The 60,948-nt window shown below is 41.0% G+C and overlaps 1 protein-coding gene across 12 annotated transcripts; it reads left to right on the forward strand.

The window, feature by feature from the left end:
* The first annotated feature begins 28,156 nt into the window (after nucleotides 1-28,156).
* On the forward strand, nucleotides 28,157-59,391 carry atxn2l (ataxin 2-like). 12 transcript variants are annotated; one of them, XM_047037418.1, is made up of 23 exons: nucleotides 28,157-28,294; nucleotides 28,851-28,896; nucleotides 29,057-29,134; nucleotides 29,322-29,393; nucleotides 29,654-29,846; nucleotides 31,339-31,460; nucleotides 31,784-31,875; nucleotides 33,856-34,071; nucleotides 35,951-36,270; nucleotides 39,881-39,967; nucleotides 42,811-42,951; nucleotides 44,228-44,305; nucleotides 44,383-44,444; nucleotides 45,528-45,790; nucleotides 45,953-46,022; nucleotides 46,211-46,354; nucleotides 55,667-55,718; nucleotides 56,012-56,199; nucleotides 56,351-56,462; nucleotides 56,752-56,867; nucleotides 58,022-58,204; nucleotides 58,386-58,557; nucleotides 58,661-59,391. In XM_047037418.1, exons 1-23 carry the CDS (start codon nucleotides 28,278-28,280, stop codon nucleotides 58,717-58,719), a joined length of 2,883 nt encoding a protein of 960 aa, XP_046893374.1. In that variant the 5' UTR covers nucleotides 28,157-28,277; the 3' UTR covers nucleotides 58,720-59,391. The 12 variants fall into 12 exon arrangements, with proteins under 12 accessions (XP_046893374.1, XP_046893370.1, XP_046893368.1 ...); XM_047037414.1 differs by having other exon boundaries at nucleotides 45,534-45,790; nucleotides 56,330-56,462; XM_047037412.1 differs by having other exon boundaries at nucleotides 28,158-28,294; nucleotides 56,330-56,462.
* The last annotated feature ends 1,557 nt before the right edge of the window (nucleotides 59,392-60,948 follow it).

Raw genomic sequence — 60,948 nt, forward strand, 5'->3', positions numbered from 1 at the left:
CGGGCTTGTTACTCTTGTTAAATTGTGAATTTAAAGGTTTAAAAAGAAAAAGGGATAATTTATATTTTCTTTTGTCTTAAGGCATTGTTTGGTTGACGTAATTACGGAGCGTAATACTTGCATGAGTGACTTAGGTCTGGGAGAAGTTTTAACTGTCCGAACATGGATTTAATGAAACAAACTTATGATAACGTTAGTTTAAAGCAGATTTAAATGTGGGTCAGAGAATTTGTAGAATGCTCATTTTGAAATCAAACGGTGAGATTCGCTCAATAATTGCAACCTTGTGTGTTATGGGAACTTATGGGAAGTTTGCGTTTAGACAGGAAGGTTGTTTTTATTTGGCGAAGGAATGTGTTTTGTTTAAGGATTTGATTTAATTTGAAATTGTGACTTTATTAGCTACATCTGATTTTAATAACCACTTGCACATCAAATATCCATTGACATGGAATCAATTGGTGGCACTTTTCCAGTTATTTTGAAGCTGTGTTTTCATAAATGTTTTATTTTGGTTTGAAGAAATATATGTAAAACATTATGAGGAAATTATTAGAAACTTACACGAAAGAATGGTTTAAGAGGATCATGGAAGGTTAAGAAATTAAACAAGAGAACATTTTGTGGTTGTGAAGAGATGATTGGTTTAAACACTTTGAAGTTCTGAAAAGGGAACTATGTATATATTTTAGGTTTATGGGAAAACATTTAAAATCAAAATGGTAAAATGTTGGGTTTTTAAGAGTTTTGATAAAGGTATTGGATGCAATTTGGTTACAAATGAGAGAGAAAATAACTAAAATATACTTTTATTTGGAGATTGATTGTAATTTGATTTTAAGTTTGATTGCATGTTTTATCAAGATCCTGACACAAAGTTTTGGATAAACAGTTAGGCTGTGATAAGGTTGTATTAATAAATGGTATTAGTGCATAAGGAGGGTTATTATAACCTTTGTTCTAAAATAATTTGGGAAGACTCATTAAGTCTGATAAATTGTGGTTATGATGGTTTGTGCTAATTAGCTTGTTTTGGACTGCAGCCAAACCAAGTTATGAAGTTCCACCTATCTGACCTTTATAGAAAATATAGTTGGGGAAAAATGTTTGGTTAGTAGCTACATTTTAATTTGAGAATCCTATAGATTAAATTCTGGTTTGGGATAATGACAATGGTCTTTATCATATCTTTGACAAAAAGAGGTGTGATTTGGTTAAACAGAGAATCTAAAATAATTTAGGTCTTAAACTTAACAGTTTTGAAAGAAAGGAAAGGTTTTTGGAGTGAAAGAAATGAGACTAACAGTTGATTTTGTTTAAAAGGGAACAAAGAAACAGATTTCTAGACATAAGTAATAGGAGTTGAATATCAAAGGATGAGGTATTGTCTTGTTATATATGTTTGCTCAACAATGTATAAATAGGGCAATGATCACCTGGAAAGGTGATCATTCTGAAGAACTTGTGTTGGTTCTACTAGAAGTAGTCTAACTTCGAAATGCTAACTACGAAAGAGATCTTCTGCTAAATTCTGTTCCAGATGAAGCAGTAAACCAAAGAGTGGATGAGTAAAACCAGGAGATTGGGTATTGATTAAAGTTATCAAAATAAAGAACTGGTCCAGCCTAGGTGGGAGGGACCGTATCAGGTACTCACCACACCCACTGCAGTCAAAATAGCAGAGAGGACGTCTTGGATGCATTTGTCACATTGTAAGAAAGTAAGGGACATTGATTCAGGGACAGATTAGTTACTCACCACAGTCTTGAGGCACAAGTCTGACTACATAGGGGAGTCATTCTCTTAAAGAACGGCGCGTCTCAAACTCAGTGAAGAAATCAACGGCCAACAGATACATAGGGTGTAGACTAAATAGGCTAAAAAGATAGGAGACAGTAAGCAGGGAAAGGTAGAAAGGATGGGTGGCCTATTTCCTCATCCATAGAATTGTGACCTCCGTGGTATCATATGTAGCTTACTGTTGCTAAAATTCATAATAGTCTTCCCTATACTATGGTTTGAAAAGGTGATTGCTCCTGTATGATGCCCCTAGTGGAAACAATAGGACAGATAAAGACAACACCGCTGAGATGAGCAAAACAAACTAGGCACAGTGCTATTCCAGCTGAGTGATTTAACAGATTACACAGGTTTACAATGTATGCTTCAATGTTGAAACAATAGTTTTTTGTTTTTGAACAATGCAAGTGCATCTCATTTCTGTTCCCTATGGTTAAAAGATGCAAAGTTTTAACCTCAGTGATAATCTACAAGGAAAGATAGCGATTATGAAGAATTTCTTTGCTCTACTAGAAGTCCATACTGGTAACATTGATTTTATTTTTATGGGAATGCTAAAGCAGATGTGGCAGCAAAAGAGGCAGCCATACAGGTCTGTCTTAACATTAGGAAAGGTATATTGGGGATGTGACTGTCTTGAGGGATATGCAAGAAGTGTCACCAAAATGATGGGTTGTGTAAATTCACAGGAGGAACTTATGTTACTGAAGAATCTATTTTGTTATGCTATAATATTGAGCCATGAGATTAATAATGTCTCAACAGGAGGGAGTGATAACGAAAGAGTGTTCACAGCATATGGATTTGCAAACTACTCAAGAAAAACTTTGAGAAAAAACTTTTTTTGCATACTTTATTTGAGAGAGAACATAATATGCATGAACCTTATTGAGCTAAAGAAATGTAAAGATTCAGGAATGGACCAATGGCGATTCAGTTGCTTTCACCTGACCTCTGTGAGATTGTAATTTTAATTACTGTGTAGTCTACTTCTTCTGAAATTCGCAGACAGAAGAGAGATGCTGTCTCAATCCAGTGAGAGGTCCCTGACCTAAGGGGACTGGATTGTGGTGACCGATTTGACACGTTAAGTCCTGGAAAATGACCCAAGGTGAACGGGGTCATTCCTGGCTAGTTTCAGAGAGGATGGCATGGTACACGTGAGTCAAGCGTGCATTTTGTTTGACGTCAAATAAAGGAAAACTCTGTGCTGTGCCTATAGTACAGTGCGTTGAGGTTGCCTATGGTACAGACAACATTTTCTATGAGAAGATTACACATTCACCATGCACACAATCATGGCATCCGTTTCAGCAAATTGGACTTTGAAAACAAGGGGAATTGTCTTGGGGATGACATTCTGTTTTTATGTTGAAAAACTTATAAACAATTCTGAATGCTGCTATGACTATGGAAGTAAAGATTTAACTGTTTCATTGATAACAATGCAAATGTTAAATAGATTCAGAAGTGAAGTTTTAATCTTGAGATAAGTGAGAAACTTTTCTGTGGAATAAAATTTAGGTACAAACACTCCTATCATGATACATTCTACCAGTTACGTAAAGATGTTCCAGTTGATTTGTTATGTTCCAGGGCAGAAGTTTGAACGTTTTGAGAACAGTTATTGACTGTCGGAAGAGGAGATAACAATACTGTGACCGTGATACTACAGTACTTCATTTATGTGACTTGATTAAGTATTATTTGGGAGTTGCATTAAAGCTTGATGTTTAGTTTTTGAGAAACTCGGTTGCACCACAGAAAGTTGAAATTTGAAAACAGAAATTGAGAACATGTAAGGAGATTTCAGGATATGTGCCAAAGAGATCTCTTATCATGAAGAGGTTGTGAAAGAGTTAGCAGTAGGGCAGGAGAGAAATGACTGTTGATCTGAAGTCCTGACTGCTCTGTAGGAAATCACCTTCGGGGGAGGGGGAGCTTCTTTTGACATCTATAAAATGGAGATAAGTTGTGGGGGAGTGCATTTGGAGACAAAATCTGGGGTGACTTAAGGGTTAAACAGGTTTTTGTTTGGTTAACTGAGGTTTATGACTCCCTGACTTGGAGAGAAATGCTTATCACCTAACCTGGAGAGGAAGAGCACAATCAGGGCCTGTCTTAGAAAAACCTGACTGACAGTCTACTGAATGTTTGATGGTTTTAGAGATGACCATGTAGACAACAAGTAGGCATGTTCTTATATCCTGATAATTTCTGTATTGATGTCTTTGTTGCAATCTTTGTTTCCATTTGATTTTGTGTGAAGGAGATCTGAGATGAGGTCCAACTCATCAGACGTCAAATTACCATTCTGCTGCGTGATGACGGGTTTTACCCAATACCATGGGCTTCCGTCATGTCCAAGCATTCACACTACTAGACTATAATGCTGTGTAGTCTTATTGAATATTACAAATCTTTTATTTTTATGAATTATTTTTATTTTATGGATTTTTGATTTTATTTGACTGTGTGTAGGCATGGCTTTGGAATAACACATTTTATTCAGGATAAACAGGAGGGATATGTTGGAGAAATTGAAGATGTAACACATTTATCCTGTATAAGAATGATTCTGTGTTCAGCATTCTTTGTGCGTAGAGAGAGGCCTACCCCCAAATCTGAACTTTGGGTAACATGAGGCATATGTACACAAGGTGACCTGGGCCGACCACTCTGTCTTACTGGAGACGCCATAAAAGATGTCTGGCCTTATCTGTGTTGGGTGAATCATGTGGTCAAGCTTACAGGGGTCAAAAGGCGCACACACACGCACGCGCCAGGTCTATGCAAGGAGCCAATGAAGAAGAACAATGGAACATTTGCATGCCTTTGTCCTAACCAATGACTGTAAAGAGCGGTTCTGCTTAAATAGCTAGCTAGCGCAACATGCTAGCAGACAAACTTGTAGCACAATGGGGCGTGATGTTTTGTCTCCTTGTGGGCCGGCCGCAAGCAATAAAACTTTCTTAAACTTGTTCACCGACTGACTGTGCAATGCTTGATAGATTAGTATTTCTGACAGTAGCCTTATTCAAGAAATAAAACACGTAATACCCATGGCAATATACAAGTAATATCCAACACAAGGAATGTACAAAATACTTTTAATGTAATTGAGAGTAAATGAAAATGTACAGGGTCAGTTTTTTTCCCCCCAGGATAGGGATGGGAACCTATCAGTAGTAGTGGTTCCCAACCCTGGTCCTCAGGGCACCCCTGTCCTGCATGTTTGAGATGTTTCCCTGCTCCAACACACCTGATTCAAATGAATGGTTATAAGCAGGCTTCTGCAGAGCTGGATAACGACCCATTCATTTGAATCAGGTGTGTTGGAGCAGGGAAACATCCCAAACATGCAGGACAAGTCTATAGAGGCTAGAGACCTGTGTTATGCTGGGTACACACACAAATATTTTTAACATCTTTAAAGATTTTTAAAATGTGAGAGACCACAAACATGAGGACAAGAAAATCCTAAATTTTACCTTTTTGATCCTATATTGTGTGGTGTTTGTCCTCGGGGTTCCCCTCACACATCATTATTTCGGAGCGGCTCCGACGTTCCTCCGAGCAAGTTCAGCCACTCTTAACACACTTCACATAAAGGGAAAATCTGATAAAATAATCTGTAGATAATCGGGACATAACCTAGGATTGTCGGGACATTACCTATGATTGTCGGAACATTAGCTAGGATTGTCGGAAGGGGGAAATCGGCCCAAAATCAGCCCGATTATCTTGTGGCGTGTACCTAGCTTTAGTCAGAGCATGTTTGAACAGAGTTGTAAATTAATGGAGCAAGGAACAGAGTACCATTAATTACACCTGAGTAAGGAGCGCACATTATTAATGGCCCAGATAATGTGATCAGATTTAATCTCCATGCCGCTATGTTGCGTTGCCTTGCCTGAGCAGTACCGTGGGCCAGATATCTGGTGCATTCCTTTGCCTATTTGGTAGGCTATTGAATGTTTGGATCCCCTCGACCATACATGGGGCATAGAGCTCAGATTTCTTTTTTTGCTCATACTTTGGTGGTTGTAAAGTTTCAGCATAATACTTTGTCATGCCAAAACTAATCTTAAATAAATGTGTGTATGACCTTTCATCAATTATTTACAATCTCTTTGCATGCTCTTCGCTTGAGTCATTATCGGCTATGGTTGCATTAATCCCTGTTCCCAAGTCGAGGTGCATCATTTTCGTAAAATGAATGACACTGAATAGTTTGCCATGAAATGCTCGTCTTGTTGACTACAAAAACAAATTGTAGGCCTATGTGTAGGCTACAGAGTCACATATAGTTATAAGCCATAAGGTGAACTAGGAAAAAGTGGCTAGAAAGTGATTTTCGTTCCCACACCTGGGCACTACTTTTTAAATGGATTTTTGCATAGACAACACCCTAATGGACTTTATGTTAATAGTTAAAAATATCCTGCAGTTTTTTGTCACAATCCATAAATGTATATGATCGTAAATCTAAAACTGTAACTTTATTTTTATTCATTTTAGCAACACAAAATAGTTCTCAAACTGTCATTTATACATGTACCTGAACATGTAAGACAAGTATTGGTGCATTAATATACTCAAGTGTGAATGTAGACCATGAAATATGGTAAATGTTTAGAAAATATGCTTATACTTTATGGATTGGCACCAAGCAAAATTAAACATACACATTGTAAATTTAGCTAAACTTATGTTTTATACATCAAAATGTTCAGTAGGCACACTGTAATCACAGAAAGATAAAAGGAAAGAAGCACACTGGCCCAAGTTGGCTGAAATGACTCAAAATACTACCCCGTCACTTAATTCTGAATAATGCCAAACATTTGACAATTCTACAATAGATTAATTACTGCTCAAAAACAACCTAAAATACAACACAGCACATCTTTACTCATCAGTATTATCCCTACTCGTCAGTATCATACTCATCAGAATCATCTTTACTCATCAGAATCATCCTTACTCATCAGAATCATCCCTACTTATCAGTATCATCCCTACTCATCAGTGTCATCCCTACACATCAGAATCATCTCTACCCATCAGTGTTCTCCCTACTTATCAGTAACATCCCTAATCATCAGTAACATCTTTACTCATCGGTATCATCCCTAATCATCAGCATCATCCCTAATCATCAGTATCATCCCTACTCATCAGTAACACCTTTTCTCATCAGTATCATCCCTACTCATCAGTATCATCCCTAATCATCAGTAACATCTTTACTAATCAGTATCATCCCTACTCATCACTAACATCTTTCCTCATCAGTATTATCCCTAATCATCAGTCTCATCCATTACCATCAGTATCATCCCTATCACTAAAGTCAGAGCTGTCATCCCATGTAGCCGTTTCCTCTGTTTCCTGGGTAACATTTGCACAATTTTGGCACCAACAAATCAATACAAGAAAGTCTTGCAGACATACAGGAACATCTTCCAGATTCACATTTGTCTTGTTTGCAACTGCAGTGGACTACCTGCAACACACTTTCAGGGGAAAGTATTTTATCGTCAGATGCACAGAACAACAAAAGGCCAGACTGATCACTGAAAAATTCTTAGAACAAGACAACGCAAAGCAACCTGGCATGACATAACATATAAGTACACAGAACATAGATTACATCTATGATAAGCAAAAATATAATAAGTATATTATATCCTAATATATAATAATATGCAATATTCAATACAGTATAGTAAACCTCTAAATACACAATACACATAATAACCTATACTAACCTTATAAACCCAAGCTAACCTAAGACAAGTGAAGTACAATAGTGCAATATAGCTGATAGTGCAACCAGTAGCTGGAAGTGGCAGTGTGTAAAGTGACTAGTGAGAAGTGTATCAGTGTCCATATTAATGTTCATCCAGAAGCCTGATGGTCCTTGGAAAGAAACTGTTGTCCGGTCTGCATGTGAGAGACCAAATGCTACGGTATTGCCTGCCAGAAAGCAACAGGGAAAAAAAAGACTGAATGATGGGTGGTAACAGTCTCTTAGAGTCACTTGTCGGGGGCATGGATAGTTCTGGCAAAGCTGACGATGCCATGCAGAATGCTTTGTATCTTGCATCGTTCACGGTTTTGGCAGATGAGTGGCCATACAGGTGGCACACATATTTGCAAAGTAGTTGCAAAGTAATTCATCATGGTGTCAGGACAATAACCTCTCTCTCAACGTCAGCAAGACCAAGGAGAAGATTGTGGACTATAGGAGGCGGCAAGAGGAGGAGCATGCACCCCTACACATCAACGGATCCGAAGTGGAGAAGGTCAGCTGCTTCAAGATTCTCGGGGATGAACATCAGCAATGATCTCACCTGGTCTGTTCACAAGGTGGTCAAAGCGGCCCGTAAACGCCTCTTCTTCCTGAGGAGACTGAAGAAGTTTGGCATGGACTCAGTCATCCTCACTAACTCTTACAGATACACTATAGAGAGCATTCTGACCGGTTGCATCACAGTGTGGTATGGGAGCTGCATAGACAGGGACCGCAAGGCCCCATATAATGTGGTCCATTCTGCTGAGTTCATCATCGGCAGGAAGCTCTCAGCCCTATAGGACACCTACCACACTCGATGCCTCAGGAAAGCTGGCAGGATTCTAAGAGACTGTTACCACCCATCCTTCAGTCTCTTTACCTTGTTGCCTTCTGGCAGGCGTTACCGCAGCATCCGGTCGCGCACACTGTAATGGAAATGTTGGTCATATGCATAGATGTATGTGTATGAAATCTATAATCTTCTATGTTCATTGGTAAGAGACAGGAAGGGAAGATAATTAAGTTGAGTTCAAAGGAATGTGAGGTGCTGATGGCTCTGTGGGCAGCTTGCCCTGGGGGATGGGTGAAGCATTTTATATGGCCTTCTGTCCTCTGGTTACTGTAAGGGGTCAATGAGACAGTTGCTCTGAACTTTGGCTAGAAGGACTGTGTCCTGTTTCATTGTTTGTGTTAATTACAAGTATTGTTTGAAGATGGTCACACAAAGGAAAGTTGACCATTTGACTGGTCAACCCCTGTGGCTTTATTATCTACTGCTCTGAAGAGAGCTGTGACATCAAAGAACTTTGGGACACACCGGAGATGTATTGTTTCAAACTGTCACTAAGTTGAGTTAGCCAATCACGGAGTTTGCTACATTGATTGATTGACCTTATAGAATGCCATTTGATTTTAAGTTTATATAAGGCAGTGCATGTGTGATGGTTGGCATCACTCCTGGGAACGACCTGTGTGGATGGCACCTCCTTTGTTGTGACTGATCAGCAAAGCTTTGTTTATGTAATTGTATAGTCTAATAAATTGTATTAAAACCATATCCCTTGACTATTCAGATCTACACAGTGCCACTCGAATTCTTCCTTAACAACACGCAGACTGGACAACAGTTTGTATCCAAGGGCCATCCGGCTTCGGATTGGACATTGATGTGGACATTCACTTCATACTAGCCACTTTACACACTGTCACTTCAGCTACTGGTTGTACTATTAGTAACATTGCACTATTGTACTTCACTGTACTTCACTTAGTTTAGAATAGACCAATTATCACCCTACGTCACACAACTGTCAAGCAGGCTCAACTGCGCATGTTGGTTGCAAAAGACGAACTTCTCCCCATTCTTTTACACTTGGAGTGTCAATCAGGTCATCATATATCTCTGGCCACTGGATTGCAGGGCTTGATATTAACTTTTTGAGGCTCTTGGCCTTTGGACAAATACATTTACGTTTTACTTGTCTATGCACAAAAGTCACTTGACCCTGGATAACCTTAAATAGTCTGACCAAGTGATCGGGCAAAATTAGCCTGGCTAACGGAGGTCGCTTTCTCATGCAAATGACAAATAAAACAGGCTTGGTTAAAGAAAAACGAGATGCTGACTATCTTCATCTGGCTTGTATCTACATTAGACAGTCCTCCCTGACGTTTTTGGGGTAGAATGGAGTGAAATACAACATTGTGCACACTGCCAGTAAGCGAGTCTGACTGAGGGTAACGTCAAAACAGTGTAACGGGGACGCAGTCTCACTCAGATTGCCAGTTTAAACAAATCAGAAAAATAATCGGACCAGCTGGCTAAAAGCAGAATTCCCATATCTCTTGAAAGCAGCCCTGCTCGACTTTTTAGATGTAGAATTTACTGTAAAACTGTTAAATTAGGAACTTTGTGACATGGCGTGAAGACACTTGGTTGCCGCTCGTCTATGCGGTCTGTACCGGGCGACATTCTCACTCAAATTTCAAGACTTTCGTGACACAAATCAAAATTCTGATGCGACAGATCAATGGATAATCGCTTTCTCTTCTAAAGGCTGTTCTCCTCGATCCTTTTGGTCTTTTTAAATCTAAGAATTTGTATTATCCGTGTGATCCTTTTGCCATTTTAAATGCTATCATTTCCCGGTTTTCTGCAACCACATTGCGCGCGCATCCCGATTGTTTACAAACAAATAATTGGTCGATAGGTTTATAGGGTTAGCAATAGGATATTATGTGTATTTAGGGTTTAGTATATTTTATTTTGATATTGATCTGAATATTTAGGAGGTTTACTTATTTAAGCTTATCATAGATGTAATTTATGTTCTGTGTACTTATATGTTATGTTATGCTAGGTGCTTACGTTGTCTTGTCTTAAGAATTTCAGTGCCCAGTCTGACCTTGTGTTGTTCTGTGCATCTGACAGTAAAATAATTGAACATGAACAAAGTTAGACTGGTCCAGGTTAAAACTGCTACCCATATTTGTAAATGCAGTCAGGTATTCATCTTTCTCACAAGCAACAGAAAATGCCTTTCTTTTGCCTTTGCCATAAATGTCAATGAAACGCCTGTAGCAAGTGGAGTGAAACCCAGTGTCTTCGGGAACATTGTCAACTTCGAGACAATGTTTGTAAGTTTCCGCTATTTTCTGATTCTCACCCTGCAAGCCAAGCCACCGTTTGGCCCGGTTTCTGAATGTATCCCACCGTGTAAAATACTTAGTTTTTTCTTTCTTTATGGACGTGAGAAGCATATAGCATTGTTTAAAATCCTTACCACGTAGTTTTGAAGGTCTGGCCTTAATTTCCTTGTTTTTGCTACTTGATATTTACGAGATTGATGGAGAAAACATCTTGGACTCTTTAAATGTTGTTACAAATAGCGGCCACTTTATTGGTCTAGCGGCAAGCACGTGATGATTTCCTCATCACTCATAATCAAAATATAATTACGCGATGAAAGAACTAGTGCTAACTTTAAACACTAATAAAAACATAACTGCAGGATTCCACATGGAGAACTTTTTTACTCTTGCTCAAAACCAATAGGTGTTTTTATCAGAATCAAAGGAATGTATTGCCCCATATATGGCCCGTTGCTTCAAGCAGAGGGGCGAGGGGTGGGGGCTTGAGTGAGGCAAGCGAGAGAGCGAGACCGGGCGCGGCCATATTTCCACTTCCGTATCTTCCGGTCTAGCTTTAAACAGTGGTTCTTTTTTTCCCTAGCTCCGAGACCTCGTGCACGCTTGCAACTAGCTGTACACGTCATACTTTGCGGCAACCAATCGCGAGCATAGATTTACATGGTTCCGAGCGTGTGAGCTAAGGCAGAATCTATGGGCAGAAAGTCCGATAAGAATCAGAGACATGATGCAAACTTAACGGAAATGTATTCTGTCACTGTATAGTATTCCTTCTACTTGTTTTTTAGAAATGGGCTATAGGGCTAAATATAGGGCTATTCTAGATGGAACTCATCACATATGTTGCTTTTTTTCTTAGTGATATGAGTATGATTTCCAATGCATTGTATCGGATGAAATAAACTGTTAACATCAGATGGGAGTCAGATGGCTGAGTGGTGAGGGAGTCGGGCTTGTAATCAGAAGGTTGCCGGATCGATTCCCCACCGTGCCAAAATGACGTTGAGTCCTTGGGCAAGACACTTCACTCTACTTGTCTCGGGGGGAATGTCCCTGTACTTACTGTAAGTCGCTCTGGATAAGAGCGTCTGCTAAATGACTAAATGTAAATGTAAAACATGAACAGCTCCTTCGTTGTTCTCGCCAGGTAAAGAAAGCTTAATAGTTATTTAGGTAACCGAAATCTTCCATAATGCAGACTTACCATAGCTTACTGTCAACTTTATAGTCAAACGAAATGCCACGAAATTCACACTGCCTTCAATTTATCATCAGTGTAGAAATGTGGCCTGTGTTTTATATGTTCAACCTAGAAAACCAAACGTCTATTAATGGATATAACGTGATCTAACAAGACATGTTAATAATGTAATAAATAAAAGCTTGAGAAGTGTGTCTAAAATATACTTTATTGAACATTTGCCTTTGAAAGGGGCATATTCATAGAACCATATAGGCTACAAGACTTTACCATCAGATGTAAGTGGGGGTGAAACATAGTCACTGAGGACCTTCATTGTCCCACAAAAGCAGTCTGGCACGATCAAAAAAAGAATAATGGGTGTGTTTAACAAAAGCTTCTGAAGGCAAGACTAATATTATTTAAATATATATCATTTCCTATTGTGGTTAACAGTTACAGTATTAATCTTCGTCTTTGCTCCAGATAGACATGTCAACAATCTATGCTCGCGCTTAACATAGTATCTTTGCCATCATGTCATAAACGTTTTTACGAAATATCCAATCCATTTTTAAATAACGGGAATAAACTATATTAACAACATTTCATTTATGTGTGACAATGATGTGCTAAACTTGCCACAACAAGGCAGGCAACTCAAGCCATTTCTCCCTATGCCCATTCAATATAAGTCTATGGCTCATTCAGCTCAATGTAAATCGGCTATCGGCCAATGTGAACTTTGGTGCTCGTGCCCTGTTAGTATCCGCGGGCACATTTGCAAGCAACTTTTATTGACGTAAGCAAATAAATGGGGGGCTAGTTTACCCATTTCGGATTGGTCTCAAACTTGGCAAAAATCTGGAAAAATTATTCTATGAAAAAGCTAGTAGTATGAGCCAGGTTCGAGAATCGAACTAAAATTATTGGGGGAGATAGTTTTGTAAATGTTGACTGGAGTTAATAGAATAAAAAAGACCGGAAGAGTCGGAAACCTAACCGTAATGCAATACCACCTACATCCACCGGGGCCGTTGCTTCAAGCCGAGGGGCGAGGGGTGGGGGCTTGCCTATTATGCATAAAGTTGAACACGTTGTTTATGAAATGTCTAAAGTTGGCCAATTTAGATTATGTAGGCATACCTTAATATTCTAACCCAAGGGGGTTAGTATATTATGCAGTGTACATAATGCACTGTATATTTAAACATCAGTTATCAGCTTTTTTTTAAAGGGGCGATTGATTGCAAAACTGATTTTACCTTAAATAACGACAGTTCGGTGGGTAAAATGAACATACAGTGAACCTCAAAGTCCATTGACACCACTTTCCTACGCAAATCTCAAAATGAAAAAATGTGGCTGTAAAACACTGGCTTTTCAACAAAGCCACCGGACTGACGTCAGTCCAAGGACCGCCTTTTTGGCTCTGGTCTGTATCTTTGTCACGCCCAAAAATTTACATCCAGACCAGCCCGAGGTAGCATCTATCTCCGATACTAGTTTAGCTGCGCGCAGCCCTGTGTAGGCTACTTCTAAAAATAATCTTTTGAATTATTGAACAAGGATATTGAAAATGGACCACGGTCATAAATGCTGTGTTCCAGGCTGTACAGGGAAGGCTAACACTCATAGTCTTCCCAAGGAGCCAAACATTCGACAGGCATGGCTGCTGTTTGTCTATGAGAAGATCCCGGCGAAGTTCGACCCTCAATTATTTATTTGCTCTAAACATTTCACCCAAGACAGTTTTGACAACCTTGGACAATTTCAAGCAGGATTTGCTAAGAAGCTGAACCTGAAAAAAAGGTGCTGTTCCGACCGTATGCACATTGCAACCGCAAGCTGTAAGTACAGTATGATTTTGTCGCTAACAGTTATTAGCAATGCTAACTTCTCCTGTATGTAGCATAGGTAGAATGCTAAATAAGTTTCTAAACACATCGAATGACTCTAGCTGGACTAGCTGTAGTCGGCATTAGAAAGGAAGCTTCCGAAAAAATAGCCAGAAAACGAATAGCAGTCTGGCCTATTGCTAACGCCTGTCTATATTATCTATTTGAAAGAACTGGAGAAAGGCAGATGCTAGATACAGGATACGCTAGCATTGCTAATAACTTTTACCGACAAAACCATACTACAGTTTGCGGTTGTGATGAGAGTATGGCCAGAGCTCCAGACTAACTTTTTTTTACCAGGAACACAGTAGCCCCTGACTGAAAATTTTTGGAGCGCAAGGAGAAAATTTAGGGGCACACCTTATATTAACCTGCAATGCTATCATTAATGTAACTAAAGAGGGTACAATTCAGTGGCAATTTTAGACCCTTTTTAAATCCACCCGCGTCAATGAATAGCTAGCTTTTCTTTGGTGTAGCTGGTAGTGGTTGCGCTTGACAGTCCAGAGGTGGCAGGTTCAACTCCCGATGGCAGCGAACGACGGCCCTGGTGGAGCAAGACCACGTCCGTTTCATACCTGTTACATTGGTGCCGTGACCCGGATCGCTACGTTAGTATCAGCTAACCGGCCGGAGTGAGTTTGAGGGGTGAATGTGGCCGGTGTGAACTGGTGAAACTCACTCCTCAGGTATGTAATGGGCCACCCGCGTCAATGAATAGCTAGCTTTCCTTTGGCGTAGCTGGTAGTGGTCGCGCTTGGCAAGTCAGAGGTGGTGAGTTTGACTCCTGGTCGGTGAGGCCAGATACCTCTGACGGAGTTTGCTTGCAAGACCACGTCCGTTACATACCCGTTACATTGGTGCTGTGACCCGGATCGCTAGATTAGCGCCAGCTACCCAGCTAACAAAATGACGTCCCCTGAACGTCCCCGAATGTTATCAGGACGTCGCAAGGGAACGTCCCCAGGACGTTTTTTTGTAGGGTCCCCTGAAAGTCCTGGGGACGTCGCAGACAAACGTCCCCGGGACGTCCATGTAATGTCCTCATAACATTTAGGGGACGTTCAGGGGACGTTTGTCTGCAACGTCAAGGGGACGTTCCCTTGCGACGTCCTGATAACTTTCGCATACCAAATGCAGAATCAATTTCTCAACCTTAATTTATAGTCACATTTATGCATTTAATGGATATTTGTTGTATACAAAGTATAAAATGCATATTAGTCTATAGTGCAAAACTAAACTGAATGTGTTCACTTAAACTCAACAAGGTAATTTGACATCTTTATTTTTTTTTATCAACTTTAAGTATAACAGGCTGCTGCTAAGTATTGTGTATTGTAACTTATTATGTGTATGCTTGTAGAAGAAAAAACACGAATTATAGTATGAACAAACACTTTATTCAAATACATTTTAAAAGCCTGAATTAATTTTCTTATATTTTAGTTCTGTCAACCCCTCCTCATTCCCTCCCTACTCCTCCTAATCGTCCTCCACCAGTTCGTCCGGAATCAACACCTGCTACAGTTAGACAGCAGATCAAATGCAAAGAACATTAAGTGGAAGTGTATTAATCCATATGCTCCTGGAGTCATTTTTAGGACCGTAACGAGTGAGGGGAGTCAGGTGGCTGAGCGGTTAGGGAATCGGGCTAGTAATCTGAAGGTCGTCAGTTCGATTCCCTGCCGTGCCAAATGACGTTGTGTGTCCTTGGGCAAGGCACTTCACCCTACTTGCCTCGGGAGGAATGTCCCTGTACTTACTGTAAGTCGCTCTGGATAAGAGCGTCTGCTAAATGACTAAATGAAATGAAGTGAAACGGAAAGCTTCCCTGAACTTCAGTATCCAGATATTTACAACCATCTAGCTAGTGCTAATCAACTTTCCTTCATCCACTCATCGTGAACATTTGTCCGACGTATCATATCATTGTGCTACTTTTCTTGCAAAACGTCTTGGTTTATTGTAGCTCTAGTCTAACTGTCCAAAAGTAGCTTGCTACTCTATAGTACAGTAGAGCTAACGCTACTTGACTAGCTAGAGCTGTAGCCTTCACCTGTCCAAAAGTAGCTTCAGCTGTTTTGTATTTTCTGTATCCTTAAAGAGACGACACCACTGTGTAGGCATCCGATTTAAAGCTAGCTAGTTAGTGCTATCGAGAACATTGTTAACTACTGTACAAATTAAGATGATACTGTACGACGTCTCAATTTAGCCGACTTCGAAAACTAGTGCCAACTCAAATTGGCTAGAAATTAATACACATTAATTTTCGATATGGCTATTTCACGTTGGATAAACATACAAATACATAGATAGTAGAGCTAAAGTTTGTATTAAAACATATTTACCTCAAATTCTGTCCTTCGGGCGGCCCACGTTCACAGGAGTGCGCTAAATCCTACACTAAACTAGCCAACTACACAAAAAACACTAATAAAAACACAAAAACAAAGAACTAAACTATCAACACTAAAACTTAAGTTGAAGATATATCTACATGAATTGATTATCGAACGGTATTATAGCTGTAAATGAAGGATGCGGGATCAAAACATTTTGCTGTCTCTTAACGACTTCGACTTCACTCAACAACAGGGTTCACGTCACGAGCGGTGACGTCCGCAAGGAACATTTCTAGAGACACAGCTGGTGCTTGGATAGGCTGGATCCAGCTTAAATGTTTTGTTTCAGTACATCCCCAAATTATTTATGACTATAATGTATTACTTCGCTCAAATGCAAGTTATTGGTACCGTACATAAACAATTGATTTAATACTGTACAGTTTCCAGAGTGACAGTAGGCTATAGCTCGAGCAATTTCACATCACAGAATGACACACAAGCGAAAATATCAGTTCGGAATTTAGATGGTTACGTTATGACCAACGAATGACGTTCTGGAACCCCCCAAAAGTTTTAAACATAATGTCACATCATAACCAACCAGGGACGTTCCTGGGACGTTCCTGGAACGTCCCGAATGTCCCCGAAATTTTTTAACATAATGTCGTATCATAACCAACCAGGGACGTTCCTGGGACGTTCCTGGAACGTCCCGAATGTCCCCGATTTTTTTTAACATAACGTCGTATCATAACCAACCAGGGACGTTCCTGGGACGTTCCAGGAACGTCCTGAATGTCCCCGAACTTTTTTTACATAACGTCGTATCATAACCAACCAGGGACGTTCCTGGAACGTCCCCTGAAAGTTAAAAAATAAATGTCTAAATTGTGACCTTTTAGGAACTTTAATAACGTCCTAAGGACATCCTAGGGAATGTAACGTCCGTTACATACCCGTTACACGCGCTGGTGCTATACTTACCTCTGGGCGAGACTTATGACAACTTTAAAAGGTATAGCTTGGAATAGGTTAGAATAGTTTTTGCAGATCCGTTTGGGGGAGCTAAATGTAGTCGTAAATTCATTGTATTTTACATGAACACGTGTTTTGTTCTGTTTAAATATATGGATTTCTAATAGGGCTGTCCCCAACTAAGATGTTCTTTGGCCGACCAAGACTCGACTAAAACGTCTGAAAATCGAGTAATCGAACTTTGAAAACATTTTTTTCGTGATCTGTCTCAGTGGCTGCTGGACATTGCAGATTCAGCCGCTATTAGCCTACTAATAATAAGACTCGTATCACCAGTCCTGTTGTAACCGAATACCAATGGTATTTTGTATCTCTTACAATGTACAACAAATGAAAAATATTGTTTGTTTAACATGCAAATCATCAGAGCGCGCTTATCACTGCCTGAACTTGCAGCATGCGAACTTACGTAGCTAGAAGCTGAGTGGGGAACGTTGCAACAGGGAGAGATTTTGTTGTCTTGGCCGGAGAAGATAATTTCATTCGATTTGGATGTGATTCTTATAATAGGCATATTCAATTTTCAACCCAGCGTGTTAGCATGAGCGAAGTAGGGATAGACCAACTTACGTTTTTCAGGTGGTAGCTTACATCATATTCGACGTCGAACTATGAAAAATAAACAGTTGTTGGCAGAGTTTGCATTCAAAGTTTTTTTTAGTCACCCGATACTCTGTAAATGTACTTTAATGAAATGCTGCCATACTACAGATTTCTTTGCCATTTTGACCAACAACACTGACAAAGCAGGCTATGGCAGAGTTTGTAGCTCTGCAGCCAATAGGGGTTATGCGGAGCGCTCAGCGTTCGAACCGGAAAACAGATGTAATCGTTTCCGCTTCTCACTTCTGTACACATCTGCAGCGCTAGGTGATCCAAATAACTTATATTGACAGGGAAGTTCAAGGATTTTATAAGTTGTATTACTCTCTACATTTGGGTAAGTGTGACAGGAATAAAGTGATGAGTTCATATAACGTTATAATAGCCTAACGTTAGACCGTTTCCCAGGAGGTAGCACTAACACTAGCTCTACACATTAACTACAACAGTAGGCTACATAGCTACACAACCAGTGCTAAGTTATCAATGAAATATATGAATTCAGCAAATTAATTTAAGAAGCTCATTTTAATTTAGTGTCATATCCATATCATTATTCTGGTTTCTATAGCTAGGACCTATCGTTCCTAGAAGGAATTACGTTTACTAGCCTACTACTAGGCCAAAAAAAACATTAAAGTTAGCAGGTGTATAAGATTACGCTACCGACAAAATTGAACTGTAAATAAATACTGTCACACTGGTAGTTGTTGCAGTTGATTGCCAAACACTGCATTCTTTGAGTCCACTTGGACTTCTACAGGTACAGTCTTCGTTTGACAGTTTTAATCGTCTGCGAGCAAAACAAAAGGCTACTCCCCAGGTTACTCAGGGCTCTGGAAGTCCGATTGGCAATCCTGTGTACATGGGAAATTGTAATTAAGGGTAGCTCCTTTAAACACCGGCTATGGTAGGTGGCCTTTACTACGCTGTGTTTACCTCAAAAGCGGCCGGCCGGAAGTAGTTACATCTGTTTTGTAGAACCCGGAAGAATGTTGCGCATAACCCCTATTGTGCTCGTGCCACGTGCAAAATATCAAAGCAAAACAAAGCGCAGATTAACGAAAGGGTAAAAAAAATACCTTTTACACCTTTTCTTTTAAATTACATATTTTTAGAGTTGGTTTATTTGTCTTAAATAATATAATTTACAATTTCTGTTGAACATTTTGTTAATTCAGCAATGATGACACAAGCAGGAATCAGATCTCACACTATATGGCAGCTCGACAAAAAAAATCTTAGTCGACCAAGAGCATATCGACCAGAAAATCGACTAGTCGACTAAGTGGGGACAGCCCTAATTTCTAAGGCGTGATACTCATCTTCTAATGTTATGTATGTGATCTGCTGATCCGTTTGGAGTGCTGAATATTGTTTGTCCTATTTTTTGTATCCTATTTTCAGTTACATAATGCAATAACATTAAACACACACAAAATGTTATTTGGTCTGCTCATCTTTATTACATTGACATGATTGAGACTGCTTACTCATTCCAAGGCCTATATGTCATTACAACAGTTAAATTATGTGTGTGAACTGTATTTAACAGGACATTGAGGACCTGATCAGTTCCCAAACTGTCTCTATCTCCACCAAAACGATTTGTGTGTTGCCTGAGGTGTTCCAACTGTTCGTCACTTGGTTGAAATTGGTTTAGGGGAACCACAACTCTTTGTAGCCAGTCAAAGGCAAGTGCAGCCGCCCCCTGGTCAGCCACCCCCTGGAACAGGCTGCTCCAAATATACCTTGGATACCAGTTTGATGTTGCAACTGTTGTCAGACAACCTTGTAAAAAAAAAAAATGGTGACATGTATCTGGCAGTCCTTAGGTCACGTTTTATACGAGGCAGGTGAACGAAGTGAAGAGCCCAAAGATGCCTTTCATTGTTGGCAATAATGATTCCTTAATTTTCTATATAGATATGTAAACAAGGAGTGGTAGACATCCATTTAAATTTGTATTGTCAGGTACACAGAACACCACAAAGTCAGACTGGGCACTGACATTTTTGGGACAAGAGAATGCAAAGCAACCTGGCATAACATAATAAGTACTTACATTACATCTATGATAAGCTAAAAGAAAAATGATAATAAATTATAAACCTAAATATACAAAATAGTATACAATATATTAGACCTCTAATACAGATAATGACCTATACCAACCTTAGACCTATACTAACCTAAGACAAGTGGGGTACAGTTAGTGCAATATTACTGATAGTGCAACCAGTAGCTGAAAGTGACTGTGTAAAGTGACTAGTGTGAAATGCATCAATGTAAAGTGGCTTGTGAGAAATGTTTATGTAAATGTTCATTCAGAAACCTGCTGGCCCTTGGATAGAAATTGTTGTCCTGAACGCAGTGGGGTAGAGACTGAAACTTGGGTGGTAGCAGTCTTTTAGAATCTTGCCAGCTTTCCTGAGGCATCGTGTGTGGTAGGTGTCCTGTAGGGCTTGGAGCTTCCTGTCGATGATAAACTCAGCAGACCTGACCACACTACGTAGGACCTTGCGTTTTTTTTGTCACGCCTCTCCAGACATCGCCCCAGTCTTTCAATGCGTTGATTATGAGTGCTCCCTCGGGTTGATCCTCGGAAGACATCCATGAACAGACAAATGGCGTTGTTTTCCCCTCCATAGTCACATCTGACTCTGGATGGGACACCAAACTGGGCGACTGCTTCCGAAAAACAGGTCCATTACAATGTCACTTCTGTTGTTGTTACAAGCCTTCAGGAAAACCACCAGTCGATCGATTCCTCCGTGGATTACAATCCTCCACCTAAGAGAGGAAAGTAAAAAAAAGATTTCACTTGCATATTTAATTTGATAAATAACAAAAAAAATATGAATGGCTTGAATGCAGCTAAAATGATTTGTATACATTTCTGTGCAACATGTTGGGCGTTTAACAGAAAGAAAAGTCCTAACCTCTATTGTATTCATGTAGGGCTGCCACTAACGACTATTTTTCTATCGATTATTCTGAAGACTATTTTTTCGATTAATCGAAACGATTATTATTATTTATTTTTTTACCATTTCTGTTGATTTTATTTTGAAAACAACAAACTGTATATGTCATTGACAAACAAACAAAGGCTTACAAATTAAAGTGCAAAACTGTAGGTTTTAACTATCAACTCCAACGTTAATTAAAATATTTAGATAAGGTACATAACATATCCCAACATACACGAACACACACCCCTTTTAAACCAAAAAATCCAAGGTGCTTGTTCTGGGCTGGTGCTTATGTCAGTTCGGTAATGATTCAATAGCGATACTCGCTAATTATCTAAGAACCAGGTAGTGTACATTTACCACACACTAGAGCCGGAGTAAGGCTAACGTCTTTAAATCACTTCATACGCCTCCATTGTCTTAGCAACGCGTCATGGTTACGGTTAGCAAGTGAGGAATAACGTGGTCCCGGTTCCTTGGGACACCACCGGATAAAAAATCAGGAAATTACGTACACGAATGAAGAGAGTTCGTGCAACTTCGGCTCTTTATCATGAAATGACGTATCCGAATGAAGAGAGTTTGTGTAACTTCGGGTCTTGTCAAGAGTGTTTCCATGGCATTCAGAAATATACAATCGCGCAAATCACAATTTATATCCGAAATGCATGAGCAGTCATCAAACAAAACAGGTACTTTATGTAGCAAGCTTTTTGTATTTTATTACTAGAATATGGTCGTTTTAGAAGTCAAAAGTTGTTTGCAAAGTAATTTGTTTTGCGAGTTTTTAATTAATGACTGATAAGGCCGTCAGAGTTCTCTTTGATGCTAGCTAACGTTGTTAGTTATTGGGTTGATGCTGACGTTGTTAGTCACTTTTTTGCATTCAGTTACATGTAGGAACATCCATCTGTATTATATGCTTAGACATATCCAATGTTTATCAGTGTTTATTATGACCAGACCTGTACTGACTGGGATATGTTCACAACTGCTACCAATAGTCTGGATGAACTCACTGAGGCTGTGACATCATACATAGGCTTCTGTGAGGACTGCTGTATACCAACACGCACCAGGGTGAGCTTCAACAACGACAAGCCCTGGTTCTCAGGGAAGGTTGAGGTCAGGGAAGGAAGAAGCTTTTAGGAGTGGGGATAGAGACAGATTCAAGGAGTCGAAGAACAGGTTTAGCAAGGCGGTGAGAGAGGCTAAACGACTGTACTCTGAGAAACTGAAGCGTCAGTTCTCTGCTATCGACTCTGCTTCTGTCTGGAGGGGGCTCAGGCAAATCACCAACTACAAGCCCAGAGCCCCCCACTCCACCAACCACTCCCGCCTGGCCAACGACCTGAACAAGTTCTACTGCAGATTTTATGGAGACAATTGGACAGTCCTGAACTACCCCTGATGACTCTCTCCATTCAGGAGGGTGAATTTAACAGACTTTTCAAGATGCAGAAACCCCGCAAAGCAGCTGGGCCGGACTCTGTCTCTCCTGCCACCCTCAAGCACTGCGCTGACCAGCTGTCTCCTGTGTTTGCAAACATCTTTAACACCTCCCTGGAGACATGCCATGTGCCAGCCTGTCTCAAGCCAAGGCCAACATGACTACAGACCCGTCGCCCTGACCTCTGTAGTAATGAAGTCTTTTGAGCGCCTTGTGCTGGCACACCTCAAATCCATCACAGACCCCTTCCTGGACCCACTGCAGTTTGCCTACAGAGCCAACAGGTCGGTGGATGATGCCGTTAACATGGCCCTCCACTTCACACTACAGCATCTGGACTCCCCAGCATCCTACGCCAGGATCCTGTTTGTGGACTTCAGCTCTGCCTTCAACACCATCATCCCCGCCCTGCTCCAGGACAAGCTCTCCCAGCTGAACGTGCCCGACTCCACCTGCAGGTGGATCACAGACTTCCTGTCTGACAGGAAGCAGTGCGTTAAGCTGGGAACACAAGTCTCTGACTCCCGGTCCATCAGCACCGGATCTCCTCAGGGCTGCGTCCTTTCTCCTCTGCTCTTCTCCCTGTACACCAACAGCTGCACCTCGAGTCATCCGTATGTCAAACTTTTGAAGTCTGCGGACGACACCACCCTCATTGGGCTCATCTCTGACGGGGACGAGTCTGACTACAGTTGGGAAGCTGACAACCTGGTGACCTGGTGTAGCCAGAACAACTTAGAGCTCAATGCTCTTAAGACAGTGGAGATGGTTGTGGACTTCAGGAAGAACACAGCCCCACTCACCCCCATCACCCTGAGTGACTCCCCAGTCAACACTGTGGAGTCCTTCCGCTTCCTGGGCACCATCCTCTCCCAGGACCTCAAGTGGGAACTGAACATCAGCTCCCTCACCAAAAAAGCACAACAGAGGGTGTACTTCCTACGGCAGCTGAAGAAATTCAACCTGCCAAAGACAATGATGGTGCACTTCTACACAGCCATCATTGAGTCCATCCTCACTTCTTCTATCACCATCTGGTACGCTGCTGCCACTGCCAAAGACAAGAGAAGACTGCAGCGTATCATCCGCACTGCTGAGCAGGTGATCGGCTGCAATCTGCCTTCCCTCGAAGATCTGCACACCTCTGTCACCGTGTAGTTGAGTCGAACAAAAAAAACAGGAGGTGTATGATGCAGGAGATGCAGAATGTCCATCGGCAAAAACAAAACAGCACTTAACTCAGGTAGCCTTTTTGTCATGCAGAACAACAACATTTAACGCTCGCATCCAGCAGAGCTCTCAAGAGAAGACTAACATGCTCTCTGAACATAAAACGTGACAATAACCGACAAATGACAAACACAAACTCACTACTTAAATACATAAACATAATTGGCTACAGCCAAGGACAAACGGGTACACAGGTGCGCGTCATTACGCATCCCTAATATTCAGGAGAGAGGGAGTGTCGAGGCCCGGATCTCCGAGTAGGCATAACAACCTCGAGGTCCCTGAGGCGAGCGAGGAAGATTGTGGCCGACCCCTCCCACCCTGGACACTCCCTGTTCCAGCTACTCCCCTCTGGCAGAAGGCTGCGGTCCATCAAGACCAAAACCTCACGCCACAAGAACAATTTCTTCCCATCTGCTGTTGGCCACTTTAACAAGGCCAAGGACTCACACTGACTTTAAATCACAATCTGCACAATGACACCCTGCACATTGCAATTTGCACTATTGTATCGTTCTCTTGCACTATCTGTATTTTTATGTTAAATTGTAAATTATGGCTACTTATTTTTTATTTTTTATTCCCCTTAGTATTAGCTAGACCCCCCTTAGTAATAGCTAGACTTTGCTCCTTTTGTATAGTTAGTCCACATATTTAAGTTTCAATATTCCTATGTGTTTAATGTTTGCACCTCCCTGCCAAAGTAAATTCCTTGTTTGTGTAAACATTCATGGTGAATAAAATCCCTTCTGATTCTGATTCTTCTGATTCTGATTCATCCTTAAATCTCAAAGCAGAACAGCTATTTATCAGCCTGCCTTTCAGGTCCACAACCCCTGGTATCCTGAGTGTGCTTCCTGCCTACCAGCCTCCTAGCCCTACCTCCTGCTCTGCATCCAGTGCTGGTCTCAGCCTCCTGCTCAGTATCCAGCGCTGGTCCCAGCCTCCTACCACTAACCCCTGCTCAGGATCCAGCGCTTTCCAATTATTTTGATGTTGTGACCGCTAACCACTCTCAAATTAATTACAGTCCATAATGTTTGTGTGATTGCATAATTTTGTAACAATTGCCTTTTTGTTAGCTCAAGAAAATAATATCCAGAAAGGCCAGTACAGGACTGGTTGCCAGCCTGTAATGCCAGAGCCTTCTGCAGCTGGTAAATGGCTGCCACGCTCGGCATCCCCGGAATATCAGGACAATCAGCTACACCTGTGTCTTGATTGGTATTAGTTTATAAGTGTCTGTTTGTGGATTGTCTAGTGCAAAGTCTTGATCTTGTTTTCCGGTTCAGCCCTAGCCTTGTTAAGAATACGTCTACTGTTACTAACCTTAGCTATTTGTCTTACTCCGTTTTGGATCTCCTGTATTGCTCTGTCTACCGTGTACCGATCTTTGCCTGTCCGACTATTCTAATAAACCTGCGCTCTGCGCTTGGATCCAATCCCGTCTGGTACATCCTTACACAGCCACATTGGTGGCGAGAGAACTTGCCCTTTTCTTCCCCCAACAGTGGTAAATCTGTCGATTAAATTAAAATATGCCAATAGTTGATATACAGCTATATTTTGTTTTTATAATGGAGACATTGCATTGCAAAATCTCTCAAATTCCTTAGGTGAAAACAGGGGAACGTTTACTGCATCAACACTGTGAGGGATAATCAACACTTATAATAGTTATTATGGCTTGACTCAGGAGGTTAGTTTTTTATGAATTTAGTATCTCTGTTAATCAATTATTTGTTTTATCTTTGACTCACTGTGTTGGTTTTCAGAATGATATAGAAATGGAGGTGGTCAGCTTCCCAAACAGCCCTGATAAAGCCGGGGAGACCTTCACCAGCAGCTTTGCAGCAAAAACATCTTAATAAACAACACAAGTAAAATTTAACATTTATGTCAAATTATTTTATCAGAGATATGCAGAGAAATGCAACCATATGAGCCAAACCTCGATCCAAAAACGTATTAGAATGATGAGACAAAGATCCTACTTAGCACGTGTAATCTGACCAAGCTATTCTTAATAGCCTATTTGGGGTTCCAAATATTCTAGGTTATATTAAGATCTTTTTGAACTACGTGCAAGACCCCAGTGACAAAACACATCAATACAACACAGGTATAAAAATTATACATTGCAATAAACTTTTTCCAGTCTAAATGAATAGACAGCACACTGCTCGCCTGGTATAACGTGTCATTACAGTAGCCTATACCACTATGACTATTCTGACAGGGGCAAAAGTTATTGTGAAAGAAACCCAGCTAGTGAGTACTGTTGAAGCTTTTGAAGTAACATGGCATCCAAGATGCGAAGGGCAACTCCAATCATTCTCTCTCATGCTCCTCCTATATGTGACACATGGGGGAATTGAAGATCTATGAACAGCTTTGGTCTTGAAGGTCTATAACTATGTATTCTGTATTTATCTTCAGCTCTTTGCAGACTCCTTTTAAATTAGTACCTTGATCTGAGTGGAACTGTTTCACTGGTCCTCTGATGGATGTTAATCTTCTCAAAGTTTTAATTAAACTAGAAGTGGACATTGATTCTATTATTTAAATATGCACAGCTCTAGTGCTCTAACATGTGAATAGGACGGCGCTGCCTCTGGTACAATGTGTGACACACTCGTGGATCTGTCTGGAAATCAACTGCTTACTTCACACTATCCACTGTCCAACAGACCAGATGGCACCTTCTGTGAAGTGGCGTGCAACTTCTACGTGGTAATTGGAGGAACACCCCTTGCAGGCACACACAACTCATACATTTTAACATCTGTTGGGACTATGGTTATGAAATTGAACGATTGTGTTTAACTAACCCCAATTATTCACTGTACCAAGCCATGACTATTTACCATAAAGGAACTCAAACTCCTAACCCCCAGTACCAACAGGGGACAAAACAGCACCACCTAGCACCACCATTTTGGGCTAAAAGTCCAAGTTCAGATATCCATATTTCACATCAGGAACCAAGTAGAGCCTTCAGACTGGCATTGTGTTACTCTCCTGATCAAGAACTTTCCAATTATGTATTTGGTGTAGTCCTATGACAGCATTTACATTTTCACCCTGCTGGACTAGACCTTGTGTCAGGCACACATTTCACAGAGACATGAAAAGGTCAAATGCATAGAATTTGATTTTGTGTACATCGTGGCTAAATTCCTTATACTACTTTTTTTTTAACTTACATTTATTGTTAAAGATTTAACCTGGGACTAAATACAACTCCCTGCCTGGGACTTTGTATTTACACAAATTTTGACACTTCACATAATTTCGGAACCACTTTCAAAGATGATGTAAAATAATGCTAAGTGAAGGTTACATATAAAGACAGTTAAATGTTGACTTGACGAGTATTGATAATTTATGGATTGTATGTATATTTTAATTGTTGACAAAGATGTTTAAAATAACGAGTTAAAAAGAAAACTAAATTTCCCAGATTGCCGCCAACAAGTTTGAACAATAATAGGCACCATATTTGTTGTCCGGTTTGTTCACTTTGGTTGTAGCGCAGATGATATAGTTATTAAATATGAAATTACTTAAAAAAATTACACCACGTGTTTATTATCCCCAAAATGTGAATTTATAAATTATGAGTTATACAGCCTACCTACCTGCTTATAACCTTTATGATATCAAGGCGAGCACAAGACGTAATTGTTCCGTACTCACACAATAAGCGTTGTTGGAGTAGACTATTAGATACAGTGAACCTTCAATGACTAATGGATCCTCATCATGGTAAAAAAATCTTTCTGTGGTATTGCTAATGGGCCCTTACCTACAGAAATTGTAAATTTCTTGCCAAAACAAAAGAGGAATACTGAATGGAAATGAATGACTATTTAAAGTTGATAATAATAAATCTTTACTTTTCAAATGTTTTCCAAATAACATAAATAAATAAAGGTGATGGTTAGGTGGTGGAGGTAAGGGTGGAGCTGTGGAGAAAAAGAAGCTGAGGAAACCTAAATCAACAGCTCTGTAACATCAACATCTTAATAAATATGTATTATTTATTTATGCAATCAAATTATTATTCAATAATGTATCATTAGTTATTCAATAAAATTATTTTTGGTGTCTAGATTATTAGAGAATTTGTATTTTTATTCTTGGGTCTGTCCCGATGAAGGGTCTGTCCACTCGCTGTCGGAAGCCTCGCTTTAGGCTTTAGGTCCTTGTCATCTGTGCTTCTCTCTGACTGTCTGCTGGCATCCAGGGCTTGTCTTCCAGAGGGTGCTCTAAAGGGGCATCTGCTGCCCTCAATCCCTCCCTGTCCTCAACACAAACACACATACACAGATAATCAAAACAAATGCATTATTTCACATACAGACTGACTCTCTTCTACACACAAACACACACACAAACACAAACCTTATCACAACCCGACTAGTATACCCGCCACTAGTGTAATTTCAAAGTCGACTTCCGTTGCTTTGTCTTTTTCTTTAGAAACACCCCGTGAACCCGGTAGACCAATTGAATACCACGAAAAGACAACGTGGTGAGCATTTTGCCCAATAAACTAACAGGTACCGAGTTGCCACGTAACACTGCATGATTGACAGATACACAAGCCAATAGAAAATAGAAATGATTTGATTGAGAGCAAATACAGCCATTCACCTTATCCAGCAAAGGTCAGGGATGGGATAATCAGTGTTTTTGTTGTTGTTATTCAAGGTATTTGCTCTGGTGTAGAATCGTGTTTTCGGCCTGTCAAAACGCATGAATTTTCACTGAATCATCAAGATTGCGGAGTATCAGGCATGCACATAACTAAAAAGTATGGGCTGTAGTCATTATAAGGTTTTGTATTTATTTGTACATACTCTACCTATTTTATCTTTTGACCAACAGAATTGACGGTCGTCCTGCGACCTGGCGGCGTTACTAGCTAGCCTATCGTTACTAGCTAGCCTAGCGTTATTAGCTAGACTAGCGTTACTAGCTAGACTAGCGTTACTAGCTAGACTAGCGTTACAGTACTAGCTAGACTAGCGTTACAGTACTAGCTAGACTAGCGTTACAGTACTAGCTAGACTAGCGTTACTAGCTAATTAACGAACTGCTAGCTAAATCTGCCCTTTGTGTTATTGTGTTAGCTTTTAATATAGCGTCCTATTAATATAGATAGCTTCAGAAATTAACCATTAAATATGATTTAAACCAGACCGCTTGTCTAAGCAATGTGACTGACCTCACAGTGACAGTTGGGTAAAACAAGCTAGCTAGTTAGGTACGTCGTAGGCTAACCTATGATAGCTGGCGTCAGTCGATTGAAGTTTTTTTCTAGCGCTGGAAATGTGTAACTATATATAAAGGTATGTATTGTATTATAGGACAAGAAACACAATGAAGCCGCCATCTCAAATCCAGTCTTCTTCTGTAAGTGAAAATATGGTTATTTGTTTTTTTAGTATCTCGCTAGCTATATATCTTTTGGCGTAAAAGGTTGGCGAAGACTCCAGCTAGACAAGTCAAGTCATATCAAGTTTGAATTAATATTGTGGAGTTATAACACTCTAAGTAATTGGAACACAAGAAGATATGTACCTTTTGTCCCCAGCTGTGCGAAGGTGTTTACACCAATGCCCGAATGCTTCATTTTCTCACAGCTGTAGTGGTAAGTTGTATAGCGTTACCTCTCCTCAGCAGTGATATGATGGAACTTAATTATTGGAATTTGCCTAATCATTAAGTGTGCTTTACATGTTATTGAGACACATACGTGCATTGTCCAGATTGTGTGCATTGTCATCAGGACTACCATCCTCCTTATCTTCTAACAATTCTAATTTAATATTCCGTAGGGTTCAACCTGTGACGTGAAAGTCAAAAATGGCTCTGCATATGAAGGAATCTTCAAAACTCTAAGCTCGCGGGTAATTACAAATGATCTTCAACTATTAGGAGGTTCAAAGATATATATATTTTTTTATCAGCCATTATGTTTTCATGAGATGTCAATCAATATACCTAGGTCTGAATACTTCAAATGTGTAAAATGTTTGAGCTTGAACTTACTGGCCAAGCTTGCTTGCCTGATTTAGGACCACAAGACATTTGTTTTTTATATATTTTTATTTCATGCATTATCAACCATTCCTCTGTAGTTGATATATATATATATATATAATTTCAGTGTGAGCTGGCCGTGGATGCAGTCCACAAGCGAAGTGAGGAGAGAGAGGGGGATGGAGGAGGTGGAGAGGGAGGAGGTGGAAGCTCAAGTTCTACCCCCAGGATTGAGGAGATCACAGACACCATGATCTTCAGTCCTACCGACCTTGTTACCATGACATGTCGAGACGTGGATCTCAATTTTGCCATCAGAGGTTTGTGTGAATGCTCACATGGTCAAAGGAGCACTCGACATGCCTGTGTGTATGTGGGCAGTCAATTAGTCCAAGGCCGATATTACTAAAAGATAAGGTTCTGATTCACGAAATCCTGGGACTTCACAGTGATCAATACAACCAAGGTGACTTAGCTGACTGAAGGCCTTCACATAAGATAAAAATGGGCAGCATCCTAAATATTATTTTCCATGTAGTTGACAGGGTCAAGATACTACTCTTAGACCAAGAATAAAATCTAATTTCTAGCCATGCTTGCTTACCTTTTGAAGGCAAATTTACACCTGCTATCTTGCAAGTAGCAACTTGCAAGCAGCAAAAAAAAAGTTGGTGATACTGATTTAGTGATTTTACTTAGAAGCCTATTCAGCATCAAGAGGGAGGGACATTCCTAGACTGCAGATCAAACTTTGTGAGGACCTCCTGTAAAAAAAAATAAAAAAATAAAAGCTCAGTTTTAATTCCCAACAACTTAAGCCATTCCCTGTTACGTTAGGAGGGCTGCACGCCAAGTATGTGGCTTGCCTACGCGAAACATAAATATGCATACACTGTCAAAATAAATTATATACAAGTCTTGTCTACCTCCCCCACACCTTTTGCACAATTTGTGTTTATTGGTGAGGGGCTTAACCACTTCTGCACATAATGAACACGAGTACAACAGACCGTTCAGGAGAAATGGTGGTAGAAACTTTGGTTATTGGAAGATGTGACTGATAAATAGGGTTCTTAGTTAGAAATAAACACAAGCCTATGTGAATAACAAAAATTGAGAATTTGAACAGGCAATTCAAACTGAGGATGAGTCTTGACAATGCTGGTGTGAAATTGGTTGAATTAGAACAATTTGTAATACTCAATTAGCCTCGCTGCCAGCCCAACTTCTCCCCGCCCCTAAAAAATTTGTTCGGGAAATTGCGTCTGGAGGGTCTCGTATTGGGGACAACTACAGAAAACCAGAATCGGAACGGACCAATGAAATTGCCAGGGCGGGCTTTATACGATGATGGACAGATGATCAACAGTAACATAATCAACAACGTCACGAAAGAGCGCTTGGGTTGAATTCGTTTTCAACAAACAACATATTACGTTGCTATGATTGGTTGTAGGTCTATCCAATTGAGCGAAGAGGCATTTGTTTTACGAGTTCGGTTGAAACACACCCCGTAGTCACAGCCCAACGGAGAGTTTTCAGACTCATATTCTGATTATAATTATGAGTATGACAACGTCAGGCTAATACTCAATAGCTACCTGTGGAATTATTTTATTTCCTGACATTCTGAGTAGAAATTCCATTTAATTTCTCTTCATCAGCACGGGGGGAAAATACCCAAACTTTGCTATTTAGTTAACAGTATCTATTTATAGTGGACATAATTTGTCAATTTGGACAACAATGGTCCTCTCAAATGTGTAAATATGGACTGTTAAAAATGGTGAAATACAAAATGTGTGTGTGTAGATACGTTCACAGACACTGCCATCAGCTCGACACGGCTTAATGGGGAGCACAGGGAGAAGGTGCTGCAGAGATGGGATGGAGGAGACAGCAACGGAGAGTGCTACGACCTGGAGAATGATGCAGTAGGACACGCGCCAACACTTTCACACACAGGCCCATTAATACTCTATCAGTATACAATTTAGCCCTTCAGAATGTTGAAATTACACAATAATGCAAAATGCCTTGTGTTTCGACCAGGCCGTACTAAAGATAATTTTTCTGTGGACTTCCCACCCTAGTAGAACACTTTTAATCTGGTCTTGAAATCTTCCTCCCTCTTGATGCTGCAATGGCAAGCACAACTCTACCAACTACATTGCATGCAACACTATGACTGCTGAGCATTCTTCCACTCTAGGGGTTCTCACATAATTGATGGTCTGGGCTTCTGTTCCTCCATCAGTCTAATGGCTGGGATGCCAGCGAGATGTTCAAATTTAATGAGGAGACGTACGGCGTGAAATCCACCTATGACTCCAGCCTCTCCATGTACACGTGAGTGGTCTATCCAATGCAGATTCCCGTGGGAAGAGTTGAATATCTCAGGGCTCTATGCGACCAAAATTTGTACGGGTGCGACAAAAAAAAATCCTAGGTTGCACCGGTGCACCTAACCTCCGCTGCCTCTCCAGGAACGAAGCGTTTGTTTCTTCTTTGACGGAACTCACACTCATGGTTGGATCATATCGTGGTCTAAACTAATCAGAGACAGAGATGGGGCGGGTCTTTGCCTCACTGACAGGAGAGTTAGCTGTTGGTTGGCCCTCAAATAAAAAACGAAAGGTTGATACAGAATGTAGAGTTTTTAACAAGACATGGGCTTCTAAGTATCTGTTTACTGAGGTCAAAGTCAAAGCTGGGTTCTTAGTTTTGGAGAACAGGTCGCTGTGTTGAAGGATTATAATTTGAATCGGCACAAAGGGACTAAAGAAAAAAACGAATGCGGACATAATAGGAACTTGACTGATTCAGTGGGCGCGGGCTGATGGTTAATGGTTTGCTAGTTAAATTGCAGACCCGGATCATCACCTGTCAGCTGTCCTTCGCATATCTACCTCAGACATTCAGCCAGATTTCGATGCACTTGTTCAAGCCCACTGGTTTCCTCTCACAGAACAAAATTAACTGGAAAAAGTATTCCTTTTTGAATAAAGTTGACGAATTGCATATCTTTAACATAATGCAAAACAACTTTTCAGTGTTTGTGAAGATTAACTAGTTACAAATAAAATAAAACACTGATTGAATGATTATTTTAGTTTTTACTGTTACTTCGATAGTCTTTTCCTAGTTGACCAACATGTAAAATATTTATATAAATATTTACAGAATATCCTTATTCTTCTGATAACCAGTAGCAGCTAATCAAAATATATACTTTACTGCTTTTTACAATGGGGGAAAATGAATAGTGAGCAGAATTAAGTTCAAGTTATTGTTGATGCGGCCCTCCAACACTTTTCAAGTGTCTCATGTGGCACCTTGTCAAAATTGTCTACCCCTGAATTACGGCGCTGGGCCATGGAGCTAACCCATGGAGCTGGGATTTTTATGCTAGGGAGAGTGTGGCAAGCTGGTTTAGCCAAGGCCAAAGGGCAAGAAAGCCAAATTACAGGTGTTGGCCATCTGAAGGGCATGCGACAGCAAGGGGTGACCTGCTATAAGACTTTGAGCCATGAAATGTTAGGTCAGTAGCACTTTCTATTTTGAAATATTTTATTTTGCTTGCAATGTTTTAGTTTGGCAGCTCAGTGAAGCACTGATCACAATATTTTTATGCACAGTTTAATTGTGCTTCAAATAAAACCAATATTTACCTACACCTTATTCTTGTTTAAGATAATTTACATAATATATATGGATGTATATGGAGCGTGATAAAAAGGTGACCTTGAAATTGTGGCGACGCAAGGAAAAATGTGGGTGCACCTACATTTTGTGCTGGTGCACCTAAATAAAAAAGTTAGGCGCACCAGTGCAACCAAGGGAAAAAGATAGTCTGGAGCCCTGTATCTATCTAGCCAAGTTCAACCGGCAACAAAAAGGAACTCCTGATAGAACCAACAGGCAAAAGCTGCCATTAGGAACAGTTTCAACGTAATCTAGGGCCTGCTTAATTTGTCGCAACTTTAGAATAAGACTATCTATTTGTGTTTTTATCTTTTATCAGTCTAAAGCAGGGTTCTCCAATCCTGGTCCTCGAGGGCCGCTGTCCTGCATGTTTTATATGTTTCCCTGCTCCAGCACACCTGATTCAAATGAATGGTCATTACCTGGCTTCCACAGAGCTTGATAACAACCCATTCATTCGAAACAGGTGTGCTGGAGCAGGGAAACATCTAAAATATGCAGGACAGTGGCCCTTGAGGACCAGGATTGGAGAACCCTGGTCTAAAGAGACAACACTAAGCAAAATGGTATGATAATAATACTTTTTCTCTCCTTCCTGTTTGATTTATTTCCCTCCCTTCCCAGGGTGCCCCTGGAGAAGGGGACCTCTGAAGGCTTTCGTCAACGGGAGGCCAGGGCAGCAAGGCTGGCCAACGAAATCGAGGGCAGTTCCCAGTACCGCCGGCGGGTCTCACTGGAGAACGACGAGGGGAAGAGCGAGGAGGAGAAGTACAGCGCCGTGGTCCGAGAGAGGGAGGAGAGGGAAAGGGGCAGCCCTGGCTATGGCAGCTCCGCCAGCAGGTGGATGGATGCACACATGCACAGGCACACCTCTACTGAACATAAACTCCTCAAAAAAAGTTTGGAAACATTATTCCGGTCGATTATTCCTCTCCTTCAATAATACCAATTGGTATTGTATTTTAAATCGTTGGAGAGCCTGATTTAATCCCTTTTCCACCAAAGCCGGGCCGGTGCTGGCTCTGGGCTGGTTCCAATTCTTGAACCAGTTCTTTGGTTTTCCACACAAATAAACCTGGCTCCGGTTCCAAAAAACAGGTTCCAACTCGGCACCAACTTTAAGGTGGGCCAGAAACAAGAACCGGTGACGTTGGGTGCCAGAGGGCGGGATTATCGTCCCGTGCCACTTAAAAAAAAAAAAAAAGACCAGTACAACAGCTAATACAATGGACAGCGAGACGGTAATTTGTATTCACTCTGCCCATGAGATGCCTAACCTGATCGCAAATGTATTCAAAAGACTCCCGGGACACTCAAGTTTTGAACAAACTGTGCATGGGTGAAATCCGGCACAACTGTGTCCCACCAATAGCGTGATCGGGGGTATGTCCACACAACGAGACCTCCGCCTTGCCCTCAGCCATAATAGGATCTGCAAAGGTAAAATCATGTATGTTTTGGTTTGTTTACATGTAGTCTATATGAGCTGCTACGTTTAGCTATAATACAGCCAAAACGTTCAAGATAATTAGCCTACCGTTCTTTTTGAAAGTAACCTCTCTTCATAGCGACCACGAATAGCTGTCAATGCACGTCTCTGAGGTGCAGTATACGTTTGTATAGCCACCATTAACATTACTGGTAGGTATTCCTCCATTTTGTTACAATTACTTAAATTTGTGTATGACTTGTTGTATGTGACAATGTTGTTATGTCTTGTTACAATGATTTTGTGCTGCGTTGCTACGACAACGGAGGCGTATGACGCAGTAGCCCTTCTCTGGCTCTGTTGTTGGAAAATCGAGCTGGTCCTTAGATAAGAACCAGCACCGAACCGCATAAGCACCAGCCCAGAACCAGCACCGGCCCGGCTTTGGTGGAAAAGGGCTATTAGTCACCTTTACAACGAGGTACAACTTGTAAGGATCGTGCATTTGTGGAATTAGCAACACAGCTAACCGTGTGGGTAGCGGCCCAATTTTTTTTGCCAAAATCCTCGTTTTGAGCTTCAAGTGGGATCAGCTTGGGCGTGCTGTATGTGCCAGAATGACCAACGCAAACATGTTGGCTGACTTGCCACAAATCCTGGTTGAGGAATGGGATGCTGTCCCACAGCAGTGTGTGACCAGGCTGGTGACCAGCATGAGGAGGAGGTGCCAAGCTGTTGTGGCAGTGTATGGATCTTCCACACGCTACTGAGGGCCCTGACAGTGTAAAATGGGACAGTGTAAAAAGGGCCAATATGTGTTGTTTTTTCCTTATTAATGAGGGAGAGTGCAATTATCCAATCCACCAAGCAACTCAAAATGAAAGTGAATACCAACAGAAGAATATTTCAGGGGATTCTGGCAAACATTTTTGGACCGCTACCCACACGGTTAGCTGTTGCTCATTCCACGAATGCACGATCCTTACAAGTTGTACCTTGTTGTAAAGGTGACTAATCAGGCTTTCCAATTATATAAAATACAATACCAATTGGTATTATTGAAGGGGAGGAATAATCGACCGAAATAACGTTTCCAAACTTTTTTTGAGGGGTTTAGATGTCTATGTTCAGTAGAGGCACAATTTGTGGTATCTATATAGCACATAAATGTATGGGAAAACCTGTGCAAGATATTCACATTTGATTGGGTTTAGAGAGAGAAATGGATTCAGTTGTTTGCAGCTTTGTATATGGAATTTCATTATCATTGTCTCACTCACTTCCTCCCAGGGATGGCAAATACATTCCGTTGCCTCAGAGAGCCAGAGAAATGGGTGTGTCTCCTGGCAGCTTGCGGGGTGGAGCCTCTGGTCCCTTACCAAACCGAACAGGAATTCCCAACTCCTCCCGGCCGGTACCTCCCAGCTCTTCCCCCAGGTCCTCCTCTGATAAAAGCAGCTTATTGTCTGTCAGAGGAGCCTACTCTCCCCACCATTCCCAGAGCAGCCCAACTGCAAGTGGCCCACCCATTTCCAGTAATCAGTCGCTGCCTCACTCCCTGTCTCACCCACAGGCTCTCTCTGATGTATCACGCTCATCACTCAATGGAGGTAAGGGTTGTTTATGGGGGCATGTTTGTCCATGATCACGGAAGATCCAACTTAGAGGAAGACCTACAGTATTTTACAAAAGTCTTGGGCACAAAAAATAATAAAAATAAATAAATATTGGTATAGCTAAAATACTTACATGACAAGACTAGACAAAAAAAGTTCTCAACATTGTGCTGCCACAGAAATACAGAAATACCACCCCCATTGAGAAATACTATCCTAGACAAAAGCCTACTTCAGAAATGTGATGGCCCATAAACATTTGTATTAGCTAGGTGGATTGTAAATAAAGGCTGATGCGTGCGGCGCTAAACTCTGGGGGAACGTGTAGTAAAATCGGCAAGATAAGATGAGACAACAATGGCTGTCCAAATATCTTTTGAATATCGAACTTCAAACTAACTTTACCATGCTACCACATTTTTGCATCTTTCTCTTGACACTTTGAAATGTTTCCTTGCTGTCGACATGTTTGTTGCATTTATAAAGCTTGAACGCCTCTCTCTGCTGTTTTGCTATTAGTTTGCGTCATCAAAAACATAATTGTTTCGTCAGTCTTTTTACCCCGAAAGTATTTTTTGGGGTGTTTTCGGCCAAATAATTTGGGTTGCCGAACATTCAGTGCATCCCTAAAATTAAGAGTGATATCCAAATTGACCCTATGACCCCTACCGTAATTTCCGGACTATAAGCCGCTACTTTTTTCCCATGCTTTGAACCTTGCGGCTTATACAAAGACGCGGCTAATTTATGGATATTTCCCGCTTTCACAAGCTTCATGCCGCCAAAAAACTGAGCACCGTCACATAATGTGAAGTAAATTGAGCGTGCTCAAACTTCCCATCATTATGATTACGGTAGTCATTTTGTCACCCTCATCATGGCAAAGACACAGAGAAATGCAAATGATGCAGCTTTCAAGTTGAAGGCGATTGATCTGGCTGTTGGAAAAGGAAATAGAGCTGATGCACGGGAGCTTGGCCTTAATGAGTCGATGATAAGACATTGGAAACAGCAGCGTGAGGAACTGACTAAGTGCAAAAAGACAACAAAAGCTTTCAGAGGGAAGAAAAGCAGATGGCCCGAACTAGAAAAGGGTCTGGAAGACTGGGTCAACACACACAGAGCAGAGGGCCGAGGTGTTTCAACTGTGCAGATCCAAAACAATGAAAGCCAAAACAATCGCCTCCGCAATGAAGTTTGAGGATTTTAGAGGTGGACCACGTGGTGTCTAAGATTTATGAGACGTAAAGGCCTGTCCATCAGGGTTTGGACAAGTCTGTGTCAGCAGCTCCCTCCCGACTACGAGGAAAAAGTTCCATAAATTCACTGATACAAAGATAGCGGAGCATTCCATCGGCCCGCACAACATTATAGATATGGATGAGGTTCCTCTGACGTTTGACCTGCCTCTCACTTGAACTGTCAACAGGAAAGGTGAATCATCCGCAGAGGTGTCAAAATTATTCACATTCATTACTCAAGTGGAAGTATAGACACTAGGGTTTAAAAATACTTTTGTTGAAGTATCAATTCAAGCTTTTTACTCAAGTAAAAGTATAAAAGTACTGGTTTCAAAACTACTTAGTCGAAAATTAAAAGTAGGAATGTAAGGGGGAAAAAATGCCATTAAGGATAAAAGCTTAGGCCGCACCACAGGGACCTATAATGCACGACCCCACCTCCCCCCCAATGTTTTTTTTTCTAAAGGCCATAATGACTGTTATTTAAAAATGTTAATGTTGACAAATTTGGGCTGCACCTGCACCGAATTGAAAATGAACGCATTTTAGTACAATGTAAATACATTTCAGAACCATATATGTGTACTGCTTAGCATCAACATGTGTTTCATGGAGCGGAAGATATGATGACTAGTTGCCTAGTATTGTAATAAGCAAAAAGTCAAACTTCAGAGGCATGTTATCAATAGCCTTTATTCAAATTAGACAGCAAGTTTTTGAAATCCATTTGGTGCATTCGACTTAATGCAGCGCCGGCGTCGCCTGCAGCCACTTGCAGCCCGGCTGACTTGAAGCAGCCAATGGCATTCTCAGCTTTAAGGCAGCCGGCTGTCGGTGCCGCCGGTGCTGCATGAAGTCGAACACACCTAACAGCTCGTGGTAGCCTACTTGGATGCGCAGAGCTTGCAGCGCATTCGAAAGTTGTTTTACATCCAACCATTTTTTTTAATTATTCCAGGTACGGCCAGGGATGTAGAAGGGGTTGGCTGGTCTTCCTGGCTACCAAACTCCTCGCTGGTTCTTGGTCTTTACATTTTTTTTATGTAAGGAGTAGAAAGTACAGATAATTGCGTGAAAATGTAAGGAGTAGAAGTAGAAAGTCATCTGAAAAATTATTACTTCAGTAAAGTATAGATACCCAAAATGTCTACTTAAGTAAGTTAACGAAGTATTTGTACTTCGTTACTTGACACCTCTGATCATCCGTCACGCTGAAAAAAACTGGGCGTGAAAAAAACGCACTTCACCTGTGTTCTCAGCTGCACGGCATCAGGAGAAAAGCTTCCACCAATAATGATTTTTAAACGCATGACTATGCCAAAAGAAAAATTCCTGAGAAGAATTGTTTTGAAACTCAACAAGAAAGGATGGATGGCCTTAATGCATGAATGGCATACTGAGTGTTACGGCAAGTGACCGGGAGGATTCTTTCACAAGAACAAGGCATTGCTCGTGTTGGACAGCATGAGGGCCCACATAACAAATTCTGTGAAAGAAGCCATCAAGAGGACAAACTCAATTCCAGTTGTGATTCCTGGGGGCACAACAAAGTATTTGCAGCCGCTTGTCATCAGTGTAAATCGTGCATTTAAGGTGGCGCTCCGTGTTCAGTGGGAGGCTTGGATGACAAGTGGGGAGAAATCCTTCACGAAAACGGGCCACATGCGAAGAGCAACTTATGGTCAAGTCTGCCAGTGTGTCCTGACAGCATGGAGCATTGTCAAAAAATCTATCATCAACGGGTTTTGAAAGACTGGACTGCTGCGTGTTGAAGAGGGGAGCATGAGCTCAGTGGGGAATTTGCCTCCGGATCGGATGAAAGTGATGAGAGCGACCGTGAAAACAATCCAACATCGGTTGAAGCAATTCTGAGGCTATTCAACTCCGACACCGAAGGAGATTACTTCAGTGATTTCAGTGCACAGGAGGAGGTAGATAGTGACCAAGACTTTCTTGGTAGGCTACTGTTTACTGCTATTTTATTTATTTTTGTTACAGGCCCTGTTTCATTAAAGCCTAACTATTTTTGTTCCAAGCTGTGTTTTCTTAAAGCCTGTGTAATATTCATTTGTTTCAATGTACCGGTAGGCACCTTCAGCTTATAGACGTGCGGCTTATTTATGTACAAAATACTTTTCTTTTTTTATTTATTTTTTATTCAGTGGGTGCGGCTTATATCCAGGTGCGCTAAATAGTCCAGAAATTACGGTGTACTTGTTGTGCATTATTATCTAATTGAATCTTGGAGACTTTTAGGGGGTGTTTTCCTTATAGTTTTTTGTGCTAGAAGATGGACTGTAAGTGAGGCACATTTGAGTACCTTCATATGTTAGAAGTGGATGACAAGGCTTTCTGTGTCTCAGTGTTGTCAAGAACATCGCCCAAAGCCCAGAGGCCTATTCAGACCAACAGAACTCTCTGCACTGCGAACTCGCAGTCCTCACCTGTGGGTGTGTAGCTCTCACAAATGCATAGCTGCATTTTCTCTATGGCACGTCCACACACTCACTTACAATGTCAACATTGTTTAAAATGTTACTTCATTCCTTTCTTACCTCTAATTCTCTATTATTATTATTTTAAATCATATATGTCTATAGATATATATATACAGATATATATATATATATATCTATATATATATTAGAGCTGTCAAACGATTCAAATATTTAATCGCATTAGTGTCATAGTTAACTCGCGATTAATCGCAATTAATCGCACATTTTTATCTATTCTAAATGTCCCTTGATTTCTTTTTCATCCATTATTTTCTCAAATTGTAATGCTCTTATCAACATGGAAAAGTGGTTCGGATTGCTTCGTGCAAATGTTTTTTTTTAATTGAAAACAACATTGCAATCGCCTGGCTTTGACGAGCGGGCGGAGCATTTGCATCAGCTGTGTGCTTGGCCATCAAAATTGTATTTTACACTCCACGACGTGCTGCGATGATAGCTCAGTTCACAACGACAGAACACACTGATCACTTTCGTATAGTAAATGGAACCATTTGGCAACCTTTTAAAAGTAAACTTTCTATTCAGAATCTTATTGGCATCTATTTCGGCGTCTGGCGCTGGCAATCAACTCAAAACGTAACGTTAGCCTACTACCAGAGAATGTTTAATATCCGTAAACGGGCTCTGCTCTTTAGCCGGCTTGCAAGCCCAAACAAGTGTGTAGTGTGCCTGTTGTTTTGTTTCCGGTCTAGCTAGATCCGGTGCGGTATTGTAGATTTTCTAATGTCCGTGGTTGTCGCAACAGAATGTGAAAAAAACTACAAAGTTTGCTAGGTCAAAAAGAGCGTTAATCGCGCAATAAGAAAATTGACGCCGTTAATTTGGGTTTGCGTTAACGCCGTTAATAACGCGTTTAACTGACGGCACTAATATATATATATATATATATACACACAGTGGGGGAAAAAAAGTATTTAGTCAGCCACCAATTGTGCAAGTTCTCCCACTTAAAAAGATGAGAGAGGCCTGTAATTTTCATCATAGGTATACCTCAACTATGAGAGACAAAATGAGAAGAAAAAAAATCCAGAAAATCACGGTCAGATTTTTTAAGAATTTATTTGCAAATTATGATGGAAAATAAGTATTTGGTCAATAACAAAAGTTCATCTCAATACTTAGTTACATACCATTTGTTGGCAATTACAGAGGTCAAACGTTTTCTGTACAACAAGCTTTTCATACACTTTTGCTGGTATTTTGGCCCATTCCTCCATGCAGATCTTCTCTAGAGCAGTGATGTTTTGGGGCTGTCACTGTGCAACACGGACTTTCAACTTCCTCCACAGATTTTCTATGGGGTTGAGATCTGGAGACTGGCTGGGCCACTCCAGGACCTTAATGCTTCTTAAGTAGCCACTCCTTCGTTGCCTGGACGGTGTGTTTGGGATCATTGTCATGCTGAAAGACCCAACCACGTTTCATCTTCAATGCCCTTGCTGATGGAAGGAGGTTTTCACTCTAAATCTCACGATACATGGCCCCATTCATTCTTTCCTTTACACGGATCAGTCGTCCTGGTCCCCTTGCAGAAAAACAGCCCCAAAGCATGATGTTTCCACCCCCATGCTACACAGTAGGTATGGTGTTATTTGGCTGCAATTCGGCATTCTTTCTCCTCCAAACACGACGAGATGAGTTTTTACCAAAAAGTTATATTTTGGTTTCATCTGACCATATGACATTCTCCCAATCCGCTTCTGGATCATCCAAATGCTCTCTAGCAAACTTCAGATGGGCCGGGACATGTACTGGCTTAAGCAGGGGGACACGTCTGGCACTGCAGGATTTGAGTCCCTGGCGGCGTAGTGTGTTACTGATGGTAGCCTTTGTTACGTTGGTCCCAGCTCTCTGCAGGTCATTCACTAGGTCCCCCCGTGTGGTTCTGGGATTTTTGTTCACCGTTCTTGTGATTATTTTGACCCCACGGGGTGAGATCTTGCGTGGAGCACCAGATCGAGGGAGACTTATCAGTGGTCTTGTATGTCTTCCATTTTCTAATAATTGCTCCCACAGTTGATTTCCTTACACCAAGCTGCTTACCTATTGCAGATTCAGTCTTCCCAGCCTGGTGCAGGTCTATAATTTTGTTCCTGGTGTCCTTTGACAGCTCTTTAGTCTTGGCCATAGTGGAGTTTGGAGTGTGACTGTTTAAGGTTGTGGATAGGTGTCTTTTATACTGATAACGAGTTAAAACAGGTGCCATTAATACAGGTAATGAGTGGAGGACGGAGGAGCCTTTTAAAGAAGAAATTACAGGTCTATGAGAGCCAGAATTCTTGCTTGTTTGTTGCAAATACTTATTTTACCGAAGAATTTACCAATTAATTCATAAAAAATCATACAATGTGATTTTCTGGATTATTTTTTCATTTTGTCTCTCATAGTTGAGGTATACCTATGATGAAAATTACAGGCCTCTCTCATCTTTTTAAGTGGGAGAACTTGCACAATTGGTGGCTGACTAAATACTTTTTTGCCCCACTGTGTATATATAGATAGATAGATATATATATATAGATGTGTATATATATATCTATATATAAAAATTTATATACAGTATCTCTCTCTATATCTCTCTCTCTATATATCTCTCTCTCTCTACATCTCTCTCTATATCTCTATATCTCTCTCTCTATATATATATATATGTATATATATATATATATAATGTCATAACACAGATGTAGATGATTTTACAGATCATGCTTAAAGTAGAAAATAATCAGTTATCGTCCAACATCACCTACTCCACGATTTTTTCCTCCACTAAGTGTCATGCTCTCCAAAGCCAGATTCCCCTCCCCAGGACCTTCCTCTCACTGCTCCCGACTACCTGGACACCACCCCGTCTTCCTTGGTTACTGGGGCACCTCCCAAACCCTCTGGCCCCACCCCCCACCTCCCTGTCGATGGTGAGAAGACAACATGTCCTACACCATCTAAACTGATAAAAACAAAAGACGGCATACATCTGTTGAGTAGGGTTGCAAAATTCCAGGAATTTTCTACGTTGGAACTTTCCATGGGAATTAACGGGAATATATGGGAACAAACTGGAAATGTGCAGGTTAGCCCATAACAGGGACCAAAAAAATACAACATCTTGTAGCATAATCTTGATTTAAACAACCAGATTGAATGCAAATTCTGTTAAATTTCTACCCTGCACATTCCTCAGTTGTATACACACAACACTACTTACTGCAGGGCTATTGAGGCCACACACCCTGCATGCACTCCATCACATGCACAGATAATTTCTAGAATCCTGGGGCCCGTTCTCCGTACGTCACTTATTACATCCGAGATCAAATAACATGGCAATGTCATGATCTGGCTAATTCGGTTCTTCGAACACCCATGCTGGATTGAGTTAAGCGTTGGTCTAAAAGGGGGTATGTATCGATTCATGTTAAATTCTGCTAATTATTCTTGCACCTTCTGCAACAGGTTCCTGTAGTAAAAACGGACAAGGCATGTCTGTGACAAACTTCCTGTATCACCTCTGCTTGTAAAGCCTTAATCTAATCATGTTTACATTAAAATAAACCTGCTCCCGAGCAGGTTTAAGCTTACGGACCTGTTGCTATGGCAGCAAGTCCAGGATGACCTTTGAAGAACCGAACAATCCAAGATGATGACAAATCGTCAACAATCAAATCACAATCAAATCAAGCTAACCGAGTTAGCAACGTACGGAGAACGGGCCCCAGCACACTACAGCAGGACTATTGAAGCCATACTTGCATTTGAGCAGAAGGACTACATCCAGTCAAAATAAAATACAAATCTGAAATAATCGATTGAAGTTCTGCTCACAAATAAATACATACAAATGTATCAGAAACAGCTTTATTCACCAAGTTTGCACAAACAAGGAATTTAAATTTTAATTTAAATTGTATATATATATATTGTTGGGATAATTTACCCCAAATTTCCAATAAATTATTCCCTTAAGTATATATTGTAAATGTTAAATATATTTCAAAAGTTTCCAAGCTTAACTTCCCATAGAAACTTTCCGTAAGTTTACTGGAAATGGTCAGGGAATTTCAACTGGTCAGGGAAATGGTTAGTCTCTGAAACTTATGGCCATCTCTACAACCGGTTATCATGGGAGGTCAGTTGGTTTAGTGTCACGTCTGTCAGTCATGCTTTTTTTTTTTTGTCCTTTGTCTCTTTCAGTGAATGAGATTCTCAGTACAGCAGCTAAAGAAAGGCCAGAGGGCCTAGCCAGCCCACAGGAGGGCAAGAGCTGTAAAGGTATTTTTCTTTCTCTTGATATGCAGCCTGTGCACTGCAGTTGATGGAAAAATCTTATTATCTTTCCATCCTTACAGTTCCCTCGGTTCAACAAAGGTCACAATTGGAGGAGTTGCGGAAATTTGGCAAGGAGTTCAGGGTAGGTTGCTGAGCTTGCATGTTTACCGCCCGATTATTATGGTCAAACCCATATTGCTGTTTATCTGACATCTATAATTGCTGTTTTTAAGCCGCAACTTCGTTTGACAAGGTCGTTTGACAAGGTCGTTTGACAAGGTCGTTTGAGCATAAGCAGTCGTTTGACAACTTCGTTGTCAAAATGTTCGTCTTGGTCACGTTTGCTTTGCTTGTGTTGGATTTTATGCTCCATTGCATGGCATAGGCTTAATTTACTGAAGCTAATGGTGGCTAACTAGCTAGCCACAGTCACAAACGTCATGTCACTAACATCTAATTAGTTTAGAAGCTCGTTAACTTCTGGGAGATGGCTAACTATCTAAAATGGCAAGACAGCTGCAGAAACGCCACAGACAAAGGCCGGGGTGAAAACTACTTGCTCATTTAACATTGTGATAAACATAATGGTCAAATGTAATGGACAATACAAAACACACTGATATTATCTACTTTCGGAAACAGTAGTCTGCTATTTCACTGAGGCGTTAACATCATGAGATTACCCTCTGTTGCCCAACATATGACAGCGGTCTGTGATACATCCATTTTCAATTGTTAAAATAATAAACATTCCTCACAAATAAATGTTTGTTTTAGATTGTATTATGACTTAAGCTTACAAGTAAACAGTTTGCTGGTGATATTATAATTATATACCTGTAGTTTTAAACTAGTGTAGCTTACTATAATGCTGTACTGGTAAGAAAAACATGCCAGTACTTAAAATAATACTTAAAATATGCAGAAACTGACGCAAGCACTTCCCCAGAAATTGTATCCTCTAGTTTTGTATGAGTTTTGAATGAACATTTTGTGTGAATCCTTATACCCCTTGAGAACCCCCAGTGTTGAGAGTCAAGGTTCTACATTTGCTGGCTGGCTGTCCCATGCCAGTGATGCGCTATCCTTTTCTCACTGGGTCTATCGGATGAAAGACGACTTCTATTTGTGTGGTTCTCTTAAATTTTGCTTCAAGGGGATCCTACTCCCATGTTAACTTCAGTATAATTATCTGATGTGGTCTCTGTCTCTCCAACTGTCCCAGCTGCAGCCTAGTTCTGCCCCCTCTACCAACCCAGATGCTCCCCAGATGAGCCCTGCTCAGACCTCAGCAGCAAACACCGCCTCCACAGCAGAACCCAAACCCACCTCTTCCCAAGATCCCCAAATGGCAGAAGGGCTGGCCACCAACCCCACCGCTGTTGCCAACCAGTCTGCAGGCCCAGACAGGCAATCACCAGGGACACCCCAGCCAGCCAGGACCCCTGGCAGCGAGGACAGTGGCGAGATAACCGAGGGTGTGACTGTGTAAGCATGCATACTTGGGTAGTGGCAAATTCTCCAATTTTAGTTTGGATTGCTTGTTAATGGCCTTTTGGAACCTAAGATATGAGAGTGGTTACAAGGGACACTGCATGGCACCTACACTATATGTTTAGATTTTTTTTTTTCTTCCCTTCCATGGTCTAGTCAAGTGAAAAAGTCGACACTGAACCCCAACGCCAAAGAGTTCAATCCCATCAAAGGGCCCATGGCCATGGTCAGTCTTCTGCATGATCCACACCCACACTCCAGCTCTTGACACATGTTACACACTCCACATCCAAACATAAGGTCACTTCTGTAAATTATAATATAAAGTGTTGGGGAGACACATTTCAACATACTGTATCAAATCAAACACTATCTCTTTGTCTCATCAACATGTGTTTTACCCCCTGGTTGCAGCAGAAGCCCTCTACGGCCCCCACCCCCCCTCGGCCCAGCCCCTCAGTGGTGCTCCAGCCCCCCCCAGGACAAACGGCCATCTATAGCAGCCCCCCGTACCTGTCCTACGTCTCTCCAATCCAGATCCAGGGACACACTGTACAGGTGTGTGTGTGTCTGTGCTTGCTAGCCTGTCAACCAGACCAATCTGCGAGCTCACATTTTATTTGCTCTGGCAGATGGCTGTGGCCACCCTCCTATTCAAACAGATTTCCAGCTGACCTGATCTGGCTTAAGCCTGACATTATCTGTCAGGCTAGTTGTAGTAGATAGGCCGCCTACCGTAAATAAAGCCACGGCTTGTACCTCGATTTTACTATTTTCTTATATTAGTTTCTATATTAGTTTCTTTATTAGTTTTAAGGATTATATTTCGAAGCGGATTATAGCCTGGTTTTAAAACAAAAAAGTGGCTTCGTCCCAACATCTCTACAGATAGTGCAGCTAATTTAAACACTTGAACAGGGACTTGTTACTTGAAAGAGGAATTATTTCTAATGTGTCGTCTCAGTTACACTATCAGGGCTTGAAAATACAGTGACTTGCTTAAGTAGGCAAATGGCTAGTAGAACATAACATCTCATAATAATTTCAGTAAATCAAACAGCTGCAAGACCAAGTGAAATGTTATATACAGCTAGCAAACTAATGCTAGCATCGCTACTGACATTGGCTAATTCAACTTCTGTGATGTAACCGAGCTCTTTGTAGCTTCGTTTTAGATATAATTTTATATGGTCGTGTGGAGAATAAGACACGGACACGGTCTCTTTTCACAACTTGTATTTTCCCACTGCTCTTCTTGACATCGCCATTTGAACAGCCCTCACTGACTTCACGTAATGTTGACGTCAGCATCATGCCTACGGCAACTCCCGAGGGACAAAACACCCGTGTCTGTTGAACATAGAAAGGTCTGCTACAGTAAGCTATCTTCAGGATTTGCAAGCTAGCTAAACTTATACTACATAAAAAATAATTTTGTAGACATAAAAATTGATTTTGCCACTACATGAGTGACTTGGCTTTATTTCTGGACATACTATCCACAACCGAAGTGTGTTACACGATGCTGTAAGAATCGCTATTGAATCGACATGTGCAATTTCGCTAGCAGGGGAAGAATAGCCTACAAACAACAAAAATCCCCAGTTAACATAATTTAAATTAGCAAGAACTATAGACTAATTCAATAACAGGCTTAAATTAACTGACAGCATAAGTTATAAGACTTAGCTCTACAGTTTTCAAGGTCGCACACACGCAATAACAACTGCGCTATGGAGCGCGTGTCCGTGCTATCCTCCAATATGCTTTCAAACAATCACTGCTGATTGGGCTGTACAAATTTTAGGCTGTCTATTTCTGATACCGTGGCGGTAGAAATGTAGCCGCCACGGAAAAATCAACAGCGGAGACAGTGATTTACGTACCAACTTATTGTAAATGGTCAGTAGCCTCTATCGATTAAGGTGGGCCACTCGAAAGCATGTACACTGTCTGCTTCATTTGATCTTGATAGGCTAAGCATTCTGTAGCAAATAATAACAATAAACCTACTATTTATTAATTAAAACTACTTCAGCATAATAATGCCCTAAAATACAAACGTGAGCAAGGACAGCAATCGCTATCGTATCAACAGACGTGCAATTTAGCTAGCAGGTGAAGAATACAAACAACGAAAATCACCAGTTAACTTAATTTAAATTTGCAGGAACTATAGACTAATACGATAACAGGCCAAATGAACTGACAACATAAGTTATACGATTTACAGTTCTCAAGGACGCACACACGCAATCCCAACTGCGGTGTGAAGCGTGTGTCCATGCTATTCTCCGACATGCACTCTAACAATCACTGCTGATAGACTGCCTTTTGTACAGCCCTATTTCTGATACTGTGGCGGCAAAATCAACATAGAGGAAACACTGTAGATTGCTATCCAAGCTGTCCAATGGGAAAGTGTACTGGGTAAATAAACGTCATGAGCGTTGTTCCGCTCAACGCTAGCCAGCGCTACGGTATCGTTTTTCCCGTTTAAAGTGCGGCAGTCCTGTTTTGCCAGTATAACTGGATCTAATTAGACCATTGAATGTTTAAGATGTCCCTGTGTTTGTTTATACCTGTGACAGGGGATAACGCAATATTGTCAGCCGACTATAAAATGTTGATATGTCGGGTTACTATACTGCCCTACAAAGGCAAAAGACCTTAACCTACCAGAGTGTAGAACTGAGAAAAACCACTTCAACGTTTTTTTTGTCGTCCTGCCAAATGTTTTAGAGGTAGGACACTGCAAATCTAGCAGTTTGATGTTTTAGTGATTACATTTATCTACATGAAAAAATATTGATCTTAAACTGCACTTTGCCCTTAAAATTACCCCTATTTTGAAGTTACTTGGATGTTTCCCTGCTCCAGCACACCTGATTCAAATGAATGGTCATTACCCGGCTTCCACAGAGCTTGATAACAACCCATTCATTTGAAACAGATGTGCTGGAGCAGGGAAACATCTTAAACATGCAGGACAATGGCACCTGAGGACCAGGGTTGCCTACCCCTGGTCTATAGTAAAGGGAATGCCAAGGCAAAATACAGTAACTTACGTTTCTTCGCTCACTTAGTTGCTTATCATGATATAAACTCTGTATATTATAAGCTTATGTAACATACAGGTGTTTGACTGTCACAATACTTTTTGATTGAATTGCCAGGGTAGGATACTCACGAACGACCCATGTTTGGGATGTTTTGTGTTGAACGCCAGCTAATGCTCAGTAGTGATGAGTCGTTCGAGAATGAGCCGGCTCTATGAGTACTTGTAGGCCTAAAGGCGCACACGGTCATCTCCACATTCTGTTCCTGTCAATCATACACGCATGTCAACCAATTATACTGCATGAGGGCCGAGCCAACTCAAACACACTCCGATAGACAAGTAGTCGAAACTCGGGAGAGCCATAACGAATCAATGCCTTTTTAAAGACATTGTGGTTAAGGTAGAGTATGATTTCATTTAATTTAATTCAATTTTTTTCACACCTATCATAGTCAAGTTCATAGTTAAAACATTTATTTATTTAAGAGTCGTTGGGGAGCCAATAGAGCAGCCTCTTTTCAGTGAGCTGAGCCAAACGAGCCGGCTTACGAAAAAGAGCCGGAGTGCCCATCACTAATGCTCAGAAATCATGCTGTGGATAAAATTTCTCAGAGGATGTTGTTTGCAATGTTTGCAATATTTTTTAGAATGATGTTACAAGAAAAGGCAGGTCAGCAAATTAGTTGTTTTGCTGCTGCTCAACGACGACAACGGAGATTGTCAAACTAGCAGAAAGTCACCAGATTCATTGCTAGTCGCTCTGATTTTTTGTTGTTGTTGCTAGGTTAACTAGTAGTTGAAGTGAAACCGAAACTCAATTTGATTGTCAAACTAGCAGAAAGTCGCCAGAATCATTGCTAGTCGCTATGATTTTTTGTTGTTGTTGCTAGGTTAACTAGTAGTTGAAGTGAAACCGAAACTCAATTCGAATGTTCTTGAGTGCCGCAAAACAAAGGCAAAGAACCGTAACTGATGTTACGGCATTCTGCTTTGGCTTCTCTAGGGCTTTTGGAAGTTGCGGTGAAGACAACCCCCTATTTTCTCCGAAAAACAACATCAATTCAAGATATTTGGCCACATGACAAAGCAGACCTTAGATGTTCCAAAAATGACAAACAAATTTTCAACAAAATTGAAGCTACGGTCTTCTGCCTTTGCACGGCAGTATAGACCAACTGCAGTCTAGCCTATCCCGCAACGTGTTTAACATTCTTTAGCCAATTAATTACATTTTGCTGAATGATTGAAGTGCTTGACAACAAACACTCTAATGAAATAATCACCAACTAACAACACATAAATAAATGACAGATTGACAAAGGCACGTTAATTTTAAGACCATACCTTTGCGCCATGCAACAATCACCATCAAGCGGTCATTACATGTCAGTATCAACGCCCCTGTCTGTAGACTCATGGGTCAATTTGACCCCTAACAGCGCTATAAATATGGGAAACTGGCTTGGCACTTCTAGTGTTAAGCATTGTTGATAAGATGTTTGTTGCACCTCCGACAGGATTTTTCTGTACACACGTTTCATTACTCTGATTGGTTGTAGGTTTTCTAATAGCCCCTTATGCAAAACCCCTGACCCAAATGGCCTTGACCTATCCTACCAACCTAGCAACCGGTCACTCCTTGAAGAAGGTCAGTCAGGTTTTCAGTCATTGAAAATGGGTAAAGTAAACAAAAGATTTTCCTAGGTCGCACTGGTGCACCTAACCTCCGCTGCCTCTCCAGGATTGAAGCGTTTGTTTCTTCTTTGACGGAACTCACACGCATGGTTGGATCATATCGTGGTCTAAACAAATCAGAGACAGAGATGGGGCAGGTCTTTGCCTCTAAATGACTGTGGTCCAGATATTCCTGTAGGCCTACACTGCTCCGTGCTGCATGATAGAAATTACGACTTGAGCACCAGAGAATCAGTTATGGCAGACCTGGGCATTGTACGGCCTGCGGGCCACAACCGGCCCACAGGCTGTCCCAATCCGGTCCGAGTGAGTTAAATTATAAATTAAAAATAATAATAATAATATGTTGAGCTGTAGTAAATATATAGTCCTGAAAGACTAGTGATCAGGAGTCTCATTTATAAAACTATGCGTAGGATTCTTACTAAAAGTGTACGTACGCCCAAAAGCCTAATATGGCGTACGCACACAAAAATTCAGATTTATAAAACCGTGCGTACCCACACCTCTACGCAATGTTGCCTTTATAAATCACAGATTACCCATAAGTGTGCATACGTGATTCAGCATTGTACCCCGCCCTGAACACGCCCATTTTTAACCATAAATGGTCAATGCAAAGCACCTCATGAATGCTAATCTAGTATGTCATCATGACCCTGGCATGCGATTGTTCTTTACGGTGAATCATGGCGCATGACAACTTCTCAGACACTGTTAGCCTATTGGTGGGGAGCCCGAAAACTCCGAAAATTTGTTGGCCGTTAGATCACCAATTAAAAGAACTGTGCGAGTGGCGTCAACTGTGCCAGTGATACCGCGAGTCGAGATACAATTTGAAAACAAAAGTGTTTTGTTATGAACAGTAATCTATTAAAGTCTGGACTGATGACGACGTAGAGTGTATTGATTGCATGGGAGTTTAACGACTGTATTTCCAGTTTTTGACATATGATGATATATGCACAGTATGAAATACATATATTTAGTTACACTGTGTTCTGCAGTGATTTAAAGGTAGGATATGTGATGTTATCTGCAATCCATGCAGTCGGGCTTTTCCCCTTCCTGCACTCCGGTAGTGGACGAATGGTGAGACAGCGCTGAAATTTGATTTAAAATTTGAGTTGGATTGTACAAGGTGTTTATGGAACAATTATCACTCATTTCAAGCTCAAATAATACTGCTGGATGAAATCGTCGTGATAATGATGACATTTAGCGAAAAAAACGTGTGTGAAGAACACTAAATATATAAATATTATGAGTAATTGTTCTTCCCGCATTTACTTTAAGAAGTCTGACTACAGTGGCACCAATCTGTCACATTTACAAGAGCAATTAACTGAATAAATGCCAGGTATAGCCTTTCGGAGACAGTTTTGGTCTTTCACTTTCACTGAGAGACACCTTTTTAGATGTGATCCCAAAGTGTGTCAATGATACACTCTGGTTAACTTTCGCTTGCTAGCCATTGACTTCTCAACGTTTCTGTTTGTCGCACATGGTAAACGTGCACAGGACTGGCTGGCTCCGCTTGGCAAAAAATATAAATTTTGAAAAAATTTGAGACCTCATGTTAATCTGGGGGGGTTGGGCCCCCCCGTATTTCGCACACTGGTTGTGACTGTCATGCTGGTGTGCTGAAAGGGAACCGTTATGTGAGTGTACAGTAGCTAGAACTAACATCAGAGCCATAATGAGGCTCTGGCTAACATTTACTAACACAGCTAAACGTGGTTCATTTACAGCATGGTTGGAGGAGGCAGGAGACACATATATCCATTATTTCTTTCTAAATATATGTTGCATTTAATTTCAAATATTACATTAAACAGCCAAAGTAATGCTACAGATGGCATTCTCATTTCATCAAAACATTTTAGCTTATGCTAGCTACTTAAATAATTCACTTGCTGGATGGCTTGCAGCGTTCCCCGTTTGCCTCTTCCAAGCCACCAAAAGCTAGCAATGGCAAGAAGTTTCTAAAAAGATAACTTAAAAGGTAAAAAAGTAACTTGGCCTAGTTATCGTACAACAAACCAAAAATGCAGTAAATGCGGTGGTGTTTGACACAAGTGTGGTGAGTTGAGTCTTCCCTTTCAAACTTTGGATACTGAGCTAGGACCGCAGCTTACCTGGCGTCATCAAAGTTCCAGTGAATAGGTTTAAACAGTAACAACAATGCCTTTCAAGTAAACATTTTTTAACAGCAAAAAACTGTTGCCTATTTAACACTAGAAGCGCCAAGCCATGTTTCCCTACTTATAGCACCGTTAGAAGTCAAATTGAACCGTGAGTCTACATTTACATTTACCGTATTTTTCGGACTTTAAGTCACTCTGGAGTATAAATTGCATCTGTCAAAAAATGCGTCATGAAGATGAATAAACATATGTCGCATTTATTTAGAAATTTATTTCACAAAATCCAATACCAAGAACAGACATTTAATCTGGAAAGGCAAGTTATTCAACTACACTATAGCACACAGACAACAGGCTGAATAGGTGTCCGGTATGTTAACGTAGCACATTTACAGTTATTCAGCTACACAATAGCATTAAAGAACATACCTGGGAGGATAAATAGGCTAAATTTGTCAGTCAGATGGCTTAGCGGTTAGGGAATCGGGCTATTAATCAGAAGGTTGTCGGTTCGATTCCTGGCCGTGCAAAATGACATTGTGTCCTTGGGCAAGGCACTTCACCCTACTTCTCTTATCCAGAGCGACTTACAGTAAGTACAGGGACATTCCCCCCGAGGCAAGTAGGGTAAAGTGCCTTGCCCAAGGACAACGCGCAACCCAATTTCCTAACGCTCAGCCATCTGACCTCTTTTGTAAATGTAATACAAAAGTTAGAGGATGATGAAATAAAATGATGCAGAAATAATAATAAAATAATTATACAGACAAAATTGAAATGCAGCACACTGCTTTAGGCTTCTTGCACAGAGCAAAGGCATGTCGGAAAAGGAACGTGCCTTTGTCAATCTGTCATTTATTTCTGTGTTGTTAGTAGGTGATCATTTCATTAGCTCGTTTGTTGTGTAGCCCTTCAATCATTCAGCAAAATGTCATTTATTGGCTAAAGGATATCAAACACGTTGCGGGTTAAGCTAGACTGTAGTTGGTCGATAGTAGCCCGACATATCAACATTTTATAGTCGGCTGACAAGATTGTGTGGTTGTCCCCAGTCAAAAGTATAAACAAAAACAGGGAGATCATAAATGGTCCAATTTGATCGAGTTATACTGGGAACAAGTGTTTTTCATTTACTGTCAGGACATGGTCCAAGTATTATAAAATGAACTACGTAATTTGTAATTCTAGGTTATGTCTTACTTGAAGTTACATTTATTCATTTAGCAGACGCTTTTATCCAAAGCGACTTCCAAGAGAGAGCTTTACAAAGTGCATAGGTCACTGATAACAACAAGATTGCCCCAAAACATTGCGGGTAGCCAAAACATGAAGCACATATTGTGAACAACCAAAATAAGTGCCATGGGGAAGAACCATAAGATCATGTAGTTAAGCAAGTTACAATTAAACAACATGAATCGCTATAAGTGCAAGTGTACCTGTAGAAAAGCAAGGAACAGTAAAAAATAGGATGAACTAAAATGAAATATTTTGCAGTGAGTACAAACAGTTTAAATCAGTTACCACTAACCAACAAGAGCAACAAGTCTCTAAGCAAGAGTCATTGTGATCCTTGAGGAAACTAGCATTAGGTCCAGCAAACCATTCCTAAGTACCGTTGTACTCCTGTTAGCCTGTTGATGCATAGCCTATTCAACTTAACAACTTTAGGAATGACAAGACATAATCATCCACTGCCTGGATAGACAGTGGATAATATGTCTGAAATAATATCATACTGGTTGAGAATGTGTAGGCTATTTTGGTTTTATGTAGGCCTGGGGTTCCCAACCCTGGTCCTCAGGGACCCCCTTTTCCTGCATGTTTTCCCTGCTCCAGCACACCTTATTCAAATGAATTTTCTTTCTTTTGGAGCTGGTAACCTATGAATGCATCTTTCAGGCTGTTTGAAAGATGTGATCCCCTCCCCCCTAATAATCGATCGCGTAGTGAATCAATGCATTTGGTCTCAACAGTTCCTTTAAATGGTGTCTAGCTTACTCAAATCCAAAATTCCATTCCATTCTGATTAGCCTACTTACAGATCAAGAATACATTTAATTTAGCTTATTCATTCACACACTCAATGTACAAAATATGGCATTCATTGTAGCCAGATGTAAGAGGTTGTAAAATGCTAATTTACTCAAATATACCTCTCGATATTTCAGAAATGCTATTGTAAGATACTCATTGAGTGGGCTGCTATAATGTTAGGCAGGAATTATAAAAGGGGGACTTTGATTGTGAAGGCGGAAGTCGTGTGCGAGTGGAGACATTGAAGGCTGCCCGGCCGTATCGAGGATTCACGGAGCCCTGTTGTCTGTATTATAAGCACGTTTTGCACATAATTATAGACTATATAGGTATATAAATTATACATATTTTGCTAGACATCTTAGGCTATATAGGCCCAATCTTTGTCTGAAGGACACTTGTGCAAGAGAACGCTTGTGACATCTGCTGATAGAATTGCAGCCATGAAAGGCAAGGGAAAAAATGGCAATTAAACCAAAACAAAGCAAAATATCTTTAAATTAGCTGTCCCCGGTGTGATTTTCAACATATACTGGGTGATAAAACCCACATATCTAGGAAAAGTCAAGAAAGCAGGGTCCTGAAATTTGATCGACTGCGAAGATAGATACAAATGTTCTTTCTCTTCACTGGGCTTAAAATATCCTTGTTCGGCGTTTCTAGTGTTTATGTGTTTTTAGCCTTTTTAGTTTAGTTTATCTAGAAAGACAAAGGTGTGTCTTAGCAGGGTTTTTTGACCTGAATTTCCATATAAGGGTGTGAGGTGTGTGTGTGTGTGTGTGTGTGTGTGTGTGTGTGTGTGTGTGGGGATGGGGGGATATTTCAAACATTTTAAAAACGGTACAGGCGAGTATTCTAACAATTGTTTTGTCATGCCCATCCCTTATATCAAAACGCTTGTTTTTAACCTGTTGTATTCCTTCTTTTCAGGCTCCCCAGATGTATCAGTATATCAGCCAAGGGAAATATCCCAGAGCAAAAGGTAAAGGCACACACTTTGGTGGAATGCATATAGCAATTTCCTACTAGTTTCTGCTTCTGGATTTCACAACAAACCTCAAGCACAAAAGTACCATAGTAGTATTGTCTAAGGACGTTTGGTGCCCACTGTACAAGGTGTGCTATACACACACATATATACACTTCACAACTCTGGAAAAATAACTCAAGGAAATCAAATGTGTGTCTTTTGTAATGTACGTAATGAATCATCTGCAATTGACCCAGGTCTGATGAGCAAAAATGGACACTAACACTTTACATGGTGTGTGTAAGGTCATCTCTCCCTCTTTCCCCCAGGCTCCGTGGTGGGCCCCCGGCCTGATCACCACGGCTCCCAAGCCCCCTCCATGATCCAGGCTGCAGCCTCGGCAGCAGGCCCTCCTCTAGTGGCCTCTCCATACCCTCAGTCTTACCTGCAGTATGGCCAAGTCATCCAGGCCATGCCCCATTACCACGGACCGGTAGGGCACTAAATATTATTAGAGAACACTATTAAAATATCCAATTATAATGTTGATGCTAGGTGAACCATATCTTTGAACTATCATCATCAGGTGAGTCTGTCTTCTCTGTCCCATCCCTCCACACTAGCCCATGTACTCAATGCTGCAGGGCGGAACGCGGATACTGGCGTCCGGGGGCCCCCCCCAGGCTCTGGGCCCCCCAGGGCCCCAGTACGCAGGCCAGGCCGAAGGCCCCCAAGGGCCACAACAGGGCATGTATGGTAAGCATGGCTTTCCAACTTGGGATCTTCTCAAAAACACTTATTTGAGCTTTTTGTGGACTCTGCACGTTTCCAAAACACCTCATAGTTTCAAACTGATTTGAAAAACCGGAAGAGAGAGGGGGAGAGGAGTGTAGACTTGGTGAAGGGGGTAGGCCATCTCCAGCTACAACTGCCCATTGAAAAAGAGAAATTTCAGTTACTTTGGTTTCAACTATTTCCATCTGTAGTATAGGATAAAGACATAACATTCTCTCTTTCTCTCCCCCCCTCTCTCTCCCTCCCTCAGCTCCTCAGTCGTTCTCCCACCACTCTGGCCAGTTGCATCATCCTCAGCCCTCGAGCACCCCCACGGGCAGCCAGCCCCCCCCCCAGCACACTGCCCCTAGCCCCGGTCATGGACAGGTACATGGAAACCTCTCCATCTACCTGATGTAGATGGTCTCCCGCTACTGGTAGAAGGGCTTGATTTCAGTTTGTACATGTTATTTGTACGGCTGTCAAGCGATAACATTTTTACATTTAGTCATTTAGCAGACGCTCTTATCCAGAGCGACTTACAGTAAGTACAGGGACATTCCCCTGAGGCAAGTAGGGTGAAGTGCCTTGCCCAAGGACACACTGTAATTTAGGCTCGGCCGGGAATCGATCTGGCGACCTTCAGATTACTAGCCCGATTAACCAACCGCTCAGCCACCTGACTCCCCGATTAAAATATTCAATCGCATTATTTCATAGGATTAATCGCGATTAATCGCAAAATTATTAAATCTATTTAATCTGTTAAAATGTTACCCCAATAAATGATTAAAAAAAATATTAAAAGGGTGTAGGCCTAACTGGATGATAATGTCCATATAACAAATTCAGATGGAACACAACTTAAATTGTGAGGGAGTTTTATTCTCTCACAAACTACTGATGTAGGCCTATAATAAACATCATCCACAAAGTTAGACTTGTTCTGGAATACAAAATACATTTAAGACATGTTATCTCATAGCCTACTACGATATCCTGCTCCATAATATTAAAATCTCACTCAAACATACTTCAGATACTTTAGCAACCACAGATTTATTAACCTTAATATTGAACAACACAGTTTTCTATTTTGTTGAACCCAGTCAGCAACTCGCTTCTTTTGCGAGTGTCGTCTGCCATTTATTACCGGAGCGAAAGCTGCTGCTTGTACCGCTGCTAACGCTGCTGTTGCCGCTAGCTGTGTGCTTTGCTTGCATGTGATAGTTTAGGCTGGATAACTCCGGTGATAACTAAACTCAGCCTTACAATCAGTACACACAGCCATAGTTTTGTCAACCGAGCCGTCTCGCAACTTTTTGAAATGGAACTTCTCATATAAAAGCCCTCTCTCCATCATTCAGCTACCATCGGCAGTCGAAGTCATGTGACGACAGGTGATTCCCAGGGTCATAAAGAAACCTGTGTTAACAACAACATAACAGCGTTATTAACGCGTTAACTTTGACAGCCCTAGTTTTTTGTATTGTGTTAGCATGATTTTATATCCATGTCTAACCCAGAATTTTGTCCTCCAGTCGAACCAAGGGGGTCATCAGTCCCAGTCTATGTACCACGCGGGGCCGCTGTCTGCGCCCACCCCCCCTAACATGCCCCCTGGGCACAGCTCACCGCAGGCCTCCTTCCCCATGCAGGGCTTCAGCCTTCCCAGCCACCAGTCCATGCAGCATGCCTATTCCTCTCTAGCCCATCTCACCCAGGTATGTCCACCACAGCCCAGCGGCAGATCTGGGCCAGCTGGGCTCTGTTCTACTGCAGTCATCTTTCCTCTAGAACCACCTTTTCAGAACAGCCTTTAAAAAGAAAACACCAGCCTGTACTTTGTTTGAAACATTGTGTGACACCTCTGTGTAATCTTTCTATGATCTCTCTCCTGATCAGGCCCATGTAGCTGCAGGCATGTCCACCCATCACTCTGCTGGACATGGTCCACCCCCTGTGATGCTGCATTACGCGGCCCCACCCACTCAGCAGGGCCCTGGCTCCACCCCTCAGCACGGCCCGCCTCCACAGCCAGGGGCCCCCCAACACTACTACATAGGACACCCCCAGGGTAAGCACTCCCAAACACACAGGACCACTAAGAGATGCATCTCCATGTGGACGGTCTCCTAGTCAGAATGAGAACCCATTTGTTCTGCCTCATGTCCTGACAGCTGTACAGGTGCAGGCTCACCCCAGCCAGCAGCTGTCCTTCCACCCCCCTGGAAACTGACCCCACACTCAGCTCCCCCTGGCAGAGACCAACTTAGGAAACTGGAGATGGTGAAGGAGGGGGCAATGTCCAGCACATACATCCTCTTCGCATGAGTCTTTGTTGACGGCGTAGAAAGTATTTGGTTGGATATGTGGCTCTTTTACAACTTCTCATTCAACCATTTTGTCAATATGCCAACTCAACTTTTATTAGTATTTTTTTTTGTTCCCTCATTTGCACCAGTCAGTGAGGTCAGTGAAGGTGAACAATCCAAATCCAATTGGATAGGGAGAAAGCTTTTTATTTAAAAACATTTTTATCAAGAAAGATTTTTTGCTCATTCAAATTTAAGTATTGATAGAACGCCCCCCAGGAAAAGTTGCAACACACATAGATGCGATGAAATGGAACTTTCCTTGCTTTAATAAATGTGCTACATGTAATATTTTCATTTCTTTTATGTAGTGATTTTTTTTATTTTACTTAGCAAAATCTACAGTAAATACATGTTGAAGTATCTTGTTTTCATGATTGTTAATGAATTAGCTTGTTGGAGATATGAAGAGAAAAATGTAAATATTACATGTAGGACCATTGTTACTTTCTCTCTTTAACACATATCCTTAGCCCTCGCATCCCCTCATTTTCAGAGTCCATTAATATAGTGGAAAAATAAAGTTTTTAACTCAACCACAGGAAATGTGTACATAAGTCATTTTTAAAGGGCTTTAAGAATTCTCAAACAATAAAAATGTCACGCGCCATAGTGTAAAACTCATTATAGAGAATATTGCTATTATATTGAAATTCCTTGATGGAATAATGATCATAAGAAGAAGGAGGTGGTTTGATTGTTGTTAAGTTTTCTTACAAAGACGGATCAACATTATTTTGTGATATGTTTATAATGCAGGACTTTGCAGGGCCTATCATCCAGGTGTGGATGAGATTTTTCTCTGGCATTTGCTTGTTTTGGCATTCTTACACTTAACAAGAAAATTGAAAATAAGCCAATTCATCTGCTTGAGTGTATGCCAACTTGTCTATCTTGCCCCTGAACCCACTGTTTGGAAACAACTGACTATGTTGGCTTGACAGTCAACGCAATTATCTATCAGGATGTTTTATTTTAAAATGTTTACATTTTGAGAATTGAATTGAACGGATATAGTTTTTATCAGGGTAAATGCATGGTTGGCCGTTTGTTACCAGCGTAGTGAAGTTGGGTGTTAAGTGATAGACCATAGTAAATAACTTATATTGACAAGAAGTGAAAGCCAATAGAACGCTCCATTGCAACACCAGTGCCCAGTAGCAGTGCTACGTTTCTGCCATTTTGGAGTGAAAGCGATGCGGCAGTCCACTAGCTTGCTGTCGCTTTTGGCAAAATCAGCTGCTTTGTAAAAAACAAATAACTGAATGATGACAACACAGAATAAAGTAATCATTAGACTAGTGATCATCAAATCCCTTTATAGTTTATTTCACAGACAAGTATTCCACCTTTTTTCCCCACAAAAAAAGTTTTGTTTGAAATTCTTTGAAGCGCATTTTCTATTGCGCTGAATGAGCTGTGAGATTCACAGATTTTGGGTGTCCAAGATATGATGAATTCTGATCTGTATCAAGAGTCTAGCCATGTACAGGGCTTGACATCGCCTGTCCGGGACAAGTGTTTTTTTTTTTTTTTTTTGTAGGGCAAGTCCGGAAGAGAAATGCACTTGTGCCACTCATTACGTCTATATATTTTTTTGACCGAATTCTGCATTAGCTAAACATAGAGTGGCTTTGTCCCAAGCATAGAGTTAATATAACTAGAGTAAGCTACTTTTGTCTTCCAAGATGGCATCCCCATTCATTTCTATGGAAAGTGCTCAGTGGCGCAGTGAGGCAAGCGAGAGCGCGAGACTGGACACAGCCATTTTTCCACTTCCGTGTCTTCCTGTCTAGCTTTAAACAGTGGCTCTTTTTTTCCTTAGCTCCGAGAGCTCATGTAAATAGGCTATCGGCCAATGTGAACTTTTGTGCTCGTGCCCTGTTAGTATCCGCCATCACATTTGCAGGCAACTTTCATTGACTAAGCAAATAAATGGGTTGCTAGTTTACCCATTTCGGATTGGTTTCAAACTTAAACTTGAAAAAATTTCAAAAATTATTCTATGAAAAAGCTAGTAGTATGAGCCAGGTTCGAGAATCAAACAACAATTATTGGGAGAGATAGTTTTGTAAATGTTGAATGGAGTTAAT

Source organism: Hypomesus transpacificus, chromosome 17 (genome assembly GCF_021917145.1).
Source record: "Hypomesus transpacificus isolate Combined female chromosome 17, fHypTra1, whole genome shotgun sequence".
NCBI classification, from domain to species: Eukaryota; Metazoa; Chordata; class Actinopteri; order Osmeriformes; family Osmeridae; genus Hypomesus; species Hypomesus transpacificus.

Coding starts and splice junctions, on each gene's coding strand:
- atxn2l (XM_047037412.1), top strand. Junction 44,306..44,382: donor GGAGGGCAAGAGCTGTAAAG/GTATTTTTCTTT, acceptor CCATCCTTACAG/TTCCCTCGGTTCAACAAAGG. Junction 58,205..58,385: donor CTCTAGCCCATCTCACCCAG/GTATGTCCACCA, acceptor TCTCCTGATCAG/GCCCATGTAGCTGCAGGCAT.